Raw genomic sequence first — 72,089 nt, 5'->3', positions numbered from 1 at the left:
CTTTGCCGATTTTCAAATAAGTCCAAAATAACCGAGTTAATTAAATCTGAAAATTAAAAAAACATGTTTTCAAAAGTCACAAAAATTCAGTTATTTTTTATACAAGGCGATAAAATGGTATTTTATCGCCTTGACGAACGAAAAGAATTTCGGGAGACGATAATGCAATTTTATCGTCGTGTATAAAACAATATTTTTTTTTCATAGCGAGTTATGTTTTAAAAAAATATTCAGAAATTATTGTTTCAAGGAATTTATTAGGAGTAGAAAAAATATTGTGCTGGGTTGGCGTTGGTTTCTATGTAATTTGAAAAATAAATAAAGCTGTCTCTTTAGTTGTCAGTTTTGAGTCAGTATTTTTTAATTCTCTTTCGTGTCGATTGCTGATTGAATTGGAGCCAGAAATGGCTCAAAACAAAATAAGTAAATTATCAACAGGTATTCAGGCTGAGGCGACAAACGCCATATCCAAACTACTTCCATTTAAATCCCGAATAACTTATGAAAAGGAATACAAAAATTTTCAAAAATGGAAGCAATTAAAAAACGATTGCAGAATATAGTTTTTAACCTATCCTCGCTGTTAAAGTATCATTTAAACTACCCTTGAGGTTAAAGTACTATTTTATCGACTATTTTTGATAGATATAAGGCAATTTTAACTAGTGATGTAAGAATTCTAAGTAGTCGTTACAAAGTAACAGTTACTTTACGAGGACTCGAAGTAACGAAAAAACATCATCTGCACAAAAAGGCCTTAAAACTAGCATCATATGACATTGGAATACAAGGACATTTCCTTTATAAAATATTAAAATACATATCCAACGGCATTACTTTTCTTTAAACAAAAAACAATTTTTTTTAAATAGAGTTTTTTCTTAACTTAGTCACGACTAACCTCCTATTTTCTTTATTTTTTATGTATACAGTGCATTTTGAAATGAGGTTCACGTACCCGTATTTTTGTACCTGAAGGCCACACTTTCTTTGAAAGCACACTGCATGGCATATGTCAAACGTCATTCTTATATGTTAGGTGTCAAATCTGTCATACGTGAGCGCCATCTGTAGAAGGGGACGATCGATTCACCATCAGTGTTGACGTTGACGTAAAACATTAAAAAAGAAGTACCTAAAAACCGCTAGTAAACATGAAAAAAACATGTATAATACCGCTAAAAACAGAAAAAAAATATCAAAATTATTTTTAGCACTATTTTTTCATCTTTAGTTTTTTTTTGTTTTTAGCGTTTCTTTTATACCTGTCGTTTCTTGACTATTAGCGGGTTTTTACCAACAGGTATGGTCGGCTAATAAGTTAAATTTAAAAACCAAAATTTTTTTGGTTTAACCAAATTCGGCAAAAAAATACTGTGGCATCCGAGAATCTGGCCATTAGCTTTTGGTGGGGGTGGGGGGTTGGTAAGGGGGTATGGGAGGGGGTTAAAAATTTTAGAAAATCGTAAATCCAAAATTACGGTAGCTAGCGAAACGCGGTTTTCAATTTAAGATTAGGAATAATATTTGCAACAAAATTTGTAATAACATCAAAATCAGTCAAAGTCGCAGTTTTTGAGATAAAAAAAATTGGAAAAATTCCTTTACTTTGAAACTAAAAGAACTGCCTACCAACTTTTTATTAACATATTTTACTATGGGCGGCTGTACGTGCCTCCCGGCGCCAATTTTTTTTATTATTATGCTGTATTATCTTTAATTCTTGAATAAATTTAAAAAATTCTAGGACCGTTTGCGTGTGACACTTGTGGAAACAGGTACGCCAGAAAAAATTCGCTTTATATACACCAGAGGTACGATTGCGGTGTCAAACAGAAGCAGTTCTATTGTCAGTTCGATTGTCAGTATAGTGCCAACAGGAAGCACGATGTTAAAAGACACCTGGTCAGTAAGCATAACATCCTGGAATATAAGGAATGCATGATAGGAACGAATAGGAACAGTTCAAAAGATTGATATGGTTTTTGTAAAACAGGTAATCACGTGAGTTATTAGAGTACTATACATTTTATGATATACAGCGTGTCATTTTTGTATGTTTTATGCAGTTTTTTGTAGTTATGAGTAGAGATACAAAGATGCGGTTTTCACATTACTATACAACTTTTTTATGAAACTAAATATTCTACACGCAGATTTGTCCTAGACTTCTTAGTTGCTGATATACAGGGTGAATATAAATTTTTTGTATTTTTTGACCCCTTTCGTATCTCAGTTATCTTATAACCTATCGAAACGGTGAAATTTCATCATCATTTTCGTCATTTTTGAAATATGACCCAAACTTATGTTTTTTTTAGATAAGATACCCTGTATATTATTTTTTATTTTATTTGCCTTGTTATGAGCTTTCCAAAAATATGATATACTCATACATATCTTCATAAAAAAAGATAAAAAAAACTTTTTAACAAACGCATTTAAATTAAGTAATCAAAACAATGCAATCACTTATTTGACGTCAAATTTTGGTTATTGGCTATTCCAAGCTAGTTTCTGTGTGCAGAATTACACGAGTACATCGCACGAGTGCATCAAAAATATAAATAATTTTGCGTTTTTTACATTATGCATTTATGAAAAAAGTATAGAGTATATTTATTATATTTTTAGAAAGCTTATGAATTTCGAGTCATATTTCGAAAATGACAGTACACAGCAAAAAAAAACTTATGCCACTGGATTCTACGTGAAGAACTCTACGGGACTCACATTTTACCTTTAAGATAACCAAGATACGAGGGGAGGTTAAAAAATGTAACAAATTTCAAATTAGCCCTGTATTTTCGGAACTAAGAGGGTTAGGACAAATCTGTGTGTAACATATATAGTTATATATAAAAGTAGTACAGTAAAGTGAAAACCGCATCTTGGTAACTCTCTCATAAACGAGTAACCTTGTAAAAAACGTAAAAATGGAACACCCTGTACAAAGTTTAAAAGTACAACTTTTACACTAGAATATGTGGGTATTTTGTTTCATTCAGTAAATTTATCACAAAGCTCCTATTACAGATACACCATCATGTCATTATTTAAACCGAATGTTTCCTAAAATAAAACCTAAAGTTTTCTGCATATTTAAATCTCTTCCCGAATTTTAAAATAACAAATGTTTTATGTTTTTTAATTAGAAATAACTTAATAATATTGTATTAAATATAATTATACTAAATTTCGGTATACTGCATGGTATATACAGCATGAAAATCAAAACTAGATTTCGAATGTTTTTTCGTTATTCAAAATGTGACATTTTTTTATTTAAATAAAGGTACTTAATTGTGGTTCAATGGATTCTGTTTAAAACAATGTTTATTTATTTTTTAACTTGGCGGCAATATCTGAAGTTATTGAAATTTTAGCTTCCTCGTTTAACAACCAGGTTTACATCTGCGAAACTTGTTCTAAAGTTTACTACAAGAGAATCTCATTCACAAGAGATTCTACGTTCACAAAAAGTATGATTGTGGAAATCTACCCCAGTTGAAGTGCTCGTTTACAGATTGTGGCAAAACGGTATCCAGAAGAAGCAGTATGAAGAGGCATCTGTTGATCCACAATATTTTTGGGCTAAACTTGGAAAATTATTGTATTGTGACAAACCAAAAATAACCCAAAGTTTGAAATATATTTATGTTTACTTCTGAGATTGTATTTTTATTAACTCTACAACTCTACAGGGTGAGAGTCTTAAAATTAGTGCAAATATTTTCAGGGCTGGTAGATCTTGATAAAAGAAACATATTTTCTCTTTACCGTTTTTCAAATAAGTCCAAAATAACCGAGTTAATTAAGTCTGAAAATTAAAAAAACATGTTTTCAAAAGTCACAAAAATTCAGTTATTTTTTATACAAGACGATAAACTGGTATTTTATCGTCGTGTATAAAACAATATTTTTTTTTCATAGCGAGTTACGTTTTAAAAAATATTCAGAAATTATTATTTCAAGGAATTTATTACGAGTAGAAAAAATATTGTGCTGGGTTGGCGTTGGTTTCTATGTAATTTGACAAATAAATAAAGCTGTCTCTTTAGTTGTCAGTTTTGAGTCAATATTTTTTAATTCACTTTCGTGTCGATAGCTGTACTAAGGGCTATGTGCTGGGTTTGTACTAAGAGTCTGTGGGGACTATAAGGTATGTATTAGTCCCTTTACCTTTAAATTTGTGTATTCCTGTTGATTTATTTTACTTTATATAAAATTTAATGAAGTTTGTGTTTTGTTTTAGTCTATTCATGTGACGTTTGTCGCAGAACATACACAAAATGGTCGAGTTTATACGTTCACATGAAGTACGACTGTGGTGACAAACGAGTGTGGACCTGCCAAATTCAGAATTGTAATTTTAAGTCAACAAGAACAGGAAATATGAAAAGACATATAAGCGGTGTACACGGAATATACGAGAATATCGAAGAGTATATGAGCAAAGCTGTATCTAGTGCCTAAAATATATTGCATAAATTGTTATGAAATGAAAAAATGACATAATAGGACCAGCGCCTTCTATTAAAAGATCAGCCCGCGGGCGAGATTTATGACGTCACGCTACTTAGATATAACGGATTAATAAATATGTTGTAGAATACATGGAAAACATAATCATTCCTCAGATTTTTGGTTTGTATTTTAAAAATGATATAGTTTACATGAAATATACATAATTTACAGTTAATAACTACAACATATATACCTATTTATAGTAATAAATACTTTGGCAAATAAACTATGAACCATACAAATGCAGCAAATGTTTTACAATGTACAAATAATGTATAGGTACATAAGATAATGGGTAAAATGTAAATATATTTTAAATTTTGGGGTTTGAAAATCGATTTAATTTAACAAAAAACATTCAATATCTACTAATAGTGATGTATTATTATTTGCATTTACAAAATTTATATGTATATTTTGCAAGTATCAATGTTCGAAAAATTATATACAAATAATACAATATTATCTAAAAAAAGGCGCCAGCGATGGCTATGAAATGAAGATCGCTGGCATTTTATATGTAAAATTATTCTAAAATTTTTGATTTTCTTGGGATTTTTAGGTTCGGGAAAAACGATGATTTAAGTTTTCATTTGGGTTTTCATTATTTTTATTTGGTTTAAAAAAACGTTTCGGCTAACTATAGCCTTCATCAGTGTTGTGTCATATGAGAAAATAGTGTCGAATATAATCCAAAAAATTACATATACAATATAATTCACACCTCATAATGTTTACTGCAATTAATAAACTAATATAAACTTATCAAAAGATGACCACATATTTTTTAAAATTATTATTCTTAACACTAAAATTATCTACATTGACTATGGAGTGCGCAGTAAACATTATGTGTGTGGTGTGAATATTTTATATGTAATTTTTTGGATTATATTCAACACTATTTTTTTCATATGACACAACACTGATGAAGGCTATAATGTTAGCCGAAACGTTTTTTTTAAACCAAATAAAAATAATGAAAAACCAAATGAAAATTTAATCAGCGTTTTTCCCGAACCTAAATCCCAAGAAAATCAGAAAATTTAGAATATTTAGAAACAAGGTTCAAGAATATCAAATTTTCCAAGATTGTAAAATTCTAGTTGATTATTTTATGTGTACAGTTATTTAGGGAATGTCATCGATGTTCATTTCCAAGCCAACTAGACGCCGATTTTTTTCGATGATACGGTATAATTCTTACGTAAAATGTAAATAACTTTAGACGAATTATAACAAAGAAATATGAATTTCTTAGTATTTTTAGTAACACCTTTATTCTTAAAACTTAATTTTGTATTATGCAAATATACCAATTTTATTGTTATTTTATTCATATTGTATTCAGCCATCACTTAAATATTTGATATTAATTTGGTATTATAAATAATCAACCCTATTCATTAAAAATTACTGAACAAATATATGTTATGCTTGACATACATTATATATTATCAAACAAAAACACATTCTTCTTTTAAACCCTATCAGTCTTGTCTTTACAAAAATCTTTTTTAAAATTTGAACTCAAAATAATAATCTTTTTCATGATCTTTAATACACATATTCTTTATTTTTCCCTAGATCATAATACCTACTTACGTGTTTGAATCTATCGAAGCTGAACCAACAACACTTGGAGTGGAGATTCCACAATATGAATAAAATAAACATAATTGTCCAGTTTTCATTAATACCGTCATGGGAGAATATTATTTTTAAATTTATTAAAGATATTTTCAATAGAATTCTCTTGATTTATAACTCGTACCCACTTTTCTTGCTCTTCTGGACACTTTAGGCTGCCTAGTATAACTATCCTTTCCACCAGGAACACAACAAAGATGAGGTATAGCACCAAAAACACACTCCACTTAATCTTTATTGATGAATTGTTAGAATCTTAAAAAACACACACAAAAATCACGATGAGTAAAAAATATATGGGCACTTTTAGGTTAAATCACTTACACAACGTGTAATTTTTCAATTTTTCTATTTTTTTATGCGAAACCGAGAGTGACCATATATCTGGTAGTAGTTTATGTCACTTAAACACCAAAATAATTAGTTTTTTGCACTACAATAATAAATAATACCAAAAATCATAGAGTTAAAACCTTAGACTAAACTTCGTTAAAACCAAAAATCAACCGACAAAATATGAAACGGAATCTAACCCAATATCTAAGTATGTACAGCTGATGAAGTAAACAAAAGTCCGCCCCTAGGCTGATCTTTTAAAGAACGGCAGTGATAGGACGTAGAGAGAATGTTTTAGTTCGAAATTTGAAATACTTAATTTTTTTTAAATATGTATACAGGGGTCGCTTTTATGAATGGAAACGGTCGATTTTTAGGTAAAATATAGGAGGTACCGCAAACAATTAAAATATACAAAAAATTAAGTATACAGGGTCGTTCATAAAGTCGTGGCACATCAAAGATTCATTTTTTAAATAGAACCCCCTGTATATTTTTACATATTTCAATATTTCCTTCAATTCTAAGCAAAAATCAAAATACACACAGTGTACTTCAAACCAACCGTTTCCGAGTTATTGACTTTTGACAATATCACTTAAACAATTCGATTTAATTCATTTCGATGTGTTTGGTTTGATTTAATAATGCCATTCTGCCGAAACTGTGATACTGTTGTAATGGGTTTTTAAATTCCTATTAGCTACTAGTAAATTTAAGTACACAGGGTCGGTCATAAAGTTGTGTCACATCAAACTTTTCTTTTTTAAACGAAACCCCCTGTATAATTATTGCATATTTCAATTCTTCCTTCAATTTTAAGCAATAAACGTAATACACAATGTACATAAATAATTGAATAAGAATTGAAATGTTAAACGAAAATTTTGTAATTTCTTTTTTTCCGTTTTTATATACTCATTTTATACATCTATAAATGCTACCTTGAGAACTAATGTCAAATTTCGATTTTTGCTTAGAACCGAAGGAAGAACCGAAATATGCAATAATATACAGGGGGTTCCATTAAAAAAAACGAAACATTGATGTGCCACGACTTTATGACCGACCCTGTATACTTAATTTATTACCCGCTGATAGATATTTATAAACCCTATAACTTTTATACTTAACTTTTTGCGGTACCTCCTATATTTTACCTAATAATCGATCGTTTCCATACATAACCATAACAGTGACCCTGTATTTACTGGTCTATATGAAATGTAATTTTTAATATTATAAGGGAAAATTAGGCAACACAGTCAGTTTCTACTTGTTTAAAAATAAGAAAGTGACCTGGTTGTACTGTCAATCAATCTGACATTTCTCATTAAAAATGTGAAAAAGTAATCTTGTCTATTAAAATTTTGAAAAATATTTTTGGTCCATTTTTTATTTATCACACCCCTGTAGGTTAGGTTGGGTTGCTGGGATTATGATTGATTCCTCACTCGGAGGCCTTGGGCCTCATTAAGATACACCCATAGACTTAAAATAAAATATAGACTACACTATTTACATCTCAACGCGGTCAAACAATCTTTTTTGTACACATGTTTACTTCTGGGTACAGTCGACCGAGCCTTCCTCATCCAGCCTATGTTGTCATGTCTTTAATATTATCAATATTTTTTTTCTTGTTATACACATATATTGAGATATTAATACTACAGTTTAATAAAGTAGGTTTTAATATTCCATAGATGTATTAAATAGTCCTTATACTACTAAATTATAAGTCGGATACTGTTTAAAAAGGATAAGTTCTTTACAATATGACAACACCGATTAGAGGCGAGGGAGCCTATTCATTGATTTATTACCTTGTAGTACGCGTCGCACGTGTGCGGTAAAGCTTTGTTGCTGCTGTGTCCCCGGCTGTATTAACGCATTTTCTTAGCTTGTAGTCCTTAAGTGTTTATTTTATTGACTTTTTCTGTTGAAGAACTATAAAATATGGTTTGCCAGTGCCAAATTTGCAAGAAATTTGACTTAAATAATCCATTTAAGTCTTGAAACGACTTCCGACTGGTAGGCAACTCTCAATTTACCTACCCATTGGGAGTCAGTGGCGTTGTTGTAGAAAGGCGCTTATTTAGATAATATTTTAGTAAAATGTAAAATCTGAATTTTTTCTCTTACATTACATTATTTACTTACTTACATTGTAACAAAATCATAATTATAACCCTGTTAATAATTAATAATGTTTTTTTAAATATATTCCAGTTTATTCTAAAATTATCTTCAGAATCTAAAATAACATACAAGAATTTTAAAATGATATTACATTATGAAACAATATTTTTTAATATACCGGGTCGTCTCAAAAGTGGCTCACCCCCTATACCTTTTTTATTTTTTCAGATAAACAGATTTGTACGTTAGTAGGTATATGACATAAATTAGGATTTATTGACGTATTCAATTGTTTTTGGTCTCTTCCTGTTTCACCGAAATGATTACATCTTTTGATTTTTAAAGGCACCCTCGGTATATTGCTACTTTATTCGATAAAAAATGACACTCTGAATAGAATGACATATCATATGTCAACTTTTGACATTGTCGCTTAAAACAAATCGTATTTTAAATTTCAATCCAGGGTGCCATGGTGTTGTTAAAAACACTAAGTTTTAATCAAGGAGCCTTGGAAAAATAGTTTTGATCGTCTAATGGGTTTCGTGTCTTGTCTAGGCCGGTTAAAAGATGTACAAATCGTATTTTTAATCATACATATGTCAATTTTTTCAAATGGAACAAGGGTGACTCATTAGCATATTTCGCAAAAGCATTTTTTTATGAATATATTGATACCACACACTTGGTATTTCGAGTCAAATTGTCGTTATGAACCGCGTGTTACAATTACAATTAAACCATATGCGAAAATGTCAAAAGTTGACATATGATATGTCATTCTATTCAGAGTGTCATTTTCTATCGAATAAAGTAGAAATATACCGAGGGTGCCGTTTAAAAATTAAAAGTAATAGTCATTTCCGGTGAAACAGGAAGTGACCAAAAACAATTGAATGCGTCAATCAATCCTAATTTATGTCATATACTAACATACTAAATCTTGTTTTTTTTTTATTTGAAAATATAAAAAAATATGGGGATGGGTCACTTTTGGGACACACTCTTCATTTTATCCACTTCCTATCACCTTCCTTGCTTTAATGGAACAGTTTTTTTATGTTTTCTCTAATTTACATAATAAGACATCACTTAATCAGAAAAAAAATACAACAATCATATTTTTTTTCTCTCCCTGTCGCCGATTCTATTATATCTGTGGAATAGATCCTGTTTTGATTAATATTAGGGGATGTAAATGTTTGACAAAAATTAATAATTTATTATTAATTTCAAAAATTACGTAATTTCGATTATACAATTTCTTCTATAACGTGTATTTTATTATTTTTATCCTTTTTGGACTCTAAGACGTTTTTTCTAAACTTTTATTTAAAAAACCTATCCTAAATCTTAATAAAATATAAAAAAGTTTAAATACGATATATTTTTAATTTAATTATAGCTTCATTAAAATAAAAAAATTACCCGGCTATGATACGGAGAGTTCAGGTGTACTTGAGAAACGAAAGACAGTGTTGTGTTTCTCAGCAGAGTCGTCAGGGAACGACCGTTACGACAGAGACACCTATCTATCGCTCGTGTCGCACTCGTTATAACCTAAAACAATAACACAACAATAACAAGACATTGTCTGACCGCATGTTCCAGCTATTTATGAATGAGATGCTTAGTCTATATTTAATTTTAAGTCTATGGATACACCTTTATTATTGTGCACTATACCTTCCTCTCATTCTTTCTTTGCGTTAAAGCTCTTTGCAAAGTTTCCTATGGCGCTGAAAGATGTTGGCTACAGGCTGCTGCTTCCTCTAGTCCCTCCAAAAAACCATGCCCTAAAGTTTTAAAGCGTCGCGCGTCGGTTTTCCAGTGCCGGACAGTGGCGCATCTGGTACTCTATAGTTTCTTCTTCCTCTGCGCATTTTCTGCAATAGGCGTCGTCGAAAATCTTTAATCTCACGAGGTTTATCCCCGTGTTTCCAGTGGCAACACGTACAATTATGCGTACTACGTTCTTTTTGTGCTCTAGTGGTTGTTTAGCGTTTTTGCTATTTACCACTGGCCACAGTCTTTGAACTGTGGCGCAATCTTCACGGTTTTGCCATGTTTCTTGCTGATTGTCTTGATGGTAGTTCCTGTAGCCTTCAGTGTATTGATTATCATAAACAGGGTGACATCTGGCACAGCCTCTCCTCTGGCCCCTTCTTTGGCGAGTTTGTCCGCTTCCTGGTTGCCCACTATATTGCTGTGGCCTGGCAGATATGTGGTGGCAAGGCATGAACAGTTTTTGTTTGTTATTTTTGTTTTGTTTTTGTTAAATACGTTATTTTGTGAAACTATGCAAAAATACCAGATTTTTAAATGATGCTGTAATATATCCATATTATTTTTTGTAAATTATATATTTTATTTTATTTACAATAGCAATTTACTATAATTTAGGGTAGCGAGGAAGATAAATTATTTTATTTACAACCACATATTATGTAATACTGACATTACTGACTTTTAAAAAATTTGAAAATGTCAAATTATCTACATTACTTCCCTCTTCCATTTGCCTCACCCCATTTCCCTCACTCGGTTTTTCTTATTTCTCGTCTCAGTTATTTAAGCAAAATATTCTTGTAATATCTTTATTAAATACTTATCTAACATCAACAAAAATAAACAAGAGGATTAACAATAATAATTGAAGATTTTAATACATTTATTTGTTGAAGGAAAAAATGCTAGACTTCTTTGGCTTGAAACCTACATTCTGGCGTTTAAAAATGCGACGAGTTTGTGATATTTTGATATGTCAGTCTTTTCCCTTAATTCTAGCATTGTCCGTATCATGCTGTACGTAGCCCAAAGAGGAGATGGCTTTTTCTGCCTTGCCATGTCGCTAAAATATGCCATCAAGACTGTCTCCGAAGCAATATTCTTAGCAATTCTTTCGGCACACCATTTTTCGTATACTTTCAATGCTATTTCGTATCGCCCTCTACTTTTCTCTGGAAGTAAACTGGCTTCTCCTCTTTTTGCAGCTTCTGTAAGTTCTGGTGGAGTACCAATATTAAAGTAGTCTTCATTATCAGAACTTTCCAACAACATTCTGGCTTTCTATGTTATATATTAATTCGAAAAAGCGAACGAGAAATTCATAACTGTCAGTTGTTTGTTTTGCTGTTGAAGGTTTGCGCCATAACAACCACTGGTACCGGTAACTATAGACATATAGATATGAAAATGCCAAAACAGAAAACGACACATTTTCGCATATTTATTTATTTTTTTCAAAATAAAATACTATCCCTATTTTTTAATTAATGATGTGGTTGTAAATAAAATAGTATACAAACCTCGGAGGAACGTTTTCATTATTGTCTCGAGATTTAGTTAATCTCTCGACAGTAATGAAACACTTCTCTCTTTGGTATGTCATATATTATTACTGTTTTGTTAACAAAAAAAAATTCCAATAATAGAATAAAATTGAAATAAATTTACAAGTAAATGTTTATCATAAATAGTGGAATTATGAAATGTACTATTTAACCCTGACTAATAAATTTATCTGTTGAATATTATTAGATATGTTTTAATAATATTGTATTATATATTATTATATTAATTCATTAATAATAATTTTTAACAAAAAAATAGAAGTAACTTGTTTTTAAACATGTAGTTAAAATAATAAACTTGTAGTTAAAATATCCTGATTCAAATTTTACCATACTTTCAACATTACCATGTTACTAATATATATATATTTTTTTTAATATTTTAGATAGTTTTACGTGTGCCACTTGCGGGAAAATCTACGGAAGAAGAGAATCTCTATACATGCACATGCGATACGATTGTGGAGACAAAAAATTCTTTTGCCAGGTGAAACACTGCTATTTTAGCGCTTTCAGGAAACACAACGTTAAGCGCCACCTGTACTCCAGGCACCGTATTACTAACGTTGCTGATAGCATGATCGGGACCACTCCAAGCATGGAAAATCTAGAAGAAAGTGATTTTAAAAAGGACTAATAATTTATTGTAGTGTGAACTCACTCAAAGTTATTCGGGTGCTCTATTTTGAAATAAAAGTGTCATACCGTTGACTGAAGAAATAAAAAGATGCGCACTCTTATGGGCGATTTTGTGGAACAAAACCTGTCCGAGATGTAGCTGGCGTTACCGTCAATCTGTCCGAGATTTAGTTCAGCTCTGCGCCGCTGCGCGCTGATCGTTTACAGCGCAGCAAATAAAGAATAATTTACCGTAGTTCTGCTTTCAGTCTACAGAATGGGTGGTTGCCGGAGACAGTGTTGCCAGAAATACGGATTAATCCGTAGATTTACGGATTTTGTGTACGGTACCTTAATAATAGGGATTTTCTATCAATAAACAGTTGAATATAATATTATATAATTAGACAAAGAACGGTGTCAGAGTTGGCTTGGAAATGAAGATCACTGATATTTTATATGTAAAATATTATGGTAAATGTCAGTCATCGTCATTTTCAAACCAACTAAACGACTTTTTCCGATCGTACGAAATATTCAGCACCTATAAAAGAATTTTTATTTTTCTTGTTTATTCAATGTTTAACATGAATTTTTCAAAGATTATTTTCCTCAAACGTATTACAGATATTCCACATTATAATGCGGCAACACTGTCGCATTCAATTCCACACCGTCTTCGATATTCCTGCGCTGGCCAAATTAGGGAAAATGAGCGTTTTATGCATTGGCCGCAGAACGATTAGAGGCTCCATCGTACAGCACTTGAGACGTAAGGGAAAATCAAATCAGTTTTGTCACGAATTTGCCCATTTGGTTGCGTATCTTTCAATTTTTTTCAATCAACGGTTATATGACCAAAAAAATTCCCAGAACACTTGTATAAGGAAATTGGCCTTCTGGGATATCTAGCCTTAGAGGTTTTCAATTGCAACACGTTTAGTGGATTACGTCGTTTTACTTTTTAAATTAAATTATTAATTACTCACAATGCACTTTGCATCTGTCAAATTTGACATTTAAATATAAACTGAAAATACGTTTTACGCACAGAAAACTATTTTTTACATGTAATAAAACCTTTGTTATAAGTGAAAAAAACTATGTTTTACGCGTAAAAAATATTTTTTTAATTTATTACTTTTTCAACATTTCAAACTACACTTCTTCAAACATGTTTTTCAAATCCTTCAATTTAATAGATGTTAGTAAGAAGTTTCACTTCAAATATGCGCACATAGTGCACACACAATTTTATTTTATAATTATTATATTAAATAATTATAAAATTGGTTTATTGAAAATATTTAACGGATATAATATCAGTATATTGACCCACAAACGGACTACCATAAATTATTTTAACTTGTACTACGAGAATCGGCTGCTATTGGTATCTGTAATATAGAGTAATAAAAACATACATAATATAATTTTTAACAGAATTCCAATAAAATGGAGGATTTTGAATACTTTGCAAATACATTTTTGTCAGTTTTTTTTGTTGAATATTCTTAATTCTCAAGCAATTTTAACAACAATCAAAATATGTTCTCAAATAAAAAAAAACAAACAAATATTGATATTATCCCTGATATATATCGTACATATCGATATTTTAGATGTATAAGTGAAAATAATGTCTTTGAATATGTAACAATAAAAGTGTGCTTATATTTTTTTGGTATTATTATTGTTTATATTAAACAAGCTAGACCTGGCCTAACTTGGTACTGCCTAAGAGTGAAGTGAGAGTTTTTTTGTCAATCTTGTGGTCCAGATGACAGAACGTATGATCTGGAATGATCGAAACCTATTGATACAATCTGTTTACAATCCGAGGTTTTTTATATTATTTTTATATTTTCCCAGATTTTTTCTACTATTTTTCTTTGAATTCCTTTTCTGTAATGTCTAGTATGTTATAGTTATCAATTACGGAAGATGGTGGGGTTCCAAACCTACTTTACTTAAAAATTAATTTTCTGTATAATTTTGTTTTCATTCAATTTTTGAGATATTTTAATAGATATTCTGCTATTAGTCCAAGAAAATAGGTCTTAAAATACGAGGTTTTGGTAAAAACTTGAAGTTTTGATATAAGTTACGTTGAAAGATCTAAAAACGAATTGTAAAAGATTTTTTTAAATTTACCCGCGAGAAGGAGTGTATACTTTTTTTGTTCAAAATTACCAAAACTTTAACGAGTTCGTTTCACTAGTCCGAAAATGTAGCAAAATAAGCGTTCGGCATTTTTACACAAATGAAGAAGGAAATTAAAGATAAAGGATTATACTATATCCGTATTGTAGCACATTTTTAGACAAATTCTTTATTTTTAAGATTTTGATTGTCAAACATCAACAAAATATTTCTCATGTTTGAACTAAATTTTCTCGAAAATAAAGACACAATTTAAAATTCCGTTACAATACGGAAATAGATTGAAGTTTAGTGATTACAGTGATATATAATTTATATGGTTTTGTAACAAATTGCTCGCTATATTACGGCAAATGCTAAAGCTCTGCAAACCGGAATCAAGCCTTAATAAAAGCACGTGTGTTTGGAATTCTGGGTGTGGCTTAATAAATAAATAAATAAATGCCTTTATTGTCAAAAAAAATACAATTTGTAGACAAAGGTAAAGTAAACAAACAAACAAACTAAAGAGAATACAAAACATAATACAAATGACATTTTCAGTCTTATTGTTTAAAATAAACATTTATAAATGTTTACAATCTCAAAGAATAAAAAAATTCTTCAAAAAAATAAAAATAAGATTCAAAAATATTTAGTAAGTTTATAGTAAATATCAATGACCTCTAAATGAATTTATTTCGATGCCATTGGTAAATATAGTAATAGCAAACACTAGACCAGTGTTTACAAGATCAAATTCGGTTATCAAAATATAAGTCATTTACGGCGTAGAAAGTCTTGTCTAGTAAATAAGATTTCAATGCTTTGCGAAATGAAGAAAATTATATTATGGATTTGATTTCAAATGGCAGGTGATTGTGCATTTTTTTCGAGTTGTATAATATTGAACTTTTAACTAACTCTGACCCAAGTAGCATTTGGACGTTATCTAACGTCGGGTATACGTCGCGTTCAATAAGCCCGACGTCGGGTACCAACGTCGGTTCGACCACCTGACGACCCTTATTTGCACCTAAATGGGGAATACAGATTCGGGTCGCCTCGACGTCGGTATCTGACCTAATAGGGAATGTAATTCTACCAATTACCAACGTCATATTACGTTGGATTTTAGTTACCTAAAATTCGTCTCTAAGCACTTACGTTACGTTTGGTTTCATATTCGCTACCAAGAATACATAAAAACCTAACCAACCTACCTAATTACAAATGGATTCATAATCACTCCTCGAATGTAACTATAAGTGCCTATCTAATTTCATATTATAATAATTCTGAATCATTAATCCAGACATCAGTTTTGTCGAGCGCCTTCAAAATTAGGTAGATTTATGAAATAAAAATATCTATAAAAAAGTAACTCGCAAAATATTTTTTTAATTTTCTAGCTGGTTTAATCATAAAACTGTACTGTGGTTCCCCCCAAACACAACCTTATCAATATTATTCTACTAGAAATCGAAATGTGAATATAAATTTTAAAAACAAAAAACGATGTTAAAATGGTTGACAATCCAATACTTGTTAAAAATGGCGGATTTCTGTGTTCGACTTAATATGAACTACCAATATACCAATTCCGACCGGGTCTCCAATATTAGTCGTCTCACACGACCGAAGTCATCAAACCGGACGACCGGCAATCGTATTATTACGTATATAATTCCAATGTACGCCACGTAACCTCACTTTGCGTATCAGTGATTTGTGGATTTGTGCTAACTATATTTTAGTTTTTGTTTTCTCCTTAAAAAAAATGGGCAGCCGCTTTTTTAAGCTTAACCTCACATGTGGGAGGAGGATGGGGTCTGCTGATTTTCTAAGCTAAAAAATGAAATTAAGATGCACCAGTGTAATGCAGCATCTCTTCCGGATAAAAAGCATTTATCGGTGGAGGCAAGACATCACTACTACTATTATTATTTTGCAAAAGCCTCGACCTCTTTCTGTAAAATGTAGATGAATGTCTAAATGCCTTTTTAGTGTTTTTTTAGGCATAATAAAAAAATTAAGTTTGTTTAGAAAAACTTTTTGTTAGATTATGTTCATGATGTTCATTAGGTCGCAAATGCTACTTAATGGGTTGTATTTACGGACGTAAATAGAGATACGTAAATTAGGTTATAAATATGAACATAAAATACACCAAAATATAATTGGACGTTACTTTAGAGATTATCAGCGAGACGTATCCTATTCGGACAACGGGTGGACGTCGGGCTAGTTAAAGTATATGTACGTCGTGCAAGCCAACGTGGGAACGACGTTGGGAAATTAATAAAAAATGGTACGTTGTTATTTCGTACGTCGACAGATCGTTGGATTTACCGACTCGGATCCAACGACGTCGCTTTTAATAGGAAAGCGACGTCACCGGTCGTATCACCAGCACCCGACCTAAATTTGCACAAAGTCTGACGTCGCTTCAGGTCAGATTTAGTTCGAAGTCAGATAGATGCTACTTGGGGAGCGTGGGGTAGGTAGATAAAGATCTTGCTCCGCGTTCCTGAGTGGATAAGTGTGAGATGGCCTTTCTTGAGAAGCTGATACATGCTTACGTATTAGGCAAACGGATTCACAAATATAAATAAGGAAGGAAGACTTAATATTTTTAATTTTCTAAAAAAGTCCTGGCAATGAGTTCTGCTGTTTAGTCCCAGTGAATATCGAACAGCTCTCTTCTGGAGCTTAATTAACACGACAGGATCGGGATAATCGTGGCCGAAGGAAATATATATAGTATATTTCCTTCGGCCACACAACCGCTTTACCCGACCCCTGTGAGCAACCCGAAAGTACAGCGTAATATATTCTTAAAGGCCTATTTTCTCGGACTATATTTGGCACGGAGGCGAATTTAACAAATCAGAGACCATTAAAATCGATCCAGCCGTTCTTGAGTCATAGACCGTGTAAATAACACGGCTTTGTTACATTTCGTTAGATGATCAACATTGTAACATTGATACTTTTAGGTAACTGGAGGTGTTCAAAGTGTGGAAAGGCCTATGGAAGAAGAGAAAATCTATACATGCACCAGCGATACGACTGTGGAGAAAAGTTCTTCTGTAACTTTAAAAATTGCAATTTTAGTGCTTTCAGGAAACACAACGTCAAACAACACCTATTGTACAGGCATAACGTCTCCGTTATTCCTGATAATTTTATAGGGACTAGCAGAAAAAGACATAATAAATAAGATCTAAAATAAGTCAAGAAAATTATTGCAAAATTACGGCTTCTTTTATTTTTTTAAGAAGATAAAATTATTAATAATTACATTTACAATAAACGTTTTTTTTAAATTTATTTTATTATTAGGTTTATTTGTGTAATTTGTAGTAAGTAAAATTTGAAAATATATACTCAAATTTTAAGAATTTGTAGATTTTGACTAAATAAAAAATAAAACAGGTTAACTATTAAAATTGATTGTTATTTTATAAACAATAAAATTATATAAGAGTTTCTTGCCTTGAACTGCTAATATAGAAATTAATTCCACGCTGTGTTCGTCATAATGTGGATCAACCTGCTCTCACTACCGGTTTCGGGGCCCTACCCCATCATCAGGTGAGCTTGGGTATTTCCACAAAACGACGAGCACAGCGCAGAGTATATAAATACGACTTGTCGTAAAGTAGCGGTAAGATATTAAGTCCCGCATCGCGAGATAGCGGCCTGCGTGCAATGGTATATATTTTGGGCTAGCCGAAAAAAGCCTTTATTTACTATCGATAGTTGTGCCTCGGTGGTACGAAAGTACTACCATTGCACGCAGGCCGCTATCTCGCGATGCGGGACTTAATATCTTACCGCTACTTTACGACAAGTCGTATTTATATACTCTGCGCTGTGCTCGTCGTTTTGTGGAAATACCCAAGCTCACCTGATGATGGGGTAGGGCCCCGAAACCGGTAGTGAGAGCAGGTTGATCCACATTATGACGAACACAGCGTGGAATTAATTTCTATATTAGCAGTTCAAGGCAAGAAACTCTTATATAATTTTATTATATACCTAAAAACTGCAAGAAACTTATTTTCCATTTATAAACAATTTAAGCATTCTGCATTCGCCGTCTTAGCTTCAATCTACTGAGCTGTTCATTGAGGAGACAGTGTCCTGCTAAAAATGAATATTTCACGCATGTGCAAAAAATCCCATATGAAGCGGGTAATTTTCGGCGAAAATTGCCCGTTAAAATCCAAAATTGTCCGGCGAACATTTCTCGCAGAATGTCTGGTGACAATGACACATTTTAGTCAAAGAGTTGGCTACATAAAAAATTATTACATTATGAAATAGTCATATCTGCCAGCGCGATACCGGGGCTTAAAGTGGGGGCGGCCAATCGAAAGGGTGAAGTCTTGACACTAAAAATATTATAAGATACACGAGTTATAATTGCGAAAATAGCTTTTATTTATTATTAAGAAACGTGGAAAATTGTTGGCAGACATTTTTCTACTCGCTAAAATTCCGACAGACAACGCGAAAGAGGCATGAAATGTTAAACATTATTAAAAAATGAAATTTGAAGAATGAAAAAAATTATGGCATATTTGCATGTCGATTGGTGAAATGTCATATTTATTTATTTTAAAAGCCGTATGCAAAAGGGCAGACAAAAAGATCGTGGCTCAATCGGCTGCAGACAGTTATCAAAAGCGCGATATTACTCTAGCGCTTTATTCAGGGAACGCTGGCCGCCTCATCCATTCAAGTATAGATAAATCATATAATATACGATTATATTATAAATATATTTTTTTTATTATTTCAGTAACGATTTTTTTGTCTGCCCTTTTGCATACGGCTTTTTAAATTCTTCTTCTTCCTGTACCTTGTGCTTAGCCGCACGTTGGCGATTGTCTGTACTCTTCATACAATGTGTAGAGTGCCGTTTTCGGCTCTTCGAAATATGGTGGCTGCGTCAATGATGACCAATCCCGTATGTTTCTTAGCCAGGAATGTTGTTTTCTTCCTGGGCCTCACCGTCCCTCTATTTTTCCTTGTAGAATCAGCTTAGGAATGTAATATTTGTCTCCTCTGAAGATACGGCCGAGGTATGAGACTTTTCTTTTTTTAACTATATTAAGCATTTCTCGTTCATAGCCTGCAGTTCTTAAAACTTCTTCGTTGGTTGCATGTGCGGTCCATGGCACACGTAAGAGTCTCCGGAGAGTCCACATTTCGAAAGCCTCGATGCGGTTCAGGGTTCTAGCCTTGAGTGACCAGGTTTCTGTATAATTTTGTTTTCATTCAATTTTTGAGATATTTTAATAGATATTCTGCTATTAGTCCAAGAAAATAGGTCTTAAAATACGAGGTTTTGGTAAAAACTTGAAGTTTTGATATAAGTTACGTTGAAAGATCTAAAAACAAATTGTAAAAGATTTTTTTAAATTTACCCCCGAGAAGGAGTGAAATAAAGGAGTGAAAATGTTGTAGAGCGTAATGAAGAAAATGATATTATGGATTTGATTTCAAATGGCAGGTGATTGTGCATTTTTTTCGAGTTGTATAATATTGAACTTTTAACTAACTCTGAGCGTGGGGTAGGTAGATAAAGATCTTGCTCCGTGTTCCTGAGTGGATAAGTGTGAGATGGCCTTTCTTGAGAAGCTGATACATGCTTACGTATTAGGCAAACGGATTCACAAATATAAATGAGGAAAGAAGAGTTAATATTTTTAATTTTCTAAAAAAGTCCTGGCAATGAGTTCTGCTGTTTAGTCCCAGTGAATATCGAACAGCTCTCTTCTGGAGCATAATTAACACGACAGGATCGGGATAATCGTGGCCGAAGGAAATATATATAGTATATTTCCTTCGGCCACACAACCGCTTTACCCGACCCCTGTGAGCAACCCGAAAGTACAGCGTAATATATTCTTAAAGGCCTATTTTCTCGGACTATATTTGGCACGGAGGCGAATTCAACAAATCAGAGACCATTAAAATCGATCCAGCCGTTCTTGAGTCATAGACCGTGTAAATAACACGGCTTTGTTACATTTCGTTAGATGATCAACATTGTAACATTGATACTTTTAGGTAACTGGAGGTGTTCAAAGTGTGGAAAGGCCTATGGAAGAAGAGAATCTCTATACATGCACCAGCGATACGACTGTGGAGAAAAAAAGTTCTTCTGTAACTTTAAAAATTGCAATTTTAGTGCTTACAGGAAACACAACGTCAAACAACACCTATTCTGCAGGCATAACATCTCCGTTATTCCTGATAATTTGATAGGGACTAGCAATAAAAGACATAATAAATAAGATCTAAATTAAGTCAAGAAAATTATTGCAAAATTACGGCTTCTTTTATTTTTTTAAGAAGATAAAATTATTAATAATTACATTTACAATAAACGTTTTTTTTAATTTATTTTATTATTAGGTTTATGTGTGTAATTTGTAGTAAGTAAAATCTGAAAATATATACTCAAATTTTAAGAATTTGTAGATTTTGACTAAATAAAAAATAAAACAGGTTAACTATTAAAATTGATTGTTATTTTATAAACAATAAAATTATATAAGAGTTTCTTGCCTTGAACTGCTAATATAGAAATTAATTCCACGCTGTGTTCGTCATAATGTGGATCAACCTGCTCTCACTACCGGTTTCGGGGCCCTACCCCATCATCAGGTGAGCTTGGGTATTTCCACAAAACGACGAGCACAGCGCAGAGTATATAAATACGACTTGTCGTAAAGTAGCGGTAAGATATTAAGTCCCGCATCGCGAGATAGCGGCCTGCGTGCAATGGTATATATTTTGGGCTAGCCGAAAAAAGCCTTTATTTACTATCGATAGTTGTGCCTCGGTGGTACGAAAGTACTACCATTGCACGCAGGCCGCTATCTCGCGATGCGGGACTTAATATCTTACCGCTACTTTACGACAAGTCGTATTTATATACTCTGCGCTGTGCTCGTCGTTTTGTGGAAATACCCAAGCTCACCTGATGATGGGGTAGGGCCCCGAAACCGGTAGTGAGAGCAGGTTGATCCACATTATGACGAACACAGCGTGGAATTAATTTCTTTATTAGCAGTTCAAGGCAAGAAACGCTTATATAATTTTATTATATACCTATAAACTGCAAGAAACTTATTTTCAATTTATAAACAATTTAAGCATTCTGCATTCGCCGTCTTAGCTTCAATCTACTGAGCTGTTCATTGAGGAGACAGTGTACTGCTAAAAATTCCGTGACAATCCGTAGATTGTTCTTGCTCATATCAATGAATATTTCACGCATGTGCAAAAAATCCCATATGAAGTGGGTAATTTTCGGCGAAAATTGCCCGTTAAAATCCAAAATTGCCCGGCGAAAATTTCTCGCAGAATGTCTGGTGACAATGACACATTTTAGTCAAAGAGTTGGCTACATAAAAAATTATTACATTATGAAATAGTCATATCTGCCAGCGCGATACCGGGGCTTAAAGTGAGTAAAGCCAGACTGCCTTTCCTCCACTTGGAACGTGCCAGACTATTATGTCCATTAATAAAATGATTCGCTTTAATAAATGTCAAATATTTATGACTGGGAAAATAAGTATAATAGACTTTTTTATTTTTATTTAGACTCATAACTTATCATTTAAGCCCCATACTCACACTTCGCTCTTTCGTCCCTTCCTCCCGTTACTTCCTCGCCTTACTTCCTCGCGTTACTTCGTCTCTTCGCTTCCTTCCTTCGTCCATTCGATGCTTGGAAATTAGTCGATTATGCAACAACACACCACAAAATATTTTTAATATAGCAGCTACATGTTTATTACGAAATATCTAGTAATCTCTAACATTTTTAAAAAATCCGAAAGGCGCATAATTTTTATTTTATAAAACTGCAATTCTTTGTCGTGTCAAAAATAAAAAATGAATTTTAATAATATATATTTCTTTTAATAAATCCAAATATTTCAGTATCATGTATAAGGTATATCGAAAGGCCAATCGAAAGGGTGAAATCTTGACACTAAAAATATTATAAGATACATGAGTTATAATTGCGAAAATAGCTTTTATTTATTATTAAGAAACGTGGAAAATTGTTGGCAGACATTTTTCTACTCGCTAAAATTCCGACAGACAACGCGAAAGAGGCATGAAATGTTAAACATTATTAAAAAATGAAATTTGAAGAATGAAAAAAATTATGGCATATTTGCATGCCGATTGGTGAAATGTCATATTTATTTATTTTAAAAGCCGTATGCAAAAGGGCAGACAAAAAGATCGTGGCTCAATCGGCTGCAGACAGTTATCAAAAGCGCGATATTACTCTAGCGCTTTATTCAGGGAACGCTGGCCGTCTCATCCATTCAAGTATAGATAAATCATATAATATACGATTATATTATAAATATATATTTTTTTATTATTTCAATAACGATTTTTTTGCCTGCCCTTTTGCATACGGCTTTTTAAATTCTTCTTCTTCCTGTGCCTTGTGCTTAGCCGCACGTTGGCGATTGTCTGTACTCTTCATACAATGTGTAGAGTGCCGTTTTCGGCTCTTCGAAATATGGTGGCTGCGTCGCTGATGACCAATCCCGTATGTTTCTTAGCCAGGAATGTTGTTTTCTTCCTGGGTCTCGCCGTCCCTCTATTTTTCCTTGTAGAATCAGCTTAGGAATGTAATATTTGTCTCCTCTAAGGATATGGCCGAGGTATGAAACTTTCCTTTCTTTAACTATATTAAGCATTTCTCGTTCATAGCCTGCAGTTCTTAAAACTTCTTCGTTGGTTGCATGTGCGGTCCATGGCACACGTAAGAGTCTCCGGAGAGTCCACATTTCGAAAGCCTCGATGCGGTTCAGGGTTCTAGCCTTGAGTGACCAGGTTTCTGCGCCGTATAGTAAGATGGGCCATATGTAGCATTTCACTACCCGTAGTCTAAGTGTTAGCGGGAGACTGCGTGCTAATAGGAAGTTTTTAAGTTTAAAAAATGTTGACTTTGCATAATTCGTTCTAAGTTTAACTTCCTCATCGCAGTCCCATCGTTCATTGATCATGGCACCCAGATATTTAAATCGTGGAACTCGCTCTATAATATTTCCATCCACGGTCATTGCGGTGTTGATTGTAGGCTGGCGTCCTATTACCATAAGTTTGGTCTTGGCAGCGTTGATTTTAAGACCGAAATTATTTCCCATGTCCCCTATCTTATTTATTATTTGCTGGAGATCCTCTATAGTTCGTGCTAGTATTGCCGTATCATCTGCATATCTTATATTGTTAATTGGAACTCCGTTAATCTTAATTCCTCCACTTTCTCCTTCCAGGGCCATTTGAAATATTTAATATATATACTTTTTAAATTAATTAACAATAAACATGACATTCCACCAACCGACATGCATGTATGCGATGATTTTCTTTTGTCAAAATTCTATGCCTTTTTCGCGTCGTCTGCCGGCATTTCAGCCACGAGAAAAATGTCTGTCAACAATTTTACACGTTTCCTAATAATAAATAAAAGCTATTTGGCAATTATAACTCGTGTACCTTATAATATTTTTAGTGTCAAAATTTCACCCTTTCGATTGGCCGCTCCCGCTTTAAGCCCCGGGATCGCGCTGGCAGACATGACTATTTCACAATGGCTACACAAAAGGATACTTCACACAAAAAATTAGCCATGTAACGATGATAAGGTTTTTTATGTAGCCAGCTCTTGGTCTATTTGTTACTTAGACGTAAATTATTGTTAATAGGTATTCTAAAAATGTCTCTATTTGGAAACGATTCTTTAAGTGCAATTGAAGAAAAAGTTGCCGAAAGTAAGCCGAAAAACACTATAATTAATCACCAGTATGTATGGAAACAGTTTATGGACTTTATAAAAGATAGAAACAAAATTTTGGATGCGAACATCTCAATCTCGGCACTGGCCAATATTTTGACCGATTGGGCATTTAATATGAAAAGGAAAAACGGCCAAGACTATAAGGGTTTTACGGTATAAACTATTTGGAATGTAACAGCCAAGCTATTAATGGAAAAATACCAAAAAGAATATAATATTAAATTTAATCCGTTTACTAACACCGAACTGAAAATATCCCCGGAGGCAAAAAGTGCCAAAAGGAAGGAATTGCAGATGGACCCTCTAAAAAGAAAAGAAAGCTCTAAGGCATTCAAATACCAAGAATTCAAATTAATGGTACGATATTGTAATGAAGAATGTCCCGATGGTTTGCAAAAAAAAATATTTTTTGCATTATCCTACGAATTGGCATGGCGAGGAGGAGGGGGAGGAAAATGTTTTGTTTCCTATTTTAAAGATGCTATTGATATAATATAGTATAACCCACCAGTCGCATTGAATACAACTCGATATTCGATAAAACCACTCAAGGAGGAGATAAACCTTGTGCTCCGTCAAAATGGCTGGTCATAAATATAGAGGTTAACCGGATATATCTCCAGTAAGGCTATTCAAAAAATTTATAGAAAAAAGATTTTTTTTTAATTCTGCATCTTCAAGTACCGCAACGCAATCTAAACATAATAATTTTTATAACTGTGTTTTTCACTGCAATTCTTCATGCAATTTTTAATTTCTAATATTATAAGTTCTGTTTCATTTTATAGCTTCAATTTTAAATATACTTTTTTTAATATGTTCAAATAAATGTTTTTTAATAATCTATGTATTTTCACTTGTATTTTCATGTTTTTTATTTAAAAAACATGAAATCGTTTTATGTTTCTCGTGCATCAAAATTAACCTGATAATTTTTCATTTAAGCATGTGGTTAATAAAAAACAGCATTCGTTTATATTCATATTTTGGAAGAGCCAATAGACAACATGCTTTCATGAAAAATTATCGGTAATTTTGATGCACCTGGGTAATTACTTCCGAAAATTTTTGATTTATCTCGGTCGTAAGGTCTGAGACATTTCTTCGAGTGTAGGATTGCTACAGGTGCTACAATGCTACAAGTTATGAATGCACTCTTGCAGGTTCTTGAGTTCTACTTAGGTATTAACCCTTTATAGTTTGATGGTCGCTAAATCGACCACTTTGATTTAACCAAGTAAACAGTTGCGCAGAAGTGTATTATCGCCCAGTTTGTCTGCTATGCTTATTTCTATGCGCGTCTTGGCCATTTAATCAACCATATCTATACGTTCGCCGAATTAACGCGAAAATTTTACGTAAGTGGTTGAATATTCGACCAGAAAGCATTGGTGACACTGAGTCCGTTGTGTATCATTTTGTCATTGTTTTTAGCTGTATTTTTTCCCGTGTTTACTGTATGTAGGCCATATTCATCATCATCATTTTCAGCTTATTCAACCATTTCCAATTATGGTGTAGCCTCCCTCACATATTTAGATACTGTAGTTGGGCTCATTGGCTGTCTATTGTTGGCTATGCGGACGCAAGTTATCCTTGCCAATTTTCTAATATCATGATCCCATCTCGAGTTTGGTCTTGCTCTAGGTCCCTTGATTCCTCGTGGGTACCATGCTATAATTTTTGTGGTCCATCTGATGTCCGTCCTTCTTGCCAGGTATCCTGTCCATTTCCACTTGAGACATTTGATTCTGTGGATGACATCTATTACCTGGGTCTTTTGTCGTATCCACTCTATCCTTTTACGGTCTCTCTTGGTTATTCTCAACATATTTCGTTCCATTGAGCGTTGTGCGACCTGCTGTCCATTTTAAGTGTCCAGGTTTCTCTTCTGGTGTCCAGGTTTCTCTTCTCAGAATGTTCTCTTCTGGTGGGTAGGCGATACTATTTATAAAATATTTAGTATTTATCCTTGTAATACAAAAATATTACATAAAAATGCCCACTCAAGCTACAAAATAAAATAAAAGTAAAGCTTCATTCAGAACCTTCCAATTAGTGGTTTCAATTACACTTTATACTTTTTAGTTTACGATCATTCACAATGTCTAAAAAACACAATTAAAATTAATAAAATATCCTAGCAACAGCTTGCGGTAGTCTGTTGTATCCATAGAGAAAGCATAATATTTAAGGTGGCTACACACACTACTGCAAGCTTGACAAGTATGCATGAACAATCTTTTTGTACAAGCCATGCATAATTTACCTTCGCCGCCACACGGTACATGCATGCTTGAACAAGTCCGAAGAAAAAGAAGGAATTCCGCGAAAAAGAAGAAGGAATCCTGAAGGCATTTATCTCTTTAATAATGGCATCCTTATCGGCTTGGCTGTCAATTAATCTATACTTATTAAGTAAAATGTTGTATGCTGCATCCTTCTTCACTCTATCATGATATTCTGGTGATTTAATTCGCCAAAGATACTGCTGTTTTTCGTATGCGCGAATAAAATCTTCCAATAATCCTGAACTGCTCCTTTTCAGATCGCTAGACATGATGGCGACGGGACGTACATGTCATTTACGATCACAGACTGAACTAATTGTTTGTACAAGCTGAATACATGTGGTACACACGTACCGTTTCGCTTGCGTAAGCATGGCTTGTCCAAGCTTGCATGATTCAAATTCAATCAATCACCAAGGGGCTTGCTCAATTAAAATGCTTGCGCAAATTTTCCCTACAGACGCTACAGTTTGCTTGTACAAAAAGATTGTTCATGCATGCTCGTCAAGCCTGCAGTAGTGTGTGTAGCCACCTTTAGCTATAAAAGCTTATTAGCTTATAAAACAATAAATTTTGATTTCTAACCAAAATTTTTCTTGACGGAAGATAATCAAAGGCCAAAATTACATTCCTCGCAAATTTGAAGTATAATCGTCGAAAAGTCAAAAGTTTGTTAACTTTTTCGACTAATTGAAATTTACTACGACTAATTATGACGTTATGAATGCTTACATTGAGAATAGGTGACCAAACTTCTACGCTAATTGAAACCACTAATTTATTACACTAATTGGGAGGTTCTGAATGAAGCTTCTTCTTCTTCGGGGTCCATCTCCTAATGGAGGTTGGAAATCATCATGGCAATTCTAACTTTGTTAACGGCTGCTCTGAATAACTGGTTTGAAGCCATTCTGCCCTTTATCTTTCCTTCTATTATGTTCTGCAGCAGGGCATATTTAGGTCCTCTCATTATGTGTTCAAAGTACTCGATTTTTCCCTTTTTAAGAGTGTTAATCACCTCTTCGTCCTCTTCTGAATTCTGCGTCGCAGTTCTACATTTGTAACCTTGTCAGTCCATGCAATCCTCAGCATACGCCGATAACACCATCCTTCGAATGCCTCAAGCTTCTCCATTTCGGCCTTTTTAAGTGTCCAAGCCTCTGAACCATAGAGTAGAGTTGCAAATATGTAACCCCTTAGCATTCTTAATCTAAGCTTTAAGTTGTTGTCTCCACTGCAGAGACATTTTTTGAGTTTTACAAAGGCTGCTCTGGCTATTTCTATTCGAGCTTTTATTTCTGCTGATTGATCCAAGTTTTCGGTCAACCAACTGCCTAGATATTTGTATTTTTGTTCTCTCTCCATAGGTGTATCATCTATTAGAAGATTGGCTTGGACATCTTCTCTCTTAGTGATTATCATAAATTTAGTTTTTTAGGGTTCATTTTCAGGCCATAGACTCTACACGTGTTGGTTAGTCTTTGTAGAAGTGTTTGCATACTCTCCACGTTGTCTGCTATAAGGACGGTATCGTCCGCGAACCGCATATTATTTAAGACCTGCCCATTAATAGTGATGCCCTCCTTTCTACTAGTCAAGGCCTCCAGAAAAATTGATTCGCTATATATATTAAACAATAGCGGAGAAAGTATACTTTTGTGGAATGAAACTTAATAGGTAATAATTGTCGTCTAAGTATTTTCTATCTGTGACGTTTATTTCCACCACAGTTTTAGTGCACCAAATTTACAACATGCTTTCATGAAAAATTATCGGTAATTTTGATGCACTTTGGTAATTACTTCCGAAAATTTTTGATTTATCTCGGTCGTAAGGTCTGAGACATTTCTTCGAGTGTAGGAATGCTACAGGTGCTACAATGCTACAAGTTATGAATGCACTCTTGCAGGTTCTTGAGTTCTACTTAGGTATTAACCCTTTATAGTTTGATGGTCGCTAAATCGACCACTTTGATTTAACCAAGTAAACAGTTGCGCAGGCTGTCAATTAATCTATACTTATTAAGTAAAATGTTGTATGCTGCATCCTTCTTCACCCTATCATGATATTCTGGTGATTTAATTCTCCAAAGACACTGCTGATTTTCGTATGCGCGAATAAAATCTTCCAATAATCCTGAACTGCTCCTTTTCAGATCACTAGACATGATGGCGATGGGAGGTACATGTCATTTACGATCACAGACTGAACTAATTGTTTGTACAAGCTGAATACATGTGGTACACACGTACCGTTTCGCTTGCGTAAGCATGGCTTGTCCAAGCTTGCATGATTCAAATTCAATCAATCATCAAGGGGCTTGCTCAATTAAAATGCTTGCGCAAATTTTCCCTACAGACGCTACAGTTTGCTTGTACAAAAAGATTGTTCATGCATGCTCGTCAAGCTTGCAGTAGTGTGTGTAGCCATCTTTAGCTTATAAAACAATAAACTTTTGATTTCTAACCAAAATTTTTCTTGACGGAAGATAATCAAAGGCCAAAATTACATTCCTCGCAAATTTGAAGTATAATCGTGGAAAAGTCAAAAGTTTGTTAACTTTTTCGACTAATTGAAATTTACTACGACTAATTATGACGTTATGAATGCTTACATTGAGAATAGGTGACCAAACTTCTACGCTAATTGAAACCACTAATTTATTACACTAATTGGGAGGTTCTGAATGAAGCTTCTTCTTCTTCGGGGTCCATCTCCTAATGGAGGTTGGAAATCATCATGGCAATTCTAACTTTGTTAACGGCTGCTCTGAATAACTGGTTTGAAGCCATTCCAAACCATTCTCTCAAATTCTTGAGCCATGATGTTCTTCTTCTTCCTTGGCTCCTTCTGCCCTTTATCTTTCCTTCTATTATGTTCTGCAGCAGGGCATATTTAGGTCCTCTCATTATGTGTTCAAAGTACTCAATTTTTCTCTTTTTAAGAGTGTTAATCACCTCTTCGTCCTTCTGAATTCTGCGTCGCAGTTCTACATTTGTAACCTTGTCAGTCCATGCAATCCTCAGCATACGCCGATAACAGCATCATTCGAATACCTCAAGCTTCTCCATTTCGGCCTTTTTAAGTGTCCAAGCCTCTGAACCATAGAGTAGAGTTGCAAATATGTAACCCCTTAGCATTCTTAATCTAAGCTTTAAGTTGTTGTCTCCACTGCAGAGACATTTTTTGAGTTTTACAAAGGCTGCTCTGGCTATTTCTATTCGAGCTTTTATTTCTGCTGATTGATCCAAGTTTTCGGTCAACCAACTGCCTAGATATTTGTATTTTTGTTCTCTCTCCATAGGTGTATCATCTATTAGAACATTGGCTTGGACATCTTCTCTCTTAGTGATTATCATAAATTTAGTTTTTTAGGGTTCATTTTCAGGCCATAGACTCTACACGTGTTGGTTAGTCTTTGTAGAAGTGTTTGCAGACTCTCCACGTTGTCTGCTATAAGGACGGTATCGTCCGCGAACCGCATATTATTTAAGACCTGCCCATTAATAGTGATGCCCTCCTTTCTACTAGTCAAGGCCTCCAGAAAAATTGATTCGCTATATATATTAAACAATAGCGGAGAAAGTATACTTTTGTGGAATGAAACTTAATAGGTAATAATTGTCGTCTAAGTATTTTCTATCTGTGACGTTTATTTCCACCACAGTTTTAGTGCACCAAATTTACGGCTTGGATGATATTTTCTAAAGTCGTTAACATATTATATGTATATTTTCGTTCATAGGATGCGGGTATCTTAAAAAACAAAATTTTATTTACAGATATGGGCTTATTTTGGAGTAGACCTCCTACGACCCCAAAGAAATTAAAAAAAATTGATGGGCGCACAGTAAATGTTGATCATGCCATGCGAAAGATCGATGTGGGTCAACATCTACCTATAAAAGGTACGAGCAGAAGATGTGCTCATTGTAGTACTTCAAAGAAAAGCAAACGATCACAAATGATGTGCCAAAAATGTGATGTGGCTCTATGTTTGGAATGCTTTGCACCATTTCATATTCTGTAAATCACAGTAGTTCGTATTAAAATCGTATGATACGTTTGTGTTTTCGAAATATGTTTGTATTTTTTTGAAGGTTTTATTGCAAATAAAAATGTATTATAACAATTTTTGTTTTCTATATGGTTGATATTTTAACCAGATACATATACCGGGTGCGTCTTAACCTCTATAACTTTTTTATTTCTTCAGATAAAAAAACGAGATTTGGTATGTTAGTATATGAAATAAATTAGAAGTGGTTGACGTATTCAATTGTTTTCGGTCACTTCCTGTTTCACCGGAAATAACTATAATTTTTGATTTTTAAATGTTTTTTTTTTAAATAAATATATGCCTTTATTGTCAAAAAATTTTACAATTTGTAGACAAAGATAAAGTAAACAAACAAAAGAGAATACAAAACAAGTATACAAATTACATTATCAGTCTTATTGTTTAAAATAAACATTTATAAATGTTTACAATGTCAAAGAATAAAAAAATAAAAATAATATTCAAAAATGTTTAGTAAGTTTATAGTAAATATAGTAATAGCAAATATTAGACCAGTATTTACAAGATCAAATTCGATTATAAAAAATATAAGTTATTTACGGCGTAGAAAGCCTTGCCTAGTATATAAATAAGATTTCAATGCTTTGCGAAATGAAGAAAATGATGTTATGGATTTGATTTCAAATGGCAGGTGATTGTGCATTTTTCGAGTTGTATAATATGAACTTTTAACTAGCTCTGAGCGTGGGGTAGGTAGATAACGATCTTGCTCCGCGTTCTTTTCTTCTCTAATACATGCTTACGTATTAGGCAAACGGATTTAAATATAAATAAGGAAGAAAGAGTTAATGTTTTTTGTTTAGTTACTATCTTTAACAGTCTATAAAGTGTGTTAGATCAAGTGAATATTATAGATAATTGTTTGGTAATTTAGTTGAAATGTTAGAAAAGTTTTGTTAGATTTGCAACTTTAGGAATAGATAAAGTAGGTAGGGTATAAAATCGTGTTTTATTATTTATTACTTCCTGATTTTCAATAAATTACTGTATTGTTGGTATTTTAGTAATCAAAACGGAATATCCGCAGCTCTCTGAGATTTTTCGCAATGTAATTTTCGAAGGGAATCAATGCCCAGTTTGTGGAAAACAGTTCAAAAGAAAGGACCATGTCCAGAGACACTACCTCGAAATGCATTTATCCAAAGAAAATCGTTATGGATTCCCTTGCAAGCTGTGCAAGAAGCTTTTCAAAAGGAAATACCTCATGGAAAACCACGAGAAAATATGCTTGGGAGTGGAAAAGGGTATTAAATGTTTCAAATGTGACCATATGTTCCATACCAAAGGAAAATGGATACATCACTTGAAGAAAGCACATGCTTTTGACATGGTTTCCATGTGATGTCTGCTTTTTTTATTTATTTTTTTGTAGTTTTTTTGCTATATTTTTTCTTTCTTGATCTGTTTATTTTTGTAAGCTTATTTATTATCTAACGCATACCTTTGTTGAATCTATTTCACAAAAACTGTGTAAAAGGACTCGAAAATATTTGTCAGAGATTTTAAAATATTTATTTTAAAATTTTTGTAAATTATTATGATTTTTTTTTGCTAATGTGTGAAAAATTTGGACCTTAAATATATCAAGTTTGGTCATATACATATATTGTGTTCTATACCAAAAACTAATGAATACATTTTTAAATACAGCCCATAATTCGACGTGATTACCATGTAATCGGATTGTATTCTTATTTATTTATTTTTCCAATTTTGTACTTTTGTTAGTTTTAGGTTTTTCTCCTTTAATTTATTTTTGCTTAGCTTTTAGTGTTATTTTATTCAATTAAGTACTTTTTATCTGTTTTCTCCAAGACTGGTTCGTAAAAATTATTTGGTTAAAACAATTTTAGTTACCATATTTTTTTAGCTGATTTTTTTTCACAAAAATGTACAGTTTTTATTGAAACTTTTGTTTTTATTGAAACTTTTATCTAAAACTGCAAAAATTTTATTATATAGCTACAATAAACCAAATAATATATTATTATTTCTACATAATGAAGGATAATTTTTCTAAAATTCAGTTACTGTTAAAAATAATTTAAATTTTAGACAAAGTCCTAAAATTTTCATAATTATACAATTTTTAATGGTACTTATTTAAAAGATACGATACATGAATAATTTGTCCTTTATATTCTTAAGTGTGTGATTTGTTTTACTATTTATTTTATAGAATTAAGGTAGACTTAGATTAGTTAAGTGTCTTAGAGCCAAGAAGGTGCCTTGACTGACCTCAGAAGACTCATATTTACGTATACCTGACAAAATGTATTTTTATATTTTTGGAATAAAGAATTTTTTGAGTGTGATTTAAGATTTTTTTGATCAAAAGAGACTCTATGTTTCTCTATGTAAATGATGTTGTTAATACAAAAGGTTTAAAGAGTACAAATTTAGACGAAACATTTTTTGGTGATGATGCTGGGAAAAAACTCATTTTATTTTTTTTTAATTGGCTTCATTATTAAATATGTATTTATTATTTTATAATACTATACGATCAAAACATTTATGATCAAGTAGGTAGGTAACTTCATTACTCTATTTAGAATTGTTTTTACTTTGTTGCATTTTAACCAAATACAACGTTACAATATCTTAATTACTTAGTTAGAGTTTTTCACGAGTTGACTTATAAATTGTTTTAGGCTACAAAGCATTACATTGCTTCACGTGTATTCGCTGTGGAAGGGCCTATAAAAATCAAACGTCACTAAGTAGACATGTTCATCATGAATGCGGCATGTCACCCAAGTTTTCTTGCCCCTGTTGCAACAGGACATTTCACAGAAAAGACAGATTTAAATCACATTTGCGAGTACACGCATTACAAGGAATAAGACTACGTGGATATCAAGATTGTTTGTAGTTGTAATTAGTGGCAATTATATCATTTTTTTTTGTAATGTTTGTCATTACAATCAAATGAAACGTCATGTGACTGCGTAAATAATAATATCAACCTGATGGGGCATTTAATGTAAAACTAAGCTGTTTTATAGTTTCTCAATTCAAATTTTGAAATTAGTTATTACTAATTTTCAACTCGAGAAATTGTATTTTTTACCTAATTTTGAATTTTACCAAAAATATGTTTATTTTTACGTTTACTTAAACCAAAGGATAAATCAATCACAGAAGGCTTTAATTTGTTTATTACTTTTTTTAACAGTTTTAATTAAGTTTATAGTAAATGAGAACCAAAGACAAAATATTTATTACCTTAAGAAATACCACCTATGATAGTGACATTTTTATATCTTATTTATATACAGGGTCCGGCAATAGTGCGTCGGGCATCTGTAGCTCCTAGAATAAAAAACTTGAGAATTTTGTTTAAGTGCAAACCTAAAGTATGTACCAGGATGTATTTCAGGAAAATATTTTAACTTCTATAGGGTGGCTCAAAAAAGTGTGAGTGGACCTGGATGATTTTTTTTAAATGGAACACCCTGTATATTATTGCATTTTGGCTTCCTTTCAGATCACGTTACATAACCCTCAGATATGAATGAATATATTTCGATAGTTTCAGAGATATTATTAAAAATAAATCAAAATATATATTTTTCAGCCCTTCTGAAAAAAAATTATTAAAAATACAAGAACTTTTCTGAAATCAAAACTACATTAGGTATTTACATTAGATGGTCTGTTCTTACTTTGCTATAAATATGAAAATCTTAAATTATACAGGATGTTCAAATTCTACGCCAAACTTACTAAAATATAAAATAATTTTTCTTCGTTTTTTAAATGGAACACCCTGTATATTATTTTTCAATAGACGGAGAATTAAAAATGAACATTTTTTGTATTTAGAGTATTTCAAAATTTTGAACGGTTTCGCAGATATTTGCGGTTTTATATTTCATATGGCATTTTCCACAGTAAATTTTTATCAAAGCCAACCAATGATTTTTCTCTGATATTTTACCATTGAAAGCGCCATATGAAATAATAACTGCGTGTATTTGCGAAATCGTTAAGAATTTTGAAATACTCTAAATACAAAAAATGTTCATTTTTTTACTCTCCATCTAATAAAAAAATAATAAACAGGGTGTTCCATTTAAAAAAAAACAAAGAAAAAAATATTTTATATTTTAGAAAGTTTGGCGTAGAATATTGAACATCCTGTATGATTTACGATTATCATATTTATAGCAAAGTGAGAACAGACCATCTAATGTAAATACCTAATATAGTTTTGATTTCAGGACAGTTTTTGTATTTTTAATTAAATTTTTTTAAGAAGGGCTGAAAAATATATATTTTTGATTTATTTTTTAATATCTCTGAAACTATCGAAATATATTTATTCATATCTTAGGGTTATGTAAAGTGATCTGAAAGGAAGCCAAAAATGCAATAATATACAGGGTGTTCCATTTAAAAAAATCATCCAGGTCCACTCACACTTTTTTGAGCCACCCAATAGAAGTTAAAATATTTTCCCGAAATACATCCTGGTACATACTTTAGGTCTGCACTTAAACAAAATTCTCAAGTTTTTTATTCTAGGAGCTACAGATACCCGACGCACTATTGCCGGACCCTGTAGATATAAGGTATGCCCCAGGATTGTCTTTACAAGAGGGAAAACTGTATTAAAAATTAATTCTTCAAATTTTTTGCTTGTTCTAAAATGATTAATCTCGTTTATACTTTTTTTGTTTTAGAGAAACTTAAAAAAAAACATGAAAATATGCTTAAGGTAGGGTTGCCAACCGTCCTCTATTCCAGAGGACAGTCCGCTTTTTGATCCCACTGCTCTCTTTTCTCTGACGTATTGAAAAAGTCTTTTTTACATACCAAACTCAAAATATAAAAATCTGTGTCTTTCGCTACTCCCACTCGTTTGTACAGAAAAGAAAATGAACAAATCCAAAAATTTGTGGAAGCGATAAACACGTTTTACTATTTTATGTAAAGTTTTGTTGAAAATGGTTTGTTTTATTTTAACAAATTTTGAGTATAAATATTTTTAAAAAAGTAAAAGGTACATTCAGGCTGAGAGCGTCGAGCGTCGCGTTTGCGTCGCGTCCGTGTGTCGAAATGGAATCAATTCACTTAACTTAAATTAGACCGTTTAGGCAGACAGCGTCGCGTTTGGCGTTGCGCTAGCGTCCGGTGAGCGTCGGGATTCGAGTTCAACGGGGCGGACACGACGCTCGACGCCCTCAGCCTGAATGTACCTTAAGAAAGACCATCAATCGCATGGCGTTTACATAACGTTTTGGTAAATTTTAGAGATTTGGGCGAGGTTTCAAAAAATGTTTGAAGCGTGTGCTTCTTTTTTACCCTCTCGTCCTCTATTTTTTTATTTTGAAAGTTGGCAACCCTAGCTTAGTCAAGTCCTAAAAATCAGAAGGCTCTATGGCAATTTAATTTCGATTTCATTCTTTGATAGATGGTTATTATTTTGATTAATCTATACTAATATAAAATCCTGAAGTGACTGACTCACTGATTAATCACGATCCTGCTCAAACCACTCAATGTAAGAAGCTCAATTTTGGCATACATGTTGATCCTAGGGTGTAGAGGTTCGATAAGAAGGGATTTTTCGAAATTCCAGTTCCAAGGGGGTGAAACCACAACTCAAATATTACAATATTTTTTTTATTTAAAAACTGGTGAGTTTTTCGGAAAACCTCTTAAACACGTATATTTTATTTTGTTGTTTTACATATTTTAAGATTTTTTAAAAATTTATACAGGGTGTTTCATAAAATATGACCATTGAGTAACCAGGATTCTGCTTAAACTGCTTGACGTTTAAAGCTGATTTTTGCCAAACAGATTGACTGTGGAGTGTAGAGGTTCGATAAGGGGGGGTTTCTCGAATCTTAAATTCCAAGAGGGTGAAAACGCCCCTCAAATATTACAATATTTGTTATTTAAAAAACGGTTAGTCTTTCGGGAAAACGCTTGGACACGCATAATTTATTTTGTTTTTTTACATATTTTGAAATTTTTTAAAAAATCGTACAGGGTGTTCCAAAAATTTGAGTAATTTCTTAACCACGATTCTGCTTAAACTGCTGGACGTAAAAAGCTTATTTTTGGCAAATGGATTTTTCGAAAGTCAAATTCCAAGGAGATGAAACTACCCCTCAAATATTACCAAGTTATATAATAATATCGCCATATTGTTTTTTCTCATGCTGACATAAATGTGAGAAAATTTTATCCAGTTTGTATGTTAATGGCAATTCTTGCTTTGCTTTATCATCACCATTACAAATGATTAATTCAACGCGAACGAAGTCGCGGGTACACGCTAGTGTCATATATTTTGCCGTTGTTGAAGTATCACAGTTTCCGATAACTATTGCCACTCTTTTCGTAGCACTGAACTAAATAAATTTTGTGCTTTAACTTTTTAAAATAGCAAAAAATATGACGTTAATTAAAATTCTATCAATTACAATCTGTCAAACAATGAAAATGAAATTGTATTATCATAGAAACGCGTTTTGATTTTTGGGACTTAAAAATCATATCGCGTTAAAAAATTCAATTATATTTTCATGGTTTTTCCAATTTTTTCTAAAACGGTATGGAAATTTGAAAAAGTATAAACGGATTTATGAAGAATGCTTTTTTTCTTAAAATGTCAATAGGTAATGAAAGAGTAATTTCCTCTTGTAAAGACAATCCGGGAACATACTGTATTTATGTTCTAAAAGATTTTTATAATTAAAATGTAGTGTTGATATTTGTTCATTTCTTAAATATGAATTCAAAAAATTTAGTTACTATGTGAAGGAAAATCGATTATAACAAAATTATATTAGCAATTTTTCAATTTAATCGATGTGTTTTCTGCATGAGAACAATTTTATAGCATTATTTATATATTAGTTACCTATTGTTATTTTTCTGTGTGGAGAATAACATAAATATCTAGTCTACTTAACTAAAGAATAATTCAATTATGTTAATAAAATGTGTTCGAATTTTAATTAAAGTGTTTTTTATTCTTAACTCTTGTAGGGGGTTCTGGACTTTTAAATATAATTTATGGTACTAAGTAAATGTGTCTCATATTGAAATCACGGTCGATGTAGCTGCCAGCTGGTAATAGTCACTTGTTTTTGAGTCTTCTGCGCTTGTTCTCGTGAATATTCCAAGAATCAGAACTGTGCTACCTCTAAGATCTAACAACTATAAGTATAATCAAAAACTAGTAACACAAAATAAGTTTATTTATATCAATACTCCGACATTACAATTCTCAATCATAGGTTAATAACTCGACTGTCAACCAGGGTTGCCAACTCTCGAAGTTTCTTGTTCACGCGAGCGGTTTATGGTTACTCAACACATTGCCACAAGAACGACAGTCTCTAATGTTTTATTAAACAAAGTTTCAATGGAGCTTAGAACCCGAGTTTTTATCTATACTAATATATAAAATCTTTAAGTGACTGATTAATCACGATCCTGCTCAAACCACTCAACGTAAGAAGCTGAATTTTGGCATACAGGTTGATTCTAGGGTGTAGAGGTTCGATAAGAAGGGACTTTTCAAAATTTCAGTTCCAAAGGGGTGAAATATTTTTTATTTAAAAAACGGTCAAGTTTCCGAAAAAAACGCTTAAACACGTATATTTTATTTTGTTTTTTACATATTTTAAGATGTTTTAAAAATGTATACAGGGTGTTTCGAAAAATCTGGTCATTGATTAATCACGGTCCTGCTTAAAGGGCTTGACGATAAAAGCTGATTTAACGGATTGAAACGGATTGACTTTAGGGTGTAGAGCTTCGATAAGAAGGCATTTTTCAAAACTCGAATTCTGAGGGGGTGAAACCACCCCTCAAATATTAGAATATTTTTTATTTGAAAACCGGTGAGTTTTTCGGAAAAACTATTAAATACGTATATTTTATTTCGTTGTTTTACATATTTTAAGATTTTTTAAAAATTTATACAGGGTGTTTCATAAAATATGGTCATTGAGTAATCACGATTCTGCTTAAACTGTTTGACGTTTAAAGCGGTTTTTTGGCAAACGGATTGACTGTGGGGTGTAGAGGTTCGATAAGGAGGGGTTTCTCGAATCTCAAATTCCAAGTGGGCGAAAACGCCCCTCAAATATTACAATATTTGTTATTTAAAAAACGGTTAGTCTTTCGGGAAAACGCTTGGACACGCATAATTTATTTTGTTTTTTTTTAAAAATCATACAGGGTGTTCCAAAAAGTTGGGTAATTGATTAACTACGATTCTGCTTAAACCGTTTGACGTAAAAAACTTATTTTTGGCAAACGGGTTTTTTGAAAGTCAAATTCCAACGAGATGAAACTACCCCTCAAATATTACCAAGTTATATAATAATATCGCCATATTGTTTTTTTTTCATGCTGACATAAATATGAGAAAATTTTATCCAGTTTGTATGTTAATGGAAATTCTTGCTTTGCTTTATCATCACCATTACAAATGATTAATTCGACGCGAACGAAGTCGCGGGTACACGCTAGTATAAGATAAGCGAATATATCTACAGTTCATACCAAAAAATATTATAATATTATTTTTATTAACATTTTTTTTATTGTATATTTAAAGCCACGCATTTCAGGCCCAATGTTTATAGGAAGTGTTTTCCATATTTTTTGATGAGAAATCACTCCATGAAATCTAGCTGTGCATTTTTTTAACACCCTGTATAGTATTGATCTCCTGATGATGCTTACATGGTGATAGAAATATGCTTTCTTCAGTGTCAACCTTAAAATAATGAATTTTAGTATATTGTGGCATATTTTTCTTTAACTACTACGACTAGAAAGTATTATATACTATTCTACTTTGTTCAAAAACTGTGTAAATTTAGCATTTTTTTAAGTTTATGGCTTGCTTAATTTATTACTATTTTTTCTGAAATCTATGTATATTACTATATGTTACAACAGAAACTAACTCTATGGTTAAGGTATGTGAATAACACTAAACACTGTACACAGTGACCGAAAAAAAACGACACACATGGTAGATTTTAATTGTATTTTAGGTAGGAGGTGTTTTATCACCACAGACCAAGAAATTATCGGTCAAGTGATCGACCTGGTCCATAACGGAGCCTCAATAAGGAAAGCAGCATCAAAATTGAACATCTCCAAAAGTTCGGTGCACACGATCTTGAAAAAATACAGGGCCAACGTGGGGGTGCATTTTCTGAATTTGGAACAAGATTCCGGGTCACTATTGTCGAAGGGCGATGACGATGAGGATAGTTTGGACACCAAACCGTTTTTTAGTATAAAAACTTCATGGAACTGACATAGGATGATAGTTAGAGTGTAATGGGCCGTCCACGTGTGCATTAGGGTTTCTGTTATTTCCCAAGTTGATTTTTTTTGCTGCCGCCCCCTGGGAGAATATGTCTTTGTCGAAGCTGTAGGTTCATTTGCTTTGGAGATAAAAAATCAATTGCAAAAGGTCAGAAAATCCCACGTTATTTAAATGATAAAAGTATCATGATTCCGGCACGGTTTAAATTAAAAATTAAGAGCTTGTTTACGTTGGATAAATTTTTTTTAGAGCATAAACTAAAATTTCAGAGGGCGGCAGCAGAAATAAAATCAACTTGAGAAATAACGGAGACCCTAATGTACATATTTTGCTTTACTTAAAACTTACACTTAACAGTAAGTAAACATAAAAAGCTAATCATGTTTATGACTTCTATATAAATTTCTTGTAATTCTATATAAATTTGTTCTGTGTAAATTTTTTTGTGAGCAGTGTATTTCATCCAAGTACTTGCCCTTTAACCGTATCAACTAGGCTTTAAGCAAGTTGCATTCGTGTGGACGGCTCATTGAACTAATATTGTTATTAAACTGATATTGTTGAAATGTTAATAGTTAATAATGTTAACAAAAGTATTTTTTTTTTAATGAAGTTGAGAAATATGTTAGTGTTAAAGAATTCACATATATTTTATTTATAATATATTTGTTATTTTTTTAAGTAGTTTTTCTAACTATAGCGTATGATTAGTGGTTATTATCTCAGAAAAATAAGTAAACCTAGAGTGTTAAAGGAAATTAAAATTTAGTTGAGTGTTGGTTTTCAGTGATACTTTAAAATAATGTCTATGTGATGTTGTAATAAGTACAAAAAAAACTTGGGTATTTATATATCGAGGAACCTCCAAGTTTACTTATTTCTATGAGACTGTTAGATTGTAATTTAATAATTTGATTTCGGTCCAAAGAGAATTAAAACAAATACTTTTATTTAATTTTATTTTTATTTTTTATTATAATTTTTGTTCAGAAGTGGGATAATTAGTATTAAAATATGGATAGTTATTTTATATTGTTAGTTCACAACCTTTATTGTTTTTTTTACATATTTTTAGGTCCGTTTGATTGTAAATACTGTTCGAAGATATATAGTGTTAGAAGATCGTTATGGAGGCACGAAAAGTACGAATGTAAACAACTTCAGAAACCATTTGCCTGTGTTGTTCCACACTGTAACTTTCGGACTGCTAGAAAATATGTTTTGAGTAACCATATGAGGCTTAAACACAATATGTTATAACCTATTTGACATAATATATCTAAAACATCACCGCCAGTTCAAAAAAAATGAAGCCAAAGTCATTTCTATCAAAAAAATATAGAGAAGAGTTTGAATTTTAAAGTTAGTGATTAGTACAATTATTATGGATATTCTATTGTATTGTAAACCTATGATTTGATCATTGTCAAATATTATGGGGTTTATAATGTCGATTCCAGTCTCTAAAGCATGAATATATGGATACCATTATATTCCTTCTTTAATCTTTTTATTAAAAGCTTTTGATCGTCTTCTAGCAATGTCTAGGTATAGTTGCGGTTGAATTAAGCTGTCAAAATCTGTACTTAACTCATTTTTCGACATAGAGACAGAGATTAACTTTTTTTATGAATGAGAATGTATTACAAAGTTACCTAGTTCAATACTTAAAAGTTTTTATTTTTCTTAATATATTTGCAGCAATTTAATGTCCTTATTGTTTAATATTTTTTAGGGTACACTTGTTACAAATGTGGAAAAGTATACAAAAACAAGCCGTCGTTCATAAAACACGTGAACGTGTTCTGTGGTTTGGAACCGAAATTTTTCTGCAAATTTCCCGGCTGTGGATACAAGAGTCATATGAAGAGCAATCTGAAGAGACACACTTATTCACTGCACTATTCTTCAATGTTGAAGACTGAACCATCTTTTTAGAGAGACAAGGGACATGCTCTTCAGAGAGAGTAGGCTTACCTCTTGCATGTACTGGATGTCCTAGATTCGAAATTGATCATTGGAATATTGGAAATTATAAGAGAAGTATTTTAATGTTGGACAAAAAATTGTTTAGATTAATCATAATTTGACCTTCTTCGAATCTGTTGTTTTTCGACGTTTCTGTTGTTGTTGCTTCCGACAGTAAACCCTTGAATTTTGAACATCCTGTATTTGTTCTGTATGCCATGTAGCACTATTTGAGTGGTTGTATTTAAGCGTGTTACAACTTCAATAATAATGAGCGATAATCGATCTAGGTTAGGACAGAACATCAAAAACAACGTTATATTAAATTTATAATATGTGTATACTATATTTGTGTAGCTCTTAGAATAAAAAATTTGGGAATTTTGTTTGAAGACTGAACCATCTTTTTAGAGAGACAAGGGACATGCTCTTTAGAGAGAGTAGGCTTACCTCTTGCATGTACTGGATGTCCTCGATTCGAAATTAATCATTGGAATATTGGAAATTATAAGAGAAGTATTTTAATGTTGGACAAAAAATTGTTTAGATTGATCATAATTTGACCTTCTTCGAATCTGTTGTTTTTCGACGTTTCTGTTGTTGTTGCTTCCGACAGTAAACCCTTGAGTTTTGAACATCCTGTATTTGTTCTGTATGCCATGTAGCACTATTTGAGTGGTTGTATTTAAGCGTGTTACAACTTCAATAATAATGAGCGATAATCGATCTAGGTTAGGACAGAACATCAAATACAACGTTATATTAAATTTATAATATGTGTATACTATATTTGTGTAGCTCTTAGAATAAAAAATTTGGGAATTTTTTTTAAATACAAACCTAACGTATGTACGGGGATGTATTTCAGGAAAATAGTTTTACCTTTTACCTTCTATAGGGTGGCTCAAAAAATGTCACGTGTTTTATTAAAAAAAAAATTATTTTATATTTTAGAAAGTTTGGCGTAGAATTTTGAACACCTTGTATGATTTAAGGTATAATAAATAAAAAATATAGATCATACAGAAAAGTATAGATCATCTAAAGTAAATGCCTAATATAGTTTTGATTTCAGGACATTTCTTGTGTTTGTAATATCTATTTAAAGAAGGCTGAAGAAAATATATTTTTTATTTATTTATTAATATCTCTGAAATTATCGAAATATATTTCCTCATATCTTAGGATTGTGTAAAGTAATCTGAAAGGAAGCCAAAAATATACAGCGTGTTCAATTAAAAAAATCATCCCGACCCACTCACACTTTTTTGAGCCACCGTATAGAAGTTAAAATATTTTCCTGAGATACATCCATGTACATACTTTAGGTGTATACTTAAAACAAAATTCTCAAGTTGTATGAAACAACCCTCTATGAAAATTCAATTTTACGGATTAGTTTTTAGTGATATCAAACAATTTAAAAAAATACTGTATACTTAATAAATGCTGTCTGTTACAATTAATGTATTCTTGCTGTTTATTATAAGATTGCCTTCATTTTTAGTTGTTTAATTATCCCTCTAATAAAAACTGCAATAGACAACGAAGAGAGAAATAAATAACAGTTATTTATTATACAGGGCGTCGATCCGTTCTATATTTATGCAATTAGCCGGCAATTCATAGCCGTGTCATAAATATTTTAGGTAACATTACTTATTTATAAAAAAAAAATCAAAAATACCCAATCACTTTTATTTTTTCAACGTTTTTTCCACGTAAACGAGACATAATCTTTATAAAAATTAAGAAACTAAGAAGAAAAACAATAAAAAAATCAATAAAACTATTAACAGATAACGACTGCACAGTTCTCCAAGCTCGGTCTGCTACCGTTTTAATCGATGTTTCTCGTAAAAAATTAGGCGACGCGTCCCGTCAATAAAAATTCGACAAATTTACAAGTAGCCAATGTAATGAGTGAGCGGAGTGTGATTTATAGTGACATACTCGTCAAGTCTTGGACGTGGACTACGGTTGCCAACTTTTAAGTAAACTATTTTTTTAAGAACTCGCTCAAATGTTGTCAAGAATTTAACCTAAAAGAAATGTAAATGTTATGCGGTTATTGGGTCTTTCTGAAAAATACACACACCGGAAAACTCTAGGGATATTACAATTTTATCCAGCCATCGTGAGTAATTTTATTATTTGCATTTCTGATATAATAAAATTAAAATAATCAAATAGTTTACAGGACGTATTGGAAATAAAAATGCGAAATTTATCGAATTTTTCAAATTTACCTTGATTTTTATTGAACTCAAAAAAATGCACACATTTTTTTATTATTCTAAACTGTGAATTAAAAAAAATATAACCATTTTTACTTAATAAAGGGTATAGCATCCTCTACTGTTCATTGCAGCCCTACATTGTCTCTCCATGCTCCTGATCAGGTTGTCGATCTCTTCTTGATGTACAGCCTACCACGCTGCATTCACGGCCCGAAGGAGATCCCTACGAGTTTCACGAGGCATACCCATTCTCAAAATTCTGCTTTGGACCGCGTCCCATACGTGCTCGATGGGGTTGAGGTCAGGAGATTGTGCCGGCCAGGGTAAGATATTTAATTGATGAGCATTGATAAACTCACTTACCACTCTGGCTGTATGAGGCCGTGCATTGTCATGCATGAGAATGAAGTTTCTCCCAAAATCATTGACATATGGTAACACGACAGGCTCAAGAATTAAATCACGATATGTGATTCCTGTTAGAAACCTTTCAAGAATAACGAGATCGGTTTGCCGCCTAACTGGACTCCTCCCCAGATCATAACTGTTCCACCTTGATAAGGGTGCACTTCCTGAACATGATCCAACCGAATAAGATTTCCCGGTTCTCTCTCTAGGGGGCTTGGAACCGAAATATTTCAGCGAATTTCCCGGCTGTGCATACAAGAGTTATTTGAAGAGCAATGTGAAGAGACACAGTTACTCACTGCATTATTCCTCAAAGCTGGATGCTGAACCATCTTCTTAGAATGTGTCTTAGTTTTCCTACATACAAGATACTGTTGAATTTTAAAAATTTTTGGGAAAATTAAAAACAAAAACTACTTTAAAGATACTTTTGTTAAATACCCAATGTATTGTTGGTGTCTATTATAAGATAATTCTTTTACTTGTTTAATTAAATCATCTAGTAAAATAGTACGAGCAATACAGTAAAAAATTGGGTAATTCATGCTTTTTATTCTAGGACATGTTTGTTCTAAATGTGGAAAGAAATATGGCCAGGTGGATTCTTTACGAGTCCACAAGAGTGTCTATTGTGGCAAAGAGCCTAAATATTACTGTAACGTACCAGGATGTGCATACAAGAGCCATTTGAGGACAAACCTCTCTAGACATATTAAGTCTATGCACTAGACTTTATTGTAAACCAATTTTCAATTTATAAACAATAAAAAAAGTTAAAAATCTAAGAAAAATGGGTTTTTATTATTACTCACATGTATTTTTTTCCATAACAAGGGGCCGTCCTCTGCCGGAAACACTGCGACCTGTGAGGCCTATTGTGTTTTTCCCCCATCTATATCTGCACCCACTCTCCCATCTCTGTACCCTGCACTAACTTATGCAGGTCCTTGATAGGATGGGAGCATAGTTCCTCCGATTCTAGCCTAGCTTTCCCAAATAAAAAGTATCGCTTGCGATCCAGAGCCTCGCAATGACATATTATGTGCTCCGCTGTTTCAGGGTCTTTATCGCGCAGTCTGCAGCAAAGACTTCCTTGATACAGGTTGAGCTTGTTCAGGTAACACTTGACAGCCATGGGTCCTGTCAAGAGGCCTGTTGTAATCCGCACTTTATTCCTGTTAAGCATTAGCAGTTCTTTTGCGGTTTTAGAGCTAGGTGCTTGGATAAAAGCCTTGCTGTGCCTGTGCCCCTGTCTGTTTCTCCAATGGGCATTGTGCTTTTCCCTGATCCAGAGTTTTAGTGCACTACGGGCCATACATTTGGGTATTCCCAGTACTGGCTCTGGACCAAGATAGGATGCCGATGATCCCTGCCTAGCTAGCTCATCGGCTTTTTCGTTGCCTTGGATGCCGCTGTGGCCCGGTACCCAGAACAACTTAATTTAATTCACTCACATGTATACATGCATATAAAATAAATAATAACACACGCGTGAGTTTGTGAAGTTATATCACACTAGTGTGTTATAACTCCAAAGTCACACCATTTTATAGAACTTATTAAGCCTTATTCATAAATTACTAATTCAATTATTTATTTAAATTAATATTAACATTAAATGAAAATGATTTTTTTGTAGATTCAGAAATTGTAAAACCTTGTATGCCTCCAGATGCTGTCCCTCCACTACTTGAAATAAGCTCGGTCATTACAACGGCTCGTTCTGGAACACTTACATCACCTTGAATCTTTTTCGCAATCTCTATTTTATTGTTGATGGACTCTTCGATATATACTTCCCCAACCGTTGCAGATCGCCATCTTCCGTTTCTTTTTAACGTTGTCATGTTCACTCCTGCATTTGCCAGTAACGTAGCGGATGATCTTCTCATAGCCTAAGAGCTGACGACATATTTAGAGAACATATTTTAGGCAAGCTAGAATAACTAAAAATGTATAGTTTATTAACTGGTGAACCCAGAATCCTAAGTCTGGCTGGGGGGTTGGGGGTATTTCGCTACTGCGCAACCCATAACATTTGCAAAAAAATAACTCCAAAAAACATTCTTTAGGCAACTTGAAATGTGTTTATTCTTAAATTTTAGCATCTATTTAACCTAGAAATAAGTATGCCAGACTTTTTTTTCGGGTTTAAAGTGTAACCAGACCATTCCAAGTATGTTTAATTATTATACTTGGAAAACATACTTTAGGCATTCTAAAATTTTTACAGCGTGTTTATTAGATGATATTAAAAAATATGTGTTAATTGCCAGACGAATTCAATGGGATTTAATACTTGCCAGACGTGAATAAAGATTTTAAATGAGCGGGATAAGAAAGTCTTATGAGTATCTATAAGCGCGAGAAAGATGGTTTATTGAGACCCGGTCAGCAGCCGATGCGGCTGACGTAACAGCATTTTGGAGTCGTAAAAACTTAAAAAAAAACTAATATTGAATAAATAAAAAGAAACATTTTTTAATAAAAATGTATGATTGAAATGAAAGGATTAAAAGATAAGAAGATAAGAAGACTTTTTAATTTAAGTATTTTGTATCTGAAAGAATAAAAAGACGAATAATTATTTAAAAATTAGCATAATATAAAATATATTTTTTTCAAACGTCACAAAAGTATAATTATTATTATACTTTTGTGACATATTATATTATTATTAATTTTTGCGACCTGATTGACAATATAAAAAAGTCATTTTAACGTCTAAGCATAAAACTAAAGCACTTTTACTTACTTTTGAATCTATTTAGAAAGATTAACAATGGTAGGTACTTTAATAAAATTCCAGAATACTTATTTTTTTAGCACTGTACATGGTACCCTTTTGTCGGGACTACGTTTTCTGGTAAAACCACTTCTTTAAATTTTAAACCATGTTGTTGGCGCACTTTTAAAATTTTTTTGCATTTTTGTAGTCTGCCTTCATCAAAAACAATAACTTTGTCACTAGTAACTATTTTACAAACTACACAACTTAAATGTTTTTTATCCATTGTGATTTAGTAGTTAGTAGCGAAATTAGTAGTTACTAAAATATTTATTTGCAGTAATTATTCTAAACTATTTACACTATGCACGTCCAATATTTAATTTATAAATACATATTTGTACATGGTAACTTAATTCCAAAAAAATAATCTCTGAATTAAAAGCCTGCAAATAATTGAAATGAAACCGAAAAAAAATTGTTTTTATGAACATTTGAAGTACATACTCCAAACTACGCCGACGGGTCTCAATAAACTATCTTTCTCGCGCTTATAGATACTCTTAATACTTTTTTGTCGCGCTCATTTAAAATCTTTATTCGCGTCTGACAAGTATTAAATCCCATTGAATTCGTCTGGCAATTAACACATATTTTTTAATATCATCTAATAAACACGCTGTAAAAATTTTAGAATGCCTAAAGTATGTTTTCCAGGTATAATAATTAAACATATTTCGAATGGTGTGGTTACACTTTAAACCCGAAAAAAAAGTCTGGCACACTTATTTCTAGGTTAAATAGATGCTAAAATTTGAGAATAAACAAATTTCAAGTTGCCCAAAGAATGTTTTTTGGATTTATTTTTTTGCAAATGTTATGGGTTGCGCAGTAGCGAAATACCCCCAACCCCCCAGCCAGACTTAGGATTCTGGGTTCACAAGTTATTAAACTTTATTTTTTTTTGTTATTCTAACTTGTCTAAAATATGTTCTCTAAATATGTCGCCAGCTCTCCGACTATCATACAATGGCCAGTGTATTGCTCAAGATGTTGTAGGCCCAAGTACTTGCGGAAGATCTTCCTGAATCATTTTTCTTTAAAATCTGACTTGCTGGTTGATAATTCACTATTTTATCCTTTGAATAAGAAGACTAAGGAAGGAGCATATCAAAAATCTTAGGTACACCGCGATGGGCCTCAAATATGGCCGACTTAAATTCCGGTTTATCAGTGTCGTTCTAATTTTATTTAAAAAATGTAAAACTATGATGTAGGGTAGACGTGGGGTAGACTCAATAATTTGTTGTTTTATTTTACGTTGTGAATAAATGTTGGTAGTTATTAAAATTGTTATAAAAATATATAATTCTAATAAAAATAGATAAGTTATAATAAGTATTTATTAACACAAACATCCGATACGGATACCTACTGAAGCAGGTAAGTCAAATTAACGTATCTAAATTCTTTGACATCTAATCTTTGACAAGTAATAAATAAAAGCTAAAATGCAAGAAAAATATATTATTTAGTTAATTTAAGTGAATTTCATAAATGATCGGTTTACTACACGTATGTATATTATATAGACACTTACTAGCGAAAAGTTGTTCCATTATTTCACTCAATTTTTGCCGAGATCTACCGCACGCTATACAACCAACTATTTTAGAGTCTTTTTCGATAAATCGCGATAGTGTCACTGTTAATTTAAGTTCTGCCACAATTTCCATCTTGATTTACTACCTTTATACAACTATCAGTAGTAGAATAAATAATAAATAACATAAAATAAGCTCCTTAAAGACTGACAAATCCACAAAATTTCAAATCAAATTCAAATGTGTCAAATGAATCGTCAAACCGAACTGTCAAGGATCCCCACCCTAGAGAGCTTTTATGGTGGCTTTTCCGCCCACCATGCATGAATACATGGATAGCATTATGCTCCTTCCTTAGTTTTCTTATTCAAAGATTTTATCGTTAAAAAATCGCGATTTATCTAAATGACGTCTTCATGTCAGTGCGATTTATTATTTTATTTATGTTAATATAATATTTTATTTAATAATTATATTGTTTGGTGTTTTTAGAGTATCGATGCAGTAGATGTGGTAGGACATATGATAAAAAAGGCTCACTCTGGAAACACGTCAAGTTCTACTGTGGCCAAGAACCGAAATTTTTTTGCGACGTTGCCGGTTGTAACTATAAAAGTTACATAATTTCAAATCTAGTGCGGCATAAGAAGACACCACATAAGTCCGACAGACGCAGAGTCGAATATAGTTAATCCATTAAGTTTAAAAATTGTGATGAATCAAATGACAACTTTGTGAATAAAGCAGATTTTTAATTCGTCCATTTTATAATGTATGTAGATGAAGTCAGTAGGTAGTGATGGGCGGTGGGTAAATATTCAATGGGTATAATAAATAAATTTGGGTATGTATCTGGTATATACCCAGAAGGTGTAGGGTATATACCCATTAAGAGTATATTTTGTCGGAGAACTGTTTGTGTTGTGCTGTATTTTCCATACAATTAATTTTGTACCCCGTATTTACTCATTGGGCCAAACAAAGTGGGCCTCGTCCAGATTAGCTTTATTGTGTCCATTCACATACAGTTTGCCAGCAGTCGAGAACTGTCTATTTGTATAATATAGTCTGTCCAACGACAAGATCCTTGACAGTGATAGATGTGTTTGTCATTTTAATTTCAAAGTGGTTTATTTTATTTTACAGAAAAATAAGTTGGTACAACTGGAACGCACAGCAGGAAATTAATATATTTAAAATTTGACTGATAAGTTATTACTTCAAAATATTGTGAAAAACTGTATAAAGCTGAAAAAATGTAAGCGAGTTATTTTATTTAAAAAAAAACGGTATGTGTTTAATATAAAACAAACAAGAACAAAACACCATATACCAAAAAGATATAAAAAAGAACTATTTCTTACTTTCAAGCTTCAAGAAACTTTCCGCATTTATTATTATATTTATCAATTTAACTTATGTACAAATACAAATTTGTAATATTCCACAGGAATAAATAAAGCAAACTATTTTATTAATAATAACACTTACCGAATTTTATACCTTAAAGGTTGATTAATTAACTTTTCTCCTAATTTTTTTAAACCAGTACCTTTTGACATTATTTTTCTGCAGTACTAAAATCCATTATTTACCTATCGTGCAATGTCGATATTTTACAGCTACTTTAGTTTTTAGTATATGTTTAGTATGATCCTATCTACGACGAGATGGTATACAAACTTTATTGATGGTAACTTGGTGTATAAGACTTTCTGCCTGGGCAGCGAGTATTAACTATAAACTGTGCTCTGGGTCTACAGTTAATTTTCCCTCGATTTTTCCTCCACTTGACTTCAAAAGACACAAAACACACGTAATAATACGAATCAAAATGCATCATTTTCCAAAACCACTCCAAAACGCAGATATTTGACAAAAGTTGACACAAAATTATAAGATATAATTTGTCAAGACTTTGCCAAGCCTCGAAAATCTAAAGGCGAGTTCATACGCATCGGCGTCCGTTTGTCGTTCATCGTTCCGTCAAACCAATAAAATTGAAATATGATCTGTCATTTTTGAAATAAACCAATAAAACTGGTTAAAAACAACAAGAGACGACTCATGATATATTTATATTTAAATCCATTCATAGTTAACTTCAAAAATATTAGAAACTTTTTTTAGAAAAATAAATAGATTGGTATGGGACGTTATCTGGTGTTCTTTTGTCATCGAAATCTTACCTTAGAAAAAAAACAGAGTATAGTCAGTTAAAATTTCTCCATATACATACAGGTCGTCGACAGTTCTGAATCTGCAGATCGATCGTTTAACAGCGCTTTCACATGCGACGAACCGTCCTCTTGCTCTTGCAAAAACAAAAGCACGAAAAGTGCATTTTTTGTATTTAAAAACATTTTTCACTTCAAGATCGTTCGATTAAAACTGACGATATGTTTGTGTGTGTATGAAAGCACAGTTTTCCTTGAGTTCAAAAACTGACAGTCCAAAAGTGCATTGTGTGTGGCCTGCCAAAGTTTAGATCTTCAATTCAGATCGTACAGTCCTAAAACTGCCGGCGAACTGTATGTGAATGGGCACCTTCAGCAGCAAAAAGGAGACCTTAACTCCACTTTGAACTCGAACATTAGTTTTTTAGTAGACTCTAGACTACTGGCGAAATTAGCCAAGTCTACATTTAGTATATTTATAGTTATATTTAGTTTTAGCGTTTATATTTTATTTGATAATGATATTGTTTGATGTTTTTAGAGTATCAATGCGGTAGATGCGGTAGGACATATGATAAAAAAGGCTCACTCTGGAAACACGAAAACTACTATTGTGGCAAGGAACCGAAATTCTCTTGCGGCGTTGGCGGCTGTAAATACAAAAGTTACGCAAATGCGAATGTACGGCGGCATAGGAAGAACAGACATAAGTCCGATACGCGCAAAGTTCAATATAATTAATTGTTTAAAACAGCCTCTACCCTGGCCTCTACACTATCCCCGAAATGTTTCTGGAAATATTTCGTGAAATATTTCGCAAAACATTTCTGTAAATATTTCGTGAAACATTTCGCAAAACATTTCTGGAAATATTTCGTGAAACATTTCGCAAAACATTTCTGGAAATATTTCGTGAAACATTTCGCAAAACATTTCTGGAAATATTTCGTGAAACATATCGCAAAACATTTCTGGAAGTATTTCGTGAAACATTTCGCAAAACATTTCTGGAAATATTTCGTGAAACATTTCGCAAAACATTTCTGGAAATATTTCGTGAAACATTTCGCAAAACATTTCTGGAAATATTTTCAGAAGATAAAGAAATATAAGCCCGTGTTATAAAAATTAGTTCTCATGTTTCCTGAAATAGATCGAGACGCGCCATGTTTGGTTGTTAGTTTTTTATTTTTAATCTGGATTAACTATTTTGTGAAATAGCACGAACCAATCAAGGTCAAACGTTGTGGTGGCTTCAGAAAAATCAGTAAACATGGAGTACGAATAAATATCATTAATTTGTAATGGAGTGTAATGTAACACCACTATATTAAACTGATATGAAAAATCAAAAACAGTGCATTTAGAAAACAGTTACGGATGTTAGATTAAATTGGCTATTCCTCTAAGGTTCCTACAAGAATATTTAGTTTTAATGATTGTCTACCATTATTAATTACAATATATAGTACGAGAGCTAGCAACGTCGGAAAAACAAGCATTTTAAAACGTCTGGCTCTTTAATATATCTTTTACTATGCTCTATAGAACAGCATGCGGCCTGTCTGGCTGCCGGTAAACGTTGCGTTCCCTACTGCGCATTGAAAGAAGATCCTATATTTTTATTAGTGCTTTAAATCCTAGTATTGAATATAAATCGAATATGTCTCCATAGCTCAGTGCGTAGAGTATTCCACCACGAACCGATGATTCAGAGTTCGAATCCGGGTCAGGGCAAATATTTTTTTATTTTATTTTCGTTTATATTCTGATAGTAAAGTATTAAATATTTGTTTTTTTAATCATCAGAATTATTTAATACTTTACTACCAGAATATAAACGAAAATAAAATAAAAAAGTCTTTGTCCTGACCCGGATTCGAACTCTGAATCATCGGTTCGTGGTCGGAAACTCTATGCACTGCGCTATGGAGACATGTTCGATTTATATTCAATACCAGAATTTATAGGACTAAATTAATAAAAAATATAGGATCTTCTTCCGATGCGCAATAGTTAACATCGGGTCAATCAGTAATTTTCCCATTCAGCTCGATATATTGATGATGTTGCCAGTATTACTCATCAAGCGATACTACTGTTATATTAATCAATTAAAGCCGCATAAACAAACATAACATATACAATTCTATATACTAATTCATTATAATAAAATTAAATAATAAACATATTGTAATTATATTCCTGCAGGTTGAGTGTGACAAGTTTTGTTCTTAAATATCTACTCTACATGTTATAAACGCGTGTTCAAATATTAATTTTGTGGAATATATATCAACATGAAACGAGATATAATTAACGAAATATCATCGTAACAACAGCTATTTTAGAAACATCTAGGCTTACTTATTTCACTGAGATTTATGAAAAAAAAGTCCTTTGCCTCGGGTACAGATACCGCCACGTTTCGGAAATAGCTCAAAACGAAACAAAATTGAACGAGGCAACAGGAAACGCCAAAAAAACTTCCTTCACGAGTAGTTTTCAGGCGCTTTTAAGAATCGAAAGTATGTCGAGGCAAACCAAAGTGGCGAACAAAGTTGGGCGACGAAATGCGACCTTGACCTGCTTCTAAGAGTTCTCCGGATAGTGTAGAGGCTGTTAGATTACAAATTGTTATGAATCAATTGACAACTTTGTGAATAAATCATATTAGTTCAATTTGGAAATTGTTTTTGATTTTCCTTTTTTATAATCTAGGTACTGAAGAAGCAGCAAGTAAAACTTAATCACCAACCCATCCGAAAATTTCTTACTTATCATATCTAATAAAAAAACTTCAGTTTGAACTTGAACTTTATTTTTTTAGCAGACACTAGACTACTTGCGAAGTTAGCCAAGGTTGGTAGAAGTCGCATAGTGTGGAGGTGTTGTACCCGTGCATTTAGTATACAGGGTGGGCCACTGAAAACTTACAATGGGTATAATTTTTAAACCAAAAAAGATATCAAAAAAATAAAAAATACCGTTTCTATAATATCGAGGGGAAATACATATGACGTATTTTTTGAACCACCCCGACCTACCCCTTAGGCGGCACCCCTACTCACTTGAAAATCTTAAATGGCAACACCCCACTTGTGGCGCTTTTTTGGAAAGCCCATGAAAAATGCTAAACGATGATCATAAAGTATTTAGGGTGAAATTGAAAAACTACCCCTTACACGAAACATTATGTGGACATTAAGAAAAAGGTGATTTTTTCAGCATAAGTTACAAATTGGGACCCAGCTAAATTAGGCAGATGAGGTATTTTTCCAACCACCCCAACCCACCCCTAGGTGCCACCCCTCACTTCTAATCTCAAGATAGCGATACCCCACCTGTGAGACTTCTTTGGAAAGCTAATTGAAATTACAAAACGATGGCCATACAGACTTCAACTTAGTTACTGGTAACTAGTGATAAGAAATGTAGGTGTGACAATTTGAAAGAAATTTAAAATAATAATTTATTTTAACAATTGCTCAAAATGACAGCCGTTTTGTTCCATACAAAAATAAAAACGATTTTCAAATTCTTCTCTCACTTTTTGGAAAGTCTCTCTCGGAATATTTCGACATGCTTCAGTTCTCCTCTGCCGCAATTCGTGCAACAAACCTGGTTTTGTCTTGTAGACTATGGATTTAGTGTAACCCCACAAGAAAAAGTTTAAAGGAGTGAGATCAGGTCACCTTGGCGGCCACTCGATTGGACCCCTTCTGCCAATCCATTGCTTTGAATAATATTTATCCAACCACCGCCTTGTGACAATAGAATAATGCGGAGGGGCTCCATCTTACTGAAAGTGTATGAAGTCTTCATTAAGAGTTATAATAAATTTCTTTGTACCAATTTTTTTTTTCTCGCAATGGTACATGGATACAAAAATAATTCATTCTATTGATTTTGACACGTTTTGACATTTTTTTTTTGACAGTCGTTCAGCATTTTTTATACGCTTTCCAAAGAGGTGTCACAAGTGGGGTATCGCTATCTTGAGGTTAGAAGTGAGGGGGTGGCACCTAGGGGTGGGCCGGGGTGGTTTGAAAAATACCTCATTTAGCTGGGTCCCAATTTGTAACTTATGCTGAAAAAATCTCTTTTTTCATTAATGTCCACCTAATTTTTCGTGTAAGGGGTAGTTTTTCAATTTCACCCTAAAAACTTTATGATCATCGTTTATCAATTTTTCATGGGCTTTTCAAAAAGGCGCCACAAGTGGGGTGTTGCCATTTAAGATTTTCAAGTGAGTAGGGGTGCCGCCTTAAGGGTAGGTCGGGTTGGTTCAAAAAATACGTCATATGTATTCCCCCTCGATATTATAGAGACGGCATTTTTTATTTTTTGATATCTTTTTTGGTTTAAAAATTATAGCCATTGTAAGTTTCCAGTGGCCCACCCTGTATTTATAGTTATAATTGTATTGGTATTTCTGAACTTCTTATAATAAACTTATTGTGAGATTTTTGGGTTGAATGTTTCTTGGTGAATAATTGTTTTATTGTTTCACGAAGAAACCCTTCAAGTCTGGAATCCTACAAATAATTTAGAGTATCTATGCAGTACGTGCGGTAAGGCATATCACTAAAGAGACTCGATCTGGAAGGACGTCAAATTCTACTGTGGCAAAGAACCCAATTTCTTTTGCGACGTTGCCGGTTGTAGCTACAAAAGTTACGTAATTTCAAATTTACTGCGACATAAGAAGAAACATAAGTTACAAACTTAAATTACAAATTCTTGTGAGAGAGAGAATCAATTGACTTTAACTTTGTGAATAAATCAGATTAATAGAATTTGGAAATTATTTTTGTTGTTCTTGTGAGTACTCAAGTAGCCATTTTAGGTAATGTTTCTAAAATTGTGTCTCTGTTTCTTGATACAAAATGGAAACGGTATGCCACAAATAGGAAACGTTTTCGAAACCTATATGTATTGTTTAATAATATATTTTTAGGTTATATTTGCTGTACATGCGGTAAAGTATATGGTCATAAAGGTTCATACTGGAAACACGTCAATGTCTACTGTGGGAAGGAGCCCAACTTTTTTTGCGACGTTGACGGCTGTGGCTACAAAAGTTATGTAAATTCAAATGTCCAACGGCACAAGAAGTCTCTTCATTAGTAGCATAGTATTAGGAAACTAGTAGCTTTACTCCTTGTAAATTTTTGTTCAATGATGGCGCAGTTCGTTAAACAGCAAGCAAGGGATGGTTGTCAAAAGTAATATCGATAAAAAATTGAGGTTTAAATGAAAATAAAATCAAATTATTAAGTGGTAATCGGTCACAAACAATGGTCACAAATGACTCTCAAAAAAACTGAAAGCAGAATTTTTTTAATTATTATTACAACCAATAGCAGCACACAGTAATAAGTCGCACATATTTTGTCAATCCGTCTCTGTGCTGGGACGCAACGTTCGAAACGCTCTGCAATCTGCCGATATTCGACAGATTGGAAAAACTGGCAGAAAATATTTTGGAGAGTGCAACTACTCTTTTCCTTCTACTATGTTAGTAGGTTAGGCCCAAAGTCGAATATAGATAATAACAACTTTGTGAATAAATCATATTTATAGAGTGTGGAAATTATGTTTGTTATTCCTTTTATTTAATGTTCTTGAAGTAACAGTAAATAACATTTCCATCAAATCCATCCGTAATTGTGTTAACTGCTTATTTAATAAGAAAAAATGATGCTTTAAAGAATCCTGTATATTTCGCCATCCAAAAAATAAAAAAGCTTTTTTTTGTAAAATGCAACTGCGTAGAATCCAAACGTACACCAGCTTGTCAGTGGGTTTTTTTCAGTCGGAAACAAATAATTTGTCTAACAAAAACGCAAAGACACACGGGTCGTCTCAAACGCGACGCGGAAGCGTCTCTGTGGCCTGCGTCCCATGAATGCTCACAAAATCGATTTTTTATTTTTTTTTTAGTTTATGTTGTTTAGTAATATATTTTTAGGTTATATTTGCAATACATGCGGTAAAGTCTATGGTCATAAAGGGTCATACAGGAAACACGTCACTGTCTACTGTGGGAAGGAGCCGAACTTTTTTTGCGACGTTGAGGGCTGTGGCTACAAAAGTTATGTAAATTCAAATGTCCAGCGGCACAAGAAGTCTCTTCATTAGTAGGTTAGGCCCTAAGTCGAATATAGATAGTTTTTTAAGTTTATAAATTGTTATCACAGATTAGGTATACTATATGTATACAGATAAAAATCTTGTCCCTAATTCGTGGTACGAAAATTGTTTTTTATGACGATGTGCAAACGAGTAAAATTTCCTGTGCGCAAAAATAAACTCGCGTAAAATAACAATAAGCAGCGTAATAGAGAGATATCGCTAAACCGAATAGCGTGCATGGACGTTAATGAGGCCAGGTGTTAATTCCTTTATGTGAGGTGGTATTAACTCTCTTCATTTGTAGTTATCGGAGCGGAAAGAATTCTGTTCGCGTCGCGTCCGCTATTTAAACTTAACCTAACTTTGAATTTAAAACTTTGCAATTGTTTTGTTTACTAGGTATTTTAAAACTAAAGGGCCAAAGTGCTTATTTCCAGTGCTTTATTGTTCAACGTCTGTCAGTGGGTTTAGGGCAACAAGCAACAAATTCTCTTAGAAGGGCTAAGTCGTCATCTGCTGTAAACCTATGCCTAAACCTATAGGTTCTTTAATATTGGAAGAGGTGGAATCCATATTTTGGGCCATATATATTTGATTAAAACTAATCCTAGCTACTTAAATATCAAATTATCTAATAAAATTAAAGTAATAATTCAAAACAATTCAAACATAACTTAAAATAAAAGATCTGGCCGGTCGGCCCCGGTTGTCAAATACCCGCACATGCCCATTTAAGCAATTTTTAGACGTTATTTAGAAATAGCGCTTGGTGTAATTGATCCGCAAATTACGTCAGGCGGTAACGTTATTAGCGGGCGTTGCGTTAAAAATTGACTCGCGCATATCGTAACCATGATAAGGTACGCGTAAATACTGCATAACGCTATTCGGTTTTCCGATATCTCTCTAATAACTAGGCCAGTCAGGCGCCGTGCACAATTTTAGAGGCCATAAGTGGGCGCAAACTAGTAACCTAATTAGTACCCGGTTCCGAAAATTGGAACCACGAAAAACAATAAAGAAAAAACAACGTTTATAATCTGTATAATCTGTGTTGTTATGGACCAAATAACAACACCAAACCATACCAGCCTCCACAGACGCATTAGCTATACATTTATTTATTTAAGACTTATTAAAAAAATTGTGCGCACACTATGTGCGCCTATTTGAAGTGAAACTTCTTATTAACAGCTATTAAATTGAAGCATTTGAAGGATATATTTATATTTTTATGAATGCTTTTTATAAACTTCAAAAAAATTAGAGTTAATAAACTCACCGGCAAAAAAAACCGGCTACTAAAAACTAGTCCCAATGTCCCAAGTTGGATTTCTCGCGATGATTTTTTTTTAAATTGTAAATTAATTCCTTCCTAACGGATGCTACGTCAGAAATTTTTATTCCGAATTTATTTTGAGCATAGACAGGGCACAACAATAAGACGAAGTTTTTCGCCCGAACTTTGTAACACCCTGTAGAGTGCAGCAGCTGTAGTAGCTATTGCTAAATCAAATCACGTTGTAGCCTCATCTTTTGTGAGCATTTTTATTTTTTTAATCATGACATTATCTCTCTTTTTATTGGAGATACGCTGCTTTAACAGCGTTTTCACATGCAACGGACCGTCCGCGACGGACCGTCCGTCGTGTTTTTTCAAGATAGCCGTCGACCAAACTCCGTCGGACGGAGCATACGCGCCCATGTGAAATTGTTCATATAAACTCATGGTACTTACTGGAGGTCACGGACGCTCCGTCGCGGACGGTCCGTCGCATGTGAAAGCGCTGTAAAACGAACGTCTCGGAAAGATGCTTCGCAGGCAGAAAGTTTTATGTGTAAAAAACTCAAGGCTACATAGGCGAAAACGGATTTATGAGTATTTGCAATATGACAACAACGGAACAACGGTTGTCAAATTAAAAAATACCATTATCTGTGACGGATGTTGCTAGTATTGTGGCTTTAATTGAGGATGGCCGAAGTCAACGTTATGTGTTCAATACCCTGGAAATACCTCGAACAATAGTCCAGGATGCCTGGAACCGGTATATGGAAACGGGAAATTTCACCAGGCGAGTGGGTTCCGGAAGAAAACGGAAGACAAATGCAGTTGACTACCGCTTTATTGTCCTGAATACTTTACGAAATCGTAGAATTACAGCGTTTCAGAATCAACATCTGCTACAAGCCGTGCATAGAACTCAAGCCAGTGGGAAAACAATCCGCCGAAGACTAAAAGAAAACAGCTTGTCTGCAAGGAGGCTTGCCACAGGACTTCAGCTACTTTCAAGACATCATCAGTTTCGTCTTCAGTTTGCGCGTTTACATGCGAATTGGTTTGGTCGCGGTTTTGCCGGCAAAGCATTTTTCCGAGACGTTCGTTTTAAAGCAGCGTATCTTCAATACAAACAGAGATAATGTCGTGATTAAAAAAATAAAATGCTCACAAAAGATGAGGCTACAATGTGATGTGATTTAGCAATAGCTACTACAGCTGCTGCACCCTACAGGGTATCACAAAGTTCTAGCAAAAAACCTTGTCGTATTTTTGTGCCCTGTATATGCTCAAAATAAATTCGGAATAAAAATTTCTGACGTAGCATCCGTTACGAAGGAATTAATTTACAATTTAAAAAAAAAATCATCAAAATCTAATGAGTGGTTCGCGAGAAGTCCAACTCTGAAATTGGGACTAGTTTTTAGTGGCCGTTTTTTTGGCCGGTGAGTTTATAAAACCGTATACTATTCTAGCTTTATAATTTTATGTGTTTTAATTTTTATTAGAAAACCATAATTCTATTACCGGACCGGATAGCTGTGGCCATTACCAAAATACTACTACATCTATATTTCTGACTACTACTAACTGCTACCAACCAACAATTTGATTTGTGTAGTCTGTGGTCGGTTTTTGTTTAAATGTTTTGTTCATTATTCATGTTGGGGATTTATTTTTAAATTAATGTTAATCATTAGACTACCAGTAAACTCATAGAGAATATATATTCCTTTGCATAATCAAAATTGTCACTCTACATCGCTGTCTTTTTCATTATTTGTGTCTTGTCATTATTCAATTCATTATTCGAATTCTCAGAATGTTGTTAACAAAAGTTTAATCTTAAAATCATTTTTTTTATGTTTAATTTTTTTTAGATTATATTATGTTGTATAGTAATATATTTTTAGGTTATATTTGCAATACATGCGGTAAAGGATATGGTCATAGAGGGTCGTACTGGAAACACATCAATGTCTACTGTGGGAAAGAACCGAAATGTTTTTGCGACGTTGCCGGCTGTAGCTACAAAAGTTATGTAAAATCTCATGTAGTGCAGCATAAGAAGTCAAAACATAAGTCCGATAAGCTCAACGTCAAATCTAATTAGTTGCTTAAGGTTACAAATTGTTACGAATCAATTAACAACATTGTGAATAAATCAGATTAGGTCAATTTGGCAATTATTTTTGTTTTTCCTTTTTTTTAATGTACAGTACTGAAGAACCTGTAGGTAAGGGGTGGCGCACCTCATTCGCCTTAGTTAGATGTAGAAACAAAATATTTTATGGGTATAGGTGGGGAGGCAATGAGCACAATTTAAGATTATTTTGAAATATACAGGATGTTTCAGAACTAAGATCCATACCAAAGTTATATTTTTCTCTTTTGGAACAGCCTGTATTTTATTTAATTTTTGGATTCTTGAGCCCAAAAAGGGCATTTATTAAGGGTTAAATATGTTTAAAATCATTGGTTTATTTTAATGATATATTTTATATAAAACTTCGTTATTTCAAATGCAACACCCTGTATTTTTCTAAATAAATCGGAGCAGATTCAAATGCTTTTTCAAACTATATTAGGGTTTCCTATACCTATCTAGCTCAGATTTTGAATACAAAGCGATTTTTCAATAAAATGGTAATCAAGATGGCTGGCGTCGCCATGGCAATTTTCTAGTGACAGTTAGTAACTATTTTCAAAATCGACATTAGTTTATGGACATTATTATTTAGATTTATAACAGTTTACTTAAATTTACCTACAATAGTTTAATAAGTAAGTATTCATTATTTTCTCAAGAAAAATAAAGCAGTATCTGCTGGCGGAACGAATGGATATGTTATTAGTAATTTTATTTTGTCGGGAAAATTGCTTCTTGAACTCCAGGGCTTATGCTCAAAGATATCCAAATAGGAATCTTTCTGATAAGCGTTCCTTTGAAAAACTACTTGTCCTATTTCGCAGAGCTGGTAGTGTAGTTTATAAAAAATATTAGGCAGAAACCTGTCGTTGGAAGTGAAGAAAATGAATTTGCCGTAATTGGCTCTTTTTTATAGAAAATCCATATATCTACAAGTCATCATAAAATAAATCAAAGAACTACTTCTTTGTTTTTCTCGATAGAATAATAAATACATATTTAATAAATATTATTTACTAAACTATTGTAGGTAAATTAAATAAAAGTAAACTGGGTATAAATTTAAATAAAGTTCATAAACTAATTTCGATTTTGAAAATAGCTACTGTCACTAGAAACTTGCCATGACGACACTAGCCCTCCCGGTTTCCTCTTTATTCAAAATCTGAGCTAGGCAGGTATAAGAAACCTTAATACAGGGTGTCCCAGAAATAAGTGCAAATATTTTAACTGGTAGTATATTTCAACCCCAGAAACACGTCTATGAGGTTTTTTTTGCGAAAAAAAAAATGTTGAAAATTTAAAATTTTTCTTGACATTTTCCGGGAAATTTGAAAAAACTTTTTAGTGCCACTTGTTTATTCACCTGAGATTTCTCTACGGTGTATCTAAACCTTGCAGTGTTGCAACCTCCTATGTTATCCATATTCTACATAGTTCTACATTTATAAATTCATAGACAAATTGCTACTCAAAAATTAGGAATGTTAAATTTAATCTTTTATCAGTGCTCATTATTAATAATTATTATAGAAAAAAAAACATTAATTATTTTTAGTACTTACCCTTTCAATGAAAACTTAACAAAAACCACCGAAAATTAACTAAAAGGCTGAAACATTATGTTTATGACGTTTACGAAAATGATTCATCACATTATTCACAACCAGGTCACAAAAAAGAAATTCCTAAAATGTTTATCGTAATTTAGAATTCAATATATCGAAAACAGCCCAACGAATAATCGATTAATTTCTGTTTTGTTTATTTTCTTTCATGTTTCTCTGTCTTATTTCAACCACTGATTTACAAAACACCTTGAAAAGCGCACATTACTTTGAATACCGTCTCTTATCGCCACTTTACGAACTACTTTTAATCTAAGAAAATACATGTTTCACTCAACAATTTTAAATACGTATTTTGTTTTTTCGCTATTTTTTCGATGTATTTCGACAGACCAACCGTCGCGCGTCGGCCAAGAGTACCACGTGTGAACTGGTCCTTTGAGCCGCGCCGTCGTGGCGGGCTTGCGTCAGACGATGATGTTGAGCAACGTTGCCGTAGTTACAACAATTTCAAATTTAAGACATTCGAAGCAATCAAATTCGTATTAAATTTTAAAAATAAAACGGAGAAACATGAAAGGAAACAAACAAAACAAAAATGAATTGATTATTCGTCGGGCTGTTTTCGATATATTGAATTCTGAATTACGATAAACATTTTAGAAATTTCTTTTTTGTGACCTTATCAATAATCAATTCATTTGTGTTTTGTTTGTTTCCTTTCATGTTTTTCTGTTTTATTTTTAAAATTTAATAAGAATTTGATTGCTTCGAGTGTCTTGAATTTGAAATTGTTGAAACTACGGCAACCTCGCATGACGCAAGCTGGACACGCCGGCGCGACAAAGGAGCAGTGAGCAGTTACAAACCAGTGATGCGCGACTGTCTTGGCCGACGGTTGGGCTGTCGACGGAATTGTCGAAATACATCGAAAAAATAGCGAAAAATCAAAATACGTATTTAAAATTGTTGAGTGAAACATGTATTTTCTTAGATTGAAAGTAGTTCGTAAAGTGGCGGTAAGAGACAATAATTCTCAACATTTATTCATTCAGAAAGGTAGTATTCAAAGTAATGTGTGCTTTTCAAGGTGTTTTGTAAATCAGTGGTTCAAATTGTGATGAAGCCTATATGAAAATAATGTGTTAAGTTAAAAATGGGGAGTGTTATTTTAGCAGTTTTTATAATAGCATGTACAAGTAAAGCAGCACAATGAAGTGTATTTTAGTTAAGTGTGTATCGAAAAAGAGAACTGTCGCAGTTACATCGATCTGTCATAAGTATCTTTTTTAATGTTGGGTAAGTTTTTAATTTAACTTTTTTAACTTTTAAACATTTAACTTTTAATTTATTTTATGTAATAATATCACAATCTTAAAAATGTAATGCATCTCTGCAAACTCCTCAGGTGTTGTGATTTTATGACTTACTTTTAAACATTTACTTCCTTGTCCATATGGCAACACAGTGCGCCGAATTAACTGAAATCCGGGCTTGATCCGGGTAATTGGATGTAGTTGGCAATATCTGCCGGCGGTTCTCAAAATGTTGCGATTATTTTTTTAAATTTTCAAAGTTAAATAACTCGGTTATTTTCAATTTATTTTAAAAATGGTAAAGAGAAAATATGTTTATTTTGACCAGATCTACCACCCCTTAAAATATCTGCACTCATTTTTGGGACACCCTGTATAGTTTGAAAAAACATTTGAATCTGCTTAGATTTATTTAAAAAAATACAGGGTATTGTATTTGAAATAACGAAGTTTTTATGTAAAATAAATATTTAAAGTAGATCAGCAATTTTTGATACCGCTGTATACATTAAACGAAGCAATCAAATTTTTCAGTAAAGTTTATTTCTTTGGCTTAAAAGCCAGCACAGGAATTAATTCTGAAAAGCAATGTACAGGGTGTTGACAATCTTTTTTATTAAAGCGTGCATATTTAAATATCTTTAAAATATCTCAAAAACCAAAGCTTGTAAACATATTTAACCTTTATAATTAATGCTTTTACTGGTCACCTTCAGTAAATGTTACTTTCACTAGCGAATGTTAGAAATCACTAGGAAAAGTAGACAAATCTCTTTAATATACCACATTCACTGGTCCAATGCGTAATTGTGAGCATTTCCTAGTGAATATTAACAATCACTGAATTTCCGACTTTCACTGTAACATATATAATATATTTTTAGAATACATTTGCATTACATGCGGTAAAGGATACAGTCATAGATCGTCATACTGGAAACACGTCAATATCTACTGTGGGAAAGAGCCGAACTTTTTTTGCGACGTTGCCGGCTGTAGCTACAGAAGTTATATAATTTCAAATGTCCAGCGGCACAAGAAGTGTCTTCATTAGTAGGTTAGGCACAAAGTCGAATATATTATATAGTTTTTTGAGTTTATAAATTGTTATGAACCAAATAAAAACGTTGTGAATAAATGAGATTTAGAGAATGTGGAAATTATTTTTGTTGTTCCTTTTATTTAACGTTCTGAAGTAGCAGTAAGTAAAAATTACCATCAAATCCATCCGAAAGTGTGTTACTGTTAAAAAATAATACTTTAAAAAATCCTGTGTATTTCCTTTAAAAATATATTTGTGTTTGTTTCCCATTAAAAAATAAAAAAACTGTTTAAATATTTTTTGTTAAAGAGGACCAAGTTTTCTTTTTGTGAACAAGTGGACTATATACGGACGCAATATTATTATTTTTACCACCTGTACATTTTGTACATATTATATGTTGCTTCAAAAAAATCTAAAATGTCAATATTCCATGGGTATAGCGATGAATGAGGTCTAAATTATAAGAAGATGCATTTTGTACTGAAACTTGAAGAGATAGGTAAAATAGTAAAATACAATTTGATAGACAATTAAATTGTGCATCTGATACACGTAAAATATACAGGGTGTTCCATTTAAATTAAACAAGTTATTGCCGTTTAAATCTAGTAATTATGTAATATAAATTTTTGGACGCTCTGTATAAGGTAGTGTAATTTTTATTATTGCAGCACAATATCTGATCAATATATAATCGTCAGTAAATATTTAGTATTAAAAACTTTGATACCCTTGGAGAAATGGAGCCTTAAATTTGTTACTGCACTTTCACAAAATTGAAAATATTTCAAAAACGGTCAGGTTTAAGTGTGATAAACCCTCATCAAATTTACCTTTATTTCAATCGTAGAATCTAAAAATGCAAATGATTTTTTATAAATTTATACAGGGTGTTTCATAAAATATGACCTTTGAGTAACCACGATTCTGCTTAAACTGCTTAACGTTTAAAGCTGATTTTTGGTAAACAGATTGACTGTGGGGTGTAGAGGTTCGATAACGAGGGGTTTCTCAAATCTCAAATTCCAAGACGGTGAAAACGCCCCTCAAATATTACAATATTTAAAAAACGGTTAGTCTTTCGGGAAAACGCTTGGACAAGCATAATTTATTTGTTTTTTTTTACATATTTTGAATTTTTTTAAAAAATCATACAGGGTGTTCCAAAAAGTTGGTTAACTTCTTAACCACGATTCTGCTTAAACTGCTTGTCGTAAAAAGCTTATTTTTGGCAAACGGATTTTTCGAATGTCAAATTCCAACGAAATGAAACTACCCCTCAAATATTACCAAGTTATATAATAATAGGCCATATTGTTTTTTCTCATGCTGACATAAATGTGAGAAAATTTTATCCAGTTTGTATGTTAATGGAAATTCTTGCTTTGCCTTATCATCACCATTACAAATGATTAATTCGACGCGAACGAAGTCGCTGGTACACGCTAGTAATTATATAAAATCTCAGAATTTTGTGTAAAATTACATATTATTTATGACTATTATATATTGTTATGTAATTTTGATAAATTATTTGTAATATTTCATAAATTGCTGTAATTATTATATTATATTTTATTGTGTAAAAATTCATATCTTTGTGTAAAATTACAAATTACTCGTAAATATTTCATATAATTGTGTAATTTTAATAATTTATTGGTTATATTCTATAAATTCTAGTAATTTTACATGATTAGTCGAGGTGTTTTTACATTTTCGTTGAAAAAATACATAATTTATGTAATATTCTATAGTAAATCAATTATTTATTTTTACACTAATTTTCCATGTATTTTTACATGTATTTTTTACAGTGTATCTAACCCCACTTTATTTTATTTATTTAAATTCTGTTGTTAAGTGTTATATTTTTAGGCAAATATTTTTGCAGTACGTGCAATAAAGTGTATAGTCACAGACAGTCGTATACCAAGCACGTCAATTTCTACTGTGGTAAAGAACCGAAATATTTTTGCGACATTCCCGACTGTACCTACAAAAGTTACGAAAGATCAAATGTCGTGAAGCATATGAAGTCTAGACATAAGTAGCTACGATAGGCGCAAAGTTGAAACTAGCTAAATAATTCTATTCTGCTGTGTTGTAACGAAAAACGACTTAACTACGATAATTGAGATTTAAATGTGTAATTAAAAAGATAAATGTATTTTTCACGTATCGTTGGTAATTGGAACCTGTGTTACAACAGGAAAATAAAACACTCATTCGCCACAATACACCAAAACACTTTGCCTTTAAACACTAGCCCTCAACTGGCGTGGTGGGGTCTAGCGGACCCCAAACACTATTTAAACATCTGCAAAACGTTTACGTTTAAGAATTAGGCCTCGCCGCGCCTTTTACCTTTAAGTTAGGGTAGGTACCAATATGCAACAGTTAAAGGCGCACTTGATTTTATCAAGTATTGTTCCTACCAAGGGGGGCTAAAGTTTCATTGGGGTCTGTGTAGCACCACCACGCTAAGAATGTTTCATTATTAGGATGGTGGGTAGTCTAAAAAGTGTGCCTCACTAGGACGCTAATTTTGAGAAAGCATTAATTGAGTGGTTTGATGAACTTCAAAAGGCTTAAGTGAGATGAAGATCATCGAGGCATTGATTTTTCTCCGAACAGTAACCATAACTCCGATTCTGAATCTCTTATTTATAGAAGAGAGAAAATTGAATAATCAATACCAGAAAAGAAAGAGAACCAATCAACCATATGTCAACGAAGAAATGACAAAAAACAAAAATCTCATGAATCAAACGTGCACGATCCATGTGCGGCAACTGCAGATCCTATATTAGCATGAACTGTATTTCAAATAGTTATACAGAGAAGACCAGGCTACTAGTAACGTAGAAAGTTGCCGGACGAATTTACGTGCGTTCGTACTTGAGATTCACTGCCGGCTAGTCGGCTAGTCAGGCAGTACGCAGTATGTACGCAGTTGCAGTTGTGATTGGACGGGTCGGTCGTGACAAACTAGCGGCCGTATCAGTGTTGTTACAATAGGTACAATTGTACTATTTTGGGTACATTTGATAGTCAAGGAGTACATAGGTACAATTGCAAGAAAAAATGTACAATTCTTACTTCTCAAACCCAAACTTAAACCCACGTACATATTTTTAGACGAACGGTGATACGCGATGCGTGGATTTGAAATGCAGGTCGCTAGGAGCAGAGGCACAGAATTATACATCACTTGAAATGCTGTTCAAGCCGCACGGATGTCAAACGTAAGTTTGATATCCGTGCGGTAGTAGAAGAGGGGCTAATCACAGCGACCTTAGAGATCTATTGTGTCCCGATGTCTAACGTGACGTCACGCAATTAGTTCCCATTTAACCAATGCTATTCAAAGCTCTTTGTAGCTTCTGTATTGCTGACCTCTATTTGCGAATTTCAAGTTCCAGAGCTTTACGCCCTGGGCTGCTCAGAACAGTTCTGAAAGGAGCTGTGCGAGATAGCCTGGTGCCTCCATATGGCGCGGAACCAGTTCTGAACTTTATGACTCAATTGAATGGAGGGAGAGTATCGCGTTCTTAAACAGTTCAGAGCTGCTCAACTGCGTGAAAGGAGGACAGCATATGGTGTATAATTCTGTGAGGGTGCATCCACATTATCTAAAAAAGCGGATCGGCGGCGGCGTATCGGCGTAACGACCTTGAATCGATTTCCAGCAATTCTATTGGCTGAAAAATTCATCTGTCAGAAATTTTATCTGTCAAATTCACCTGGCAAAAATTTCAGCCAATAGAATTGTAGGAAATCGATTCAAGGTCGTTAAGCAATACGCCGTTCCGCTGTTTTTAGGATAGTGTGGATGCACCCTACGTACCAAACTTGGTAAAAGGTAAATAGAGAGATCACATGACCCCACATTTTGCACCAAAATGTACAATCCCACTTAAAAAAGTACAATTTCGACACCATTTATAGTACAAAAATTTTTGCCCTTGTAACAACGCTGGGCCGTATTCATAGTCGAGCGCCAGCCGCCCGCCGAAAAGAAGCGCTTGCCGAAGATTTCTCCGGCGAGCGCTTCGATATCGGGAGAGAAAAAAGCTCTTTCATAGTCGGCCGCCAGCGCACCGCTGGCTGGCGAAAATGACGACGCGTCGCCAACAAAATTTCACTTCGGGTGGAGGGTTTTAACAACAGGGAACATGTTTTCTTCCTTTTTCTACACAAAAATAATTTAAATATTTTATTGATATTGGGTAATTTAAATATTTTATTGATGTGTCCATTATTTTGTTATAATTCGTTTTAAAGTAATGAATAATATCTTCGTAATCCTTCACTTATAGTAAAAAGATTTACAATTTTTATATACATATTTTTTTGGCTAGGTATATTTTTGGGTCATAATAAAAAGGATATTAAGTTAATAATTTACATAATGGGGAATTCCATAGGTCTGTTCGGTTTTATTTGAAAGTTTTATGGATTCGTTTTTATTACTTTTATAAATTTTTATAGACCTTAACCTTAACCTATTGGTGCAGTGTTAAGGATTTTAAAATTATTTTAAGGGAAAATATGACCAGAGTAGAAGTAATTTATATTTTTAAATTGGCTCTATTTTTGTTTTGTGTAGATGACTGATGTTTGGTGAACTTGGTATATTTTTTCCAGTTTGTGTAAATTACAAAGAGAATTAATGTAATAAACGTAAAAACAATAGGAAAAATAAAAAATCATAAACATAACAAAAACAAAACGATAAAACATTTAAATGGTCAAATAGACGGACGGAATTCATATGCCTCAAATATAATGAATAATGCAGATACAATGTTTTTGCGACGTTTCGCGACTTTATTGTCGCTTCTTCAGGTAGCAAAACATATATTAATCCACATTATACCATATGTTTTGGTGCCTGAAGAAGCGACAATAAAGTCGCGAAACGTCGCAAAAACATTGTTTCCCTTTCAAGCCTTCCCAAACACCCACGATTTTTTTTATCTTCGTATTAACTACTGGGAACTAACAATAATCGTAATGAATAATGGCCTCAAAAATACGAATGTCATCATTCTCGTTAATCGTCACAATATTATAAATATCCATAATTAATTCAGTTTGCTTGGTGCTTCTTTCAGCTAGAGAAATAAACCAGACTAAACTGGCGGACCGCCCGGAGATGGTAAGGACATGCTCCAGTCGCCGCCCGAAAATAACCGGATGGGGTTTAAACTGCGCAAGTGTTCTTCGCCTGGAGATCAACTATGAAACGGAAAAAAAATGCTTATCCAACCGCCCGCCGGCGAGAGAGCGGTTACTCTATATGACGGATGTGCGCACGCGTTACTCGGAGAGCGTTCGACTCTGGAATAAGAACGAAGAATTTCAGGGAAAGCTCCGCCAGCGGGAGGCTGGCGATCGACTATGAATACGGCCCGTAGGAATACGACGCGAGGGAGTGCCAGTATTTATTATTTTTCATTTTAAGTGTTTACCTTCACTTAAGGTAACATTTAAAATAAAAGTACTTAAATATTTATTATTTGAGTGTGCTTACAAGCCAAAACTAAAAATAAATAAATTCTCTAAACACAAAACTCATTTCCAAAATTAACAAATACATCAATAAAATAAAAAAAAATAAAATATTACTCTAAATAAAAAAAAGTTATAACAAGTGTTAAAAAAGACCACCTTCTTGTGCTAGACAGAAGCCTAGGCTGTCATAAAATCCCCGTCTGACAGTGGCTAACATATTAGGGCTAATAGGTTGGAAAGCCTCTCGTATTTTTACTTGAAGCTCATTCAGATTATTAGCCCTATTATGACCATACACTTTGGATTTTACATAACCCCACAAAAAGAAATCATTGGGAGAAAGATCTTTTTAAGATAATTAAACGGTTGGGAAAAGTATTGTTCAAATATTCTTGAACAATACGGGCATTAATGAGCAGGGCAAACACCTCAGCAATTTGATTACTTGAAAACGTGGGATTTTGATCCGCGGTAGCACAAACGAACACTTGTTTTAACTCCTGTTCTTCATTAATCAACACATCAGGAATTTTGTGTTTTTGTGGGGACACGCACCCATGTGTTTCAAAATTATTAATAACTCTTGATATAGTTGATAAAGATGGAATTGGCCTGTTTACAAGTTTGTGGAAAAATTGTTTGTATATCCCGATAAGACATATTTTGGAAATACCATTTTACAATTTGAATTTCCTCACGAACTTCATAAACATCCATTATTTTACTTAAAAATTAAATTTTACACGAGAACTGTCGCGAGAATCTACGTACTCGTTTTGGCTATTAAAACACGAATAAATACAAATTCTGAAACATTCTTATCACATATTTTGTTGAAAATAATTTATGTTTATTACTTTAGCTTCATATTTCAGTTGTTTGTACTTTTAATAATACGGTAAAAATCATAAAATATATATATGTTTTTAATTTCTATGGGTTTCTTAGCCAAGTTATATTTCTGTTGTCAAAAAATCCTAAAAAATGAGTTTTACTTTATTTTTGTGGCCGTTTTTATTAATTTGTTGAAAATTAATGAAATTCTTTGTTCACAAGTTTGAATATATTGTAAACAGTGTTAAAATAACAAGCTTTTTATAAAATCTCTTCATCATGTATTTTTAACTGAAAAAATAATTGGGGTCCATCGGCACCCCAATAAGCGGTACGAAAATTCACAGCGCCAGTTGAGGGCTAGACGCGTGTTTCGCTAACTACGTTAGCATCATCAGATGATTAAAAAAAAACTAATTCATCAAGATTTAATTATCTGCTGATGATGCTAACATAATTAGCGAAACGCACGTCCAGGGCAAAGTGTTTTGGTGTATTGTGGTAGATTGAGTATTTTATTTTGCTTTATTTTGATTTTTCAAGTAAACGAAAAGCAGAAACAGTTTCTCCTGCTTTATTTTCAGGATTATAATGACTATAGTTTCACCTCAGGTGTAAATCCGACGGTTATGTTATGGTTATGTCTATAAAAGTGTCCCACTTATCTACCAATTTTAACAAACAAGAACTTAAATGCTTCAATGCATCATGATAAGGAGTTTTTCGTTAACACGAGAGTACTGAGTTTATAAATTGTTATGTGAATCAAATATAGTTAGTTATTTAAGTTCATAAATTGTTAT

General features: G+C 32.9%; 2 protein-coding genes across 2 annotated transcripts in view; both read left to right on the top strand.

The window, feature by feature from the left end:
* The window catches only part of LOC115889853 (zinc finger protein 585A-like), an 18,763-nt gene extending 14,287 nt beyond the window's left edge, over window positions 1–4,476 (top strand). Inside the window, exons 5-6 of the mRNA XM_030909930.1 lie at window positions 1,748–1,909; window positions 4,256–4,476. Coding sequence (XP_030765790.1) covers window positions 1,748–1,909; window positions 4,256–4,476 — 383 coding nt within the window. The remainder of the gene's footprint in view (window positions 1–1,747; window positions 1,910–4,255) is intronic.
* Window positions 4,477–24,543: 20,067 nt separating this feature from the next.
* Window positions 24,544–42,250, top strand: LOC115889852 (zinc finger protein 836-like). The gene is made up of 7 exons (XM_030909928.1): window positions 24,544–24,598; window positions 24,803–25,012; window positions 30,698–30,823; window positions 32,001–32,240; window positions 40,032–40,277; window positions 41,388–41,504; window positions 42,048–42,250. Exons 1-7 carry the CDS (start codon window positions 24,544–24,546, stop codon window positions 42,248–42,250), a joined length of 1,197 nt encoding a protein of 398 aa, XP_030765788.1.
* Window positions 42,251–72,089: the final 29,839 nt, after the last annotated feature.

Source organism: Sitophilus oryzae, unplaced genomic scaffold (genome assembly GCF_002938485.1).
Source record: "Sitophilus oryzae breed Bouriz unplaced genomic scaffold, Soryzae_2.0 scaffold_857_pilon_pilon, whole genome shotgun sequence".
In the NCBI taxonomy this organism is placed as follows: domain Eukaryota; kingdom Metazoa; phylum Arthropoda; class Insecta; order Coleoptera; family Curculionidae; genus Sitophilus; species Sitophilus oryzae.
The sequence above is the reverse complement of the archived record's forward strand: the minus strand, read 5'-3'. Positions and strand labels throughout refer to the sequence as shown.

Bases quoted from the DNA above. Each gene is read 5' to 3' on its own strand.
- LOC115889852 (XM_030909928.1), top strand. From the start codon at position 24,544: ATGTCTCTATTTGGAAACGATTCTTTAAGTGCAATTGAAGAAAAAGTT. The intron at 32,241-40,031 runs GTATTAAATGTT...ATTGTATTTTAG, and splicing joins ATGCTTGGGAGTGGAAAAGG to GTAGGAGGTGTTTTATCACC. The intron at 40,278-41,387 runs GTATAAAAACTT...ACATATTTTTAG, and splicing joins GGACACCAAACCGTTTTTTA to GTCCGTTTGATTGTAAATAC.